Genomic DNA, 72,089 nt, shown 5'->3' with positions numbered 1-72,089 from the left:
GATCTTCAACGCATATACTACTGCCGCCAATTCCATATCGTACATAGGGTAATTCTTCACGTACTCCTTGAGTTGCTGAAAAGTATAAACAATTACCTTTCCCTGTTGCATCAGCACACATCCCAACCCCTTCAGCGATGCGTCGCTGTAAATCACAAAATCACCGTCCCCAGTTAGGATGGTTAAAATCGGAGCAATGACTAGTCGGTGTTTCAACTCCTGGAAACTCTGCTCGCACTCATCAGTCCAATCAAATCTCACACCTTTCCTTGTCAATTGTGTCAGAGGGTCAGATAACTTAGAGAATCCCTCCACAAACCGCCAGCAGTACCCAGCCAATCCTAGGAAACTTCGAACATCCTGCACACTCTTCGGTTTCACCCAATCAACCACTACCTCTATCTTACCAAGATCAACTGAGATACCTCCCTTCAACACAACATGGCTTAGAAACGGGACCCAATTCAGCCAAAACTCGCATTTCTTCAGCTTAGCATATAGCTTCTTCTTCCGTAGAACCTGAAGTACCAACCTCAGATGGTTCTCATGTTCTTCCAAACTCTTAGAATATACTAGAATATCGTCGATGAATACCACTACAAATTGATCTAGATATTCATGGAAAACCCTATTCATTAGGTCCATAAATACTGCCAGAGCATTAGTTAACCCAAAAGGAATGACCAGGAACTCACAGTGACCATATCTGGTTCAGAAAGCAGTCTTTGTAATATCCTTCATCCTGACTTTCACCTAATGATACCCTGACCGTAGATCGATCTTCAAAAACACTGCATTCCTTGCAGCTGGACAAATAGATCATCTATACGAGGCAAGGAGTATCGATTCTTCACTATTACCTTGTTGATCTCGTGGTAATCAATGCACATTCGCATCGACCCATCCTTCTTCTTCACAAACAATACTGGAGCTCCCTAGGGCGAAACACTAAGTCGGATAAAGCCCTTGTCTAGTAATTCCTGCAACTACTCCTTCAACTCTCTAAGTTCAGCTGGAGCCATCCGGTATGGAGCTTTAAAAAGCGGTGCCTTTCCTGGCAGCAACTTAATAGCGAACTTCACCTCACGATCGGGAGGTAAATCGAGTAAGTCTTCCGTGAATACATTTGAAAATTTGTTAACCACGCAAATATCTTCAAGTTTCACATCATCCCGAGGTGGTTCCTTCACACAAGCAGGTACCCTTGACAACCCTCCAAGAGTAACCTTCTCACATGTATAGCTAATAGAATCTGTGGCGTCCAATGCACACACAATCCCACAAATTCATACTCCTGCTCCCCAAGAGGTCTGAACACTACTATTTTCCTACGACAATCAATCACTGTATAACTAGAGAATAGCCCATCTATCCCCAGTATGATGTCAAATCCACACATGTCATACACTACTAGGTTCCCTGGTAGCAGTCTTCCCTGAATAACTACTGGGCAGTTTCCCAACACTTTACTACAGATCGTTACACTCCCAGTCGGTGTAGCCACAGACAACCATTCATTCATCACTTGGGTTTCAACCCCACACTGTTTCACAAAACTAGCAGATATAAACGAATGGGTTGCTCCCAAATCAAATAAAAAAATAGATCTATTCGAAAGCAATAACATGGTACCTATAACCACGTTCCCAACGTGTTCTGCATTTGCTAGAGTAAGGGAGTACACCATCGCCGAAGCCATGTTTGCCTAATAGTTTACCTTATCTAATTACTCTCACGATTCTAGCTTTGTGCAGGCATATCACTCCTCTATGCTTGACTGTTTTGAGATATGTGGCCTGGCTTGCCATAGTTGTGGCAATTACCATAGAACAACTGGCATTTACCATCGTGCCATTTACTGCATCCGATGCATGGTGCGGAGGACAAATCCCCCTAAGAACCCTATCGTTCGGTATTCTAGCGATACCCCGAACTATAGTTCTTCTTCTTCTTCCACTATACCTGTCGAGGACCAGTTTGAGAATCAGAAGATACTGGCCTTTTCCTATACCACCTCATCCCCCTGGAGGTTAGTCTCAACTATGGTGGCTTTATAAACCAGAACAGAAAACTATCGAATCTGCAGCATCCCCACAAGCTTGCGAATGTCCTTCCTCAAACCCTTCTCGAACCTCCGAGCCTTATCATACTCGTTTGAGACCAAGTATGGCACGAAATGAGATAACTCAATATATCTAGCGGCATATCTCTGCACCGTCAGGGTTCCCTGCATCAAGCTCGAGAACTCATCAGTCTTCGCGTCACAAGTAGAAGCTGGGAAGTATCTCTCGAAAAATGCCCCCTTGAAACGGCTCCAAATCATACCAGATGGACTAGCTCTCTGCTTCTCAAGTAAACTCATAGCCGTCCACCATTTTCCGCTTGTCCTTCCCGCTGAAAGGTAAAATAAAGAACCTTTTGCTGGTCAGTGCAGTGCTGAACATCCAATATCTTCTCCGTCTTCTGTACCCAGTTCTTTGCTACTATCGGATCGGGTCCTACCATAAACATCGGAGGGTGCATGTGGGTGAACCTCTCTATAGTACAACTCGTAGCAGTAGGGGAATGTTCACATCTTCTAACACTCTGCCCAATCTCCCGCATAACTTGCCTCATCAAACCCCGAGGTACAGAAGGAGACTCATCACTCGCAGTCCCCTTGGAACCACTATCCAAATTGCCGTCCTTGGGCTCCATTTTGAAAGTAAGATAGGAATTGGTTAGAATTCCTATATCATACACAATTAACACAATCATTGAAAACTAATCATGAAAACTACAACTCTCACGGGTTCAGGTATGTCCTACCACACCGACACGAAACCATCAATGGTTTGCCATGGTTTTACTGAAATCGTCATTCCAAGAAAAACACATAACATCGCCAATGAGTCCTCGTCTAGAAACAAAACAACCCTCAACCTACTCTATCCATTTCCTACATCCTATACTCTGGTATGTTCACATAACTACGCCTAATCAAGTCTACAAGACCTAACAACCTGGTTTTGCTCTGATACCAAGTTATCACGCCCTGAACCTGCGGATAGGTCCTAGGTGTAATTATAGTAACCTAACCTATCTCTGTATCAATTAAAACATACATGATACTAAACATAATGAGGGTTTGACCCCGTGGGGTACACGTACACCCTATACACATTCACATACATATCCATACTCATCAAATATGTAGCGAAAATGTTCTTTCTATACATACACTATACCGTACCAGAGTCTATACATCGCTAGAATATTCGTTCCCAAAATACAATACATACTCTGGGTGTCTACAAAATCCAACAATGACAACTCGGTTACAAAAATCGTACTTACATAGGTACTAAACGTAGCTAACCGACACCCACACTTCCAAATGCTAGGATGCTAGTTTCAGCTACCTGAAGGATCTGAAAAATATTTGTGTATTTGGGGTGAGATACCTCTCAGTAAGGAAGAAAGCTGGTTATATCAGTGTGTGGCATACAAGTCTTATTTCACATAAAACATAACACAATACAGTTCTAGTATTTTCACAAATCAGTTCCAGTACATACGATACCAAATATATGGTCAGTGTCGTCACACTCAAGCACACGATACCCTGCAATAACAAAAGCCTCACAACAATACTGTTGCTAGTACGGTGTCCACTCACACCCATCGGTGACTAGCCAAAACAAACAGGTGATATTTCACACCCTCGAATATAGAGTTGGAAACTCTCGCCCATGGTAATTAGCCGAGACATGGCGTCAGTGTACGGTAATTAGCCGCCCATAGCTAATTTACAAAACCTGGAACAATTTTAGAACTCATGTCTTTATACTCATTAGCGTACGGTAATTAGCTGCCCCTAGTTGTTTTACAAAACTCTAGAATATTTTACATACAACATTTCATTCCACACTTATTTGAGTATACAAAAAATCATATCGTTTTCAGTTCGAGAAATATTGTTTAAATCAAATACAGGTACGGTCATCTCAATACTACAATTTTATACTACATACAGCTTTTCCAACAGAAATAGAGATGATACCTGAAACCCCCAATTTTTTCAAAAACCGTAACCCAAAAATCCCGCATTTTTACCCAATAGATTTTCCCAAAATAAGTAACCCAAACGTACATACGATCGTAAACTACAGGTTTACTGATCCCGATTTCAAAATAACGGATATAAACAGAATCCCCTTACCTTTTCTTGAAAACCAAAATATGAACTCCATGACTCCAAAACTACGAATCGAGACACCAAAACCTAAACAACCAAGAACAATACTTCTTTACAATTCTTACTACCACATATATACCGAAACGAAAATGAAATCGGACATTTACCTCGATTTTGGGTCAAAACCCGAAAATCCCTGAAACGACCTTCTGATCTGCTAAAAACATAGAGCTTCTCCTCCTAACCCACGTGGTAATGTCGGATCTTTGATTCCAGCAACTGGCGGCCTGAAATCCTAGAGAGAGAGAGAGAGAGAGATAAGTTTTGAGTTCTAGAGAGAGAGAGAGAGAAAGAGGATTTTGATTTCTTCCTCATTAAGCAAGCTAAAAGATATTTATAGCCCCTTTGACCCGGCCAGCCTCCTCAACGAGACGGCGTCCTTGTTGACAAGCTGCAAAAGGAAGTTCGTCGACGCCAAGGTGGCCTCGTCGACGAACCTAAGATTTCAGGATTTCCCAAAATCTCTCAACATCTCTTCGTCGACAAGCTACTGAATATCATCGCCGAGCTATACAAGAGGCTTCATTGATGAGCCCTACAGATTATACCTTTTTAAATTTTCCTTCTCTTTTCCTCATTTATTTAATACACTTACCTTGAGTCGGGTTCTTACATTACAACTGGAGGTTCGGTCGACCAGAGCATCGGGAATCGGCCTGATGCCAATTCGGTCTACCAGACAGTGCCAGTTTATTTTTAAAATGGTCGATCGAATAGGCAACCTGTCAACCTTGGGAGGTTTAGTTAACCGACTAGTCTATATAGGTTTGGGTTTGGTCAACCGAACACACTAAAAATGTGCATTTAAGTCCTCATTTTTAAAATTGATTTCCTCTGATAGCATATATGATAATGGGGACTTTCCTAAGTGCTTGTGAAACGACCTAGGATCTTTTCTAAGGTCTTTTTACTTAGTCCCAAAAATCCGGCGTCAATCGACTGAATCCCTAAGGTCAATCTATGGTCTTGAGCTTATCTGTCCTATCATGCACGCAATGCATTAATCATTACAAACCATAATTAATATTACAGACCCAAAATAAAGTGAAATAAAAATTACAACAATAAATACTTTGGGTCTTCATTTTCTTTCAAGTCCATGTGCATCATATGATACTTCCAATTGATCCTGCACACAAACTCATCAAGCATTAAATACCAAAGTATTTGTCATAATCAAAAAGGGATATGACCTATAAGGTCAACAAAAACATATATTAAGGAGGAGGAGCATACAAAATGTTTTGTCATCATCAAAAGGGGGAGAATGTTGAAGTTAAGTTTTGATGTATGATAAAAATTGGTTGATGAACTTGATTACATTTGATGAATATTCAGTGTGCTCTAACTCTATGGCATTTAAAAAAAACATTTGTCAATACACTCACAGATCGATGCATTCGCAAATGCATTAACAAACACATTTATAGTTGCATTTATAAACGAATTTGCGGATGCATTTACAAATGCACTATAAATCATCATCCAATTCAAGATGTCTCTCAGATAACTCTTCGAACTGCTGAAGTTTAAATTATTTACCATTTTATTTAAATCTATTGATATTTAAAAATGGTTGATTCTTATTAACAAAGCTTTCAAACGTTAGAAATTCAACTTGAAGAATCAAGTAGATTTTTCCAAATGGATAAAAATTCCTATTTTTAGAAGGACAATGGTCATTCCATGTGCACAAATTCTCATTGATAATCAAGCATTTACTACTTTGTCTATAAGTGTTGAGCTAAGTGAACTACTCTACCATATCTATAAATATCATCCCAATCAGTAAGATTGAACATACAAGGAATCGAACTACATGAATTAAAGATCACGCTGCCACTTTTTATATTTTATTATTTACCTATAATTTTGATTATATGGCTTTTAATGGAGTATTCTGCTTAAAAGGTTGAGCTTTGTTTTTTTACAAAGACTCTCTAGGCTCACAAATTTTGAAATTCAAACTATGTGTGGAGTTAGAAAAGACCTCAGAGGCTTGTCTTGTTCTTGTTCTTATGTTTGCGTGTAATTTTAGTAGGACTGGTGGGTCTCATAGTGCTACGACACGAAGTTGTTTGGGTTTTAGTGGGACTAGTGTGTCTTGGATTACTACAACACTAAGTTGTTTTGATTTAATCCCAGTGGGACTATTGTGCCCCAAGTGCTATGACATTGTGAGTTTCAATGTTATTCTAGTGGGGCTGGTATATGTCCCAAGTGCTACAACTCTAAAGTTTGGCTAAAGGGTCGTGCAATATTGGGGATGTGTTGGCCTCGTAGGACTGTGTTGTCCCTTATGCTATGACATGAGTTGTTGATGGTTGTTCGACAACAATAGAATGCAAGTTTTGTTGATTGTAATTTTTTTGAAAATTGATTGCACAGTGGAAACAAATGATCTTACAACATAGCAATCAACAATGAAATATACAGAACCACAATCACATAGAGTATAATGAAAGCAATTAAACAATGACATGACAAATTGCATGGTTTGGCAATGCCTACATCCGTGGGAGAAATCAGCAATGAATTTTTACTATCTTGTGTCCAAAAGACACTAAGTTACATCATACAACATGTATATATAACTTTCTCGGAGGCTTTCCCTCCAAAACCCAACCTATCTAACGTTCCAATTCAAAATTTGAAAACCAATATTGAGTAACTGAGTCAAACTGTTGACGATTTTCAGACATACCATCGATGGTTTAATACTGAGAGCAAACAGTCGATGTAATAGGACAAAATAGTCGACTGTTTTTCAACGACTAGACCAAACCATCGATGATTTCAAGTAACCATCGACAGTTACCTCTTGCAAGTTAGCATTTCTGTTTTCCTCCATATTTTCTCTTTGCACATGTCTTCCAATCAACCTATGAGTCATATATTATAGCAATCTCCACCTTGGCAAATATACACCTCTTAGGAGAAAACTGAAAAAATAACCCACTGCTCCACCTTGGGACAATAGGTAGGGACCACCTCCCATATTGCAATTGGAGATGTTCAGCAAGTCCAAGCAATGCTTGAATTTATCCATGGTAACTGACTTTGTCAAGATATCTGCTACGTTCTCAAAAGTGTGAACTTTCTCAAGCACAAGTTCTCTAGAAGAAACCAACTCCCAGATCTTGTGGAACCTCACATATATATGTTTTTTTCTTGTATGATACACTTGGTTCTTCACCAAATAGATGGCACCCTGATTGTCACAAAGCAGTTGAACTCCACCTTGTTGTATGCCTAGCTCCTTGACTAAACCAATAAGCCACAATGCTTCATTAGCAGCTTCAACAATTACTATATACTCTGACTCAATTTTTGATAATGCAACAAGATATTGTACCATGGACCTCGAGCAAATAGGTCCTCCCACAAGAGTGAACACATACCTTGTTGTAGACCTCCTGTCATCCAGATCCCCTACATAATCTATATCAACATATCCTATAACTGACGGATTACTCTATTGCTTGCCAAATATGATGCTATAGTAGTGAGAAGTACCCCATAAGTATCTGAAAATCCATTTAACGGTGAAAACTATGGTGTAGTCCCAAGAGGGGGGGGTGAATTGGATTTAAAAATTTTCTTTTAATTCTTTTTAAGAATCCTTAACCTCCTTTACTTCTTTTAATGAATTCTTGACTTCTTGTTGATTTTTTCAATACACAACAAATACTTAAGTCTTTATACAATTCACAACCATATAATTTATTTAATCAATCAAGTAACCAATCAATCAATTTTCCAATCAACCACAATATCCAAACTAAGATATAAGATTCAGCTTTTTATTTGTTTACAGCCCTGCATATAAGAAAGTTTGATTCAAGCCATGTGGTTGATGCAAGCCCTGTGATAATGAATTTGCTTTCTCAAAATAAAGTGCAATATAAAATCCAATACTCTTTTCAAAAGGTTAGACGTGAAATAAACTTTCAGTTAAAGAGTCTTTGGGTGTTTCACCAATCAACGTACTCCCTTACGATTTCTACAAAGTATGGATCAACCAATGTACTCCCTTTCGGTTTCCACAATCCCAAAAATAAATTAAGTTTAAGTTTATTTAATATCTAATCCACGAAGTGTATATGATTTAGAAATTTAAAAAATCCACGCAGTTTATATATGCTGAAAGTAAAGAGAGTAAGGGAAAGAGAGTGACACCAGATTTTTACAAGGTTTGGCTTATCCCCAGCCTACATCCTTGCCTTTGGCAAATCACCAAAGGATTCCACTATACCAGTTCCTTTTCGGGTGGAACAACACCGTTACACACTCCTTCAATCGGCTAGAGCTCACCTCTCCAAGTGATACCCCTCACTCGGTCACTCCTTCAATTAGGTTACAACTACACCTCTCTAAGCAATACCCCATGCTTAGCCAACGATCCAAACACCTTGGAATCGTCAAAAATACTGCAAGAATACAAAAGAGTAGCTGCGTACAAGAACACTCTTAAACAGAGTAGATTAGTACAAATTCAGCACTATGTACTTCAAGAATTTAAATACCAATATGAAATAGAATTGAAGCTCAAATATAGAAATCACCAAGGGTTCTTTTGTGATTGATAAAATTCAGTATGAGAACTGTAGGTTGATGTTTCAGCAGCAATTCAGATGATTTCCCCCAGCAAGAGTATGAGCAATAGAGAACTTTAAGAGAGATTGAGAGATTAAATGCAAAAATGCTATGTAATTGCTTGGTTATTAATTTCTTGGGATTAAGGTAGTATTTATAGACTTTTTAGGATTAGTTTCCTTGTTCCCCAAATTACTTGGAGTTTCCACCAAGTTTTTATAATGTTCACATTTGAAAAACAAATTTTTAAAATTTTTCCACTGGAGTTCAAAATTTAAAATCCCGTGGAGTCAGTCGACTGGACAGGCAACTGGATAGTTCATTTTTCATAGTCGATCAACTGGACAAGCGGCTGAGGCCTTTCTGTCTGCAGGAAATTAATTCCCATAAATTTTTCAGTCGGCTGGCTCGACCATGTTCAAAATGGTTAGTCTGTTGGGTTTGTTAGTCAGCTGACTGATCTTAGTTCAAACTGTTAGTCGGCTGAATAGATTTATTCATTATGGTGTTTTTTCAGTCGGCTGACAAATCTTAGTATGTTCTGGTCAGTCGGCTGATCAGTCCCATTTTTTGAAAAACTTTCATTTTTTATTTTTAAACTTTTTTGTTATTTGAAAGACTTAAATATAACTTGTCAAACACATTTTTCTGGGTTTTAAAAATCTGGTCTCTAAGTCCGTATTCAACCTTAAAAGAGCTTCAAAAATATTTCACAAGATATTTAAAATATAAAGTACTTAGATAAAGATTTCTAAGACTTTGCTTGAGTCTTCATGATTGTCTTTTCTTTGAGTTCTTTTGCTTTGCTTTCTTTTGCCTCACTTGCTTTTCTTCAAGCATTGATATTTTAAGCTTTCTTTTATATTCTTCAAGCTTTAAAATATCATCTTGAATATCCATGCTTTAAACTTCATATGATCATCCTTCTTTGAAGTATAAGTTTGCAATGGATCCTTGACCTTGCATTTACATGCTTGATCCTTGTAAGTCCTGAAATATCATTCCTCAACCAAATATGTTAAGTTTCACTTATTTGTTAGCATCAAAATAGGATGTTAAACCTTGTAAGGCCAACAAATGGCATCCCAATGCTATCTACCCAGATTTGAAAGAAACTTACTTACCATGCTGACAACTTGTGTCAGGTTTGGCCTTGTACATACCATAGCATACATTAAACACCCCACTACACTAGCATAGGGTACCTTTGAGATGTCGTGGATATCATCATCCGTCTTTAGGCATTGAGTGGTAGAATATTTAAAGTGATTCGCTTTACGGTGTACTTACCAGTTTTGTATCAGTCATGCTAAACCTCTCCAACACCTTCTCTACATAACTATCCTAGGATAACCATAATTTCCCAGTAGTTTTGTCCCTATGAATCTCCATCCCAATAATATTCTTGGCTACACTCAAATTTTTCATGTCAAACTCTTTATTCAATAGAGTTTTCAACTAATTTACCTCAGTCATATCCTTCGCAGCAATTAGCATGTCATCAACATAAAGTAATAGAAAAAATGAGAGAACCATCATCAAGACTCTTAACACACACACACAATAGTCATACTCACACCTCGTATAGCTTATCTGGATCATATAGGAGTCAAAACGTTTGTACCATTGCCTCGAAGATTGTTTCAGCCCACAAAAAAACTTCTTCAATTTATAAACCAAATGCTCCTATCCAGGTTGATTGAACCCTTTTGGCTGTACCATATAAATCTGCTCCTCCAAATCACTATGGAGAAATGTTATTTTTATGTCCATTTGCTCCAATTGCATGTCATAATGCGTCACTAATCCTAACACTACCCTGATGGAAGTGTGCTTGACCACAAGAGAGAAGATTTCATCATAATCAACCCCTTTCTTTTGTGAGTATTCCTTTGCTACTAGCCATGCTTTGAACTTCTCTCCTTTTTTTCTAATACCGCTTAATTCTTCCTATACACCCACTTGCAACTGGTAATGAGAGCATAAGACACCAGATCATCAAATACATACTTGGGTGGTGGCCTCATAGTGCATCTGAGTTTGTGTACAGCGATATTGTCATCCTGCTGATTTCCTGGGCATAACTTTGTACATTTTGAATACTATCATCACTGCCCTGAGTCTCTAACTCCACCTACACAACATGCTTATCTCTACTCCAGTTTTTGGTTTCTGATTCACTTCATCTTCTTCTTGAGTATGCTTTACTGTGGCTTTCTCATCGAAAATCACGTCTATATTGATCACCAACTTGTTTGCCATTGGATCACATAGCTTGAACTCTTTCACACATTTCTGATACCCTAGAAAAATGTAGTGTCTAGACTTTGCATCAAGCTTTGATCTCTCCTTACTAGAAATGTGCACATTGGCTGGACAACCGAATACCCTCAAATCCGAGTAGTCTACCGCATTATCTATCCAACCTCCTCTAAAACTTTCCCTTTTAATGTTGCCTTTGGTGATCGATTAACCAGGAAACATGTCATAATCACTGCCTCCGCCTAGAAATTCTTAGCAAGCCCTACTTTTAACTTGAGACACCGAGCTATTTCAACTAGAGTTCGGTTCATCCTTTCTACCACACCATTTTTCTGTGGTATCCGACGAACTATGAAATGTCTCCTTATTCCATGTTGCTCAAAAAACTCCCTAAACCTCGAATCAGCATACTCGATTCCATTATTTGACCTAAGGCAGTTAACTCTCCTCCCAGTTTGGTTTTCCACCTCAGCTTTCCATAATTTAAACCTGACAAACATCTCTAACTTGTGCCGCATGAAGTACACCTTGACCTTGCATGTGTAGTTATCGATGAAACTCATAAAGTACATATGTCCACCCTGTGATGCTACTCTCACCAGCCCCCAAATATCCGAATGATAGTCAAGAATACCTTCCGTCTTATGAGTGGCTATTTTGAACTAAACATGTTCTATTTTTTAAGAACACAATACTTGCAAAAGTTCAGCCTACACATTTTGATTCCCTTTAAAAGATTCCTCTTATGAAGTTCCTTCATCCCATGCTCACCCATATGCCTTAACCGCATATGTCACAAAACAGTATCATCTAACTCAGAATCTACAGTTCTATCTCCACCTACAACTGTAGTGCCTAATAGTGCATAGATATTTCCTGCTAACTTTTGCCCTTTCATCGTCGTTAGAATGCCTTTACACACCTTCATAACCCCACTTGCATACTTGTAATTAAATCCATTACAATCCAAAGTGCCCAATGAAATCAAATTCTTATGTAGATCTGGTATGTGCCTTACATCACATAATGTTCTTGTAGCACCGTCATACATTTTAATTCTGACGTTTCCTATTCCAACTATTTTGCATAAAGCATCATTTTCCATTAGAACAGATCCATAATTAACTGACTTGTAGGTACCAAACCATTTTTATTTGGTGTCATGTGATAAGAGCATGTCGAATCTAGGATCCAAAAATTCGTGAGGCGATCCAACCTCGGTGAAATAGAAAGCATATCATCATCACTGCTTTTTGAGTTTCCTTCTACTACATTTGCTAATTTTGAAGAACCCTCTTGATTTTTAGCATTTGCCTTCTTTCTTTACGAGCATTCCAGTTTTATGTGCCCCTTTTTCCTACACTTGAAACATCAAATATCCTTCTTCTTCTTGGACTGCGACTGAGACTTATTGCCACTCGATCTGTTCCAAAACTTGCTTCTCCCACGTTCTTGGTTAACCTTTACCACAAGCCCTTCACCATGTGAAATTTAATCCTTGGCCTTCTTTCTTTGATGAAAACCCAGTTGTGCATTTGTTACCTCTTCCAAATTCAAAATTTCTTTACCCCATGTTTGAGTAGTAACCAGATTTTCATACGTTTGAGACGAAGGTTGGGAATTCAATAGCATCAACGCCTTGTCTTCCTCCTCGAATTTCACATCAACCCGCATTAAAATCATTTACAATTTGATTGAATGCATTGATGTGTTGGTTCAAATTTGAACCCTCCACCATCTTAAGCCAATACAACTTTTGCTCAAGATACAATTTGTTCGTTAAAGACTTAGACATATAATGGCTTTCAAGTTTCTTCCAAACAGCCGCAGTAGATTCCTTGTCAATGACGTGATACAACATGTCATCGGTCAAACAAAGTCTGATAATTGCTACAACCTTCGCTTCCAATTCATTCCAACTTGTTTCATCCATGCTTTCCGGTTGAACTTCGTATAGAGCCTTTACCATACTTTGTTGCACTAACAAATCTTGAACCCTTCTTTGCCATAATCTGAAGTTTCCCGTTCCATCAAACATTGTAGAAGAAGTTCTAGAAGCCATTACAAAAATGCTCTAATACCAAATTTTATTTTTTTTTTGAAAATTGAATGCACAACGGAAACAAATGATCTTACAACGCAGCAATCAACATAGAAATATACAAAATGACAATCAAACAAAGTATAATGAAATCAATAAAACAATGATGCAAAGAATTACATGGTTCGGCAATGCCTACATCCACAAGAGCAATTGGCAATGAATTCTTACTATCTTATGACCAAAAGACACTAAGTTACATCATACAACATATATATATATATATATATATATATATAACTTTCCCGAAGGCTTTCCCTCCAAAACCCAACCTATCCAATGTCTCAATTCTAAATTTGAAAATCAATGATGAGTAACCAAGTCAAACTGTCGAAGGTTTTCAGACATACCGTTGACGATTTAATACCGAGAGCAAACAGTCAATTTAATAGGACAAAACAATCTACTGTTTCTATGTGACTGGACCAAACCGTCAACGGTTTCAAGGTAACCGTCGACGGTTACCTTCTGCAAGTCAACATTTCTATTTTCTTCCATGTTTTCTCTTTGTACATGCCTTCCACTCAACATATGAATCACATATTACAACAATAATACTTAATGTATTAGTGGAAAAGCTCAAGCTAGTTAGTTTGAGGAGTGAACGTAGGTAAGATAAGAACACCATTATAAAATACTTGTGTCACTGTTATCTCCTCTATTTTATGTTTTGGTTATGGCTTTCGTTCTCATCATGTTAAGCAACCAACTCAGTGATTGCTTAAGTTGAATATTTCATTAAATTCTCTATTGAAGACATTTTATCTAAAAGGCAAAGTTAAGTTTTTCATATCTCGTGTAATTTGTAATAAAACTAGAATTTTTAAAATAATACATTGCAATTCCTCCCCCACCCCCCCGGGGGCACGGCCCCTTTGGGCGATTGAATTCAAATCCATGATAATGTAATTGAATTCATCAACATGTCATAGGCATACTTCCTACCATGCATATCATATATAAATGATGCCTTAAATATAATTTATTGGTGAGAGAATTTGTCATGTACAATTCCAATTTTAGCTATAAACAAACAACAATCTCTTTTAAGAAGATTTCTATCATAATAGTATCTAAAAGATATAAATGGATTATGGCCAAAAAATTTTCATTCATCTCATCCTTCTTCATCATGTGTCGAATTGCTAGATATGAAACTCTTTTTTCAATAGTGCTTTTAGGAAAGATTAGAGTTTCTAGAACCATCAAATTCCTTAATATCATATGAGAATCAAAGCCCTAAGATATTTTAATAAAATGAAATGGCTCTTACACTAGTTTCAGTCCAAAAGTTTGATAATTGAAAAATAAATAAACAATGAAATTCAAAATCTGAAAAATACAAGATTTACATTGTTCGGCTAACCTACTTCAATATACAGAGATGGTGATTGAAAGGGAGCAAATACAAGAGTATAAAAAAACAAAAACAAAAACAAAAACGTTACATTAACTTTCTAAATACTTTTTTTTTTTTTATCCATTGTCTTGTAAGTATTGTACTATATATATGGTACAATTATTTGAAGTTATAGATAAGAAAAAGAGTGATGTTTATTTGGTAAGTATAGCATTACTTAAAAAAAAAAATGTCACACTCAAGAAAGAATCAAACCCATGAACACACTTTCTCAAATTAGCTCCTCCTTAAACTAAGAAGGCAAATTAACACCCCTTTTAAGTCAATATTCTCTTTATTTTTTTAATCTCCCGAAATGATGAAAAGAGGCTCTCCTTATTACAAATTAGCTCCTCTAGTTGAATGATGAAAAAAAAAAAAATCTTCTATTCATTATCAAGCAATTGCATTGACCAAGTATGGGAGAAAAAATGAGAACCTTCACGAGGTTGACTCGTCAAGTCGTCATAGCACACACCTTTGTAGTGTAAAATTATTCTACACATGCATTTGATAAAGAGTAAAAGTCTCATCTTCGTTGATATCCATAATAGAAAAAGAATGTTAAAAGGTAATGTCTTGAGTAGACCAAACAAAATATAAAAATTTATTAATCTAAATCTGACCCACTTAAAAATTCATTATCTAGAAAATTTTTTAAAAAATTTAAAATTTTGTTATTAGTTATTAAATTTTTAATAATTATGTTACAAAATAAATTGTTCATCAGATTGTTAAAAAAAATTATATTAGGCTTGAGAACAACAGTCCATCATCTGTCATGAATTATCCAATCTGAACCGCCATAAATCCGCAACTTAATTTTTTTTTTTTTTCAACAAAAACCTCAACTTTACTAATAGTCCTCACTTAGGGCGGAGGAAAATTGTGGTTACAAACATGCCACTAGGGAATTACAAAACAAAAAGCAAAACCATCCCAAGCAACAAAACCAAAACAAGTCTAACAAAACCCAGACCATTAACCAACTAAAACAAACTAAATAAGATCATATGAATCAATACAAAACAAACACAAACAAAAAAACCTGCAAACGAAAGACAAATACTTGCAAAACAAAACTTGAGGAAAACATAAGAGAATCAAATAATGACATTTAAAAGCGAAGGCTTAGAATACTCATCTTATTCATCCGAATTAGACCTCTCATCTTACTCAGCATCACTTCACTTACAAAATATCTCCTCGTGTTACCTCCTTCGCCTGATGAGCCAAGTAATCTGCCACCTAATTATCTTCTCTAAATTGGTGCTTTATAGAGAATTAAAGGCCTTGTAGCTCATCCTCTAACAATTCCCAAAAGTCCCATAAGTATCAGGAAGAGCAACTTCCAGATGTGATCCATCCCACCACCAATTCCGAGCCACTTTCAATACAAATATTATGATATCTCAACTCTTTAGAAAACCAAACACCACTAGTAAGAGCCTACAACTCCGCTCCAATATTAGTACCTGTCTCAAATTTTTCAGAGAAAGCGGACTTAATATTACATGATGAGTCGTAGATGATACCACCACCTCCACAAGAACCTGGATTTCCTTTACAAGAGTCATCAATATCTAGCTTCATCCAACCTACAGGAGGCTTTTCCCAGACAACTTTTCGAGGAGTTCTAACCTTCGGTGTTATCGATTTCACTTGGAACTCTTCTAATAAATTCTTATCAATAGAAGGCAGAGAACCCTTCACTCCTTCTGCAATTTTTGCGAGCCAAACGGAAAATCTGAGAGAGGTAGGTGTACATTACTCAGGCGAAGAAAACAAAACAACTGACTGTTCTATGGAGACCTTCCCAGTCAGTGCTTACACACAACCACTCGTAGCCTCCGTCACCAAACCGCTCCCAGTCATTGCTTGCTCATCGTCTCCCCCTGTCCACGAGCAAAGGTACGAATTTCTTCCCGATTTTTCTTCTTCTTTCCCTCTTGGATGCATTTAGGGATCTCATGTTTTCCTCAACGTTTTTCAAGCCCAAACCATTTTTCAACTCCAAAAAAAAAAAATAAAAAATTAAAACCATAAACCATATTCTATCCAAACTTCAAACCCAATTTTTTCAAATCACATTTTTTATAGTGTTCACTTGGTTTTTCTTCCTTGCCCTTCATGAGCAGCCCTCCGGTGACCCTTGTCACTAGCGAGATTGAGAGGGCTATCAAGTCTGGGCCTCAGGTGGAAGGGTTGAATTTTGTACGAGAAAAAATGATAAAGAAGGAAAACAACGCCTTTGGTGGGAGACGTACTTTTGCACAAGCACTTCAAAGACCTGTACCTCAATCTAAATTTCGATTACCATTAAGGAAACCTGAGATAATCAATGGAGAATTAGGCTTCGTTTTTTCGAATGTTGAGATGGACAAAGTGGCCAAGGATCTGAAGTTTGCACTTGTTCTTAAATTCTTATCGAAGATACCGTCAATAGATGCGTTGTGGCTTCAGATTATTAAGATGTGGGGTTTCAGTGAGGTTCCGATGATTAGTTTTATGGATGAATATCAAGTGTTGTTGCACCTGGCAAAGGAGAAAGATTATTTACACACATGGGCGAGGGAGGGACAGGTTGTGGTTGGTTGTCAACTCCATTTGTTCAACTGGACAGTTGATTTTGATGTCAAGAAAGAATCATCAATGGCTCCTCAATGGATTTTCCTACCGCGTTTTTCATTACTCATGTATCACTTGGATTGTCTTCAAATTATGGCAACAAGGTTTGGAAAGTTTCTTGGAACGAATAATTCCACTTTATATAGAACTCACGCAATGGGGGCAAGAATTTGTGTGGAAGTGGATTTGCAGGAGGAGCCAGTTAGTGGCTTCCCATTGGTAGTAGATCAAAAACATCAAGTTTGGCAGGAAGTGGTGTATGAGAAACAAGGTTATTATTGTAAAAAGTGTTTCCGTCAAGGCCATACAGAGGTTGCTTGTAGGTTGGGTGTTCGTATCAAGGCGAAACCAATTAATAAGAATGAGATGATGATTGAAGGGAAAAAAGAAAAGGTCAAAGCTTGGAAAGAGGTGCGAAAAAAGGACAAGAGTTTAAAAGAAGGTGCAAGTAAAAATGTGGAGGTGCATCTTATTATTGTGCCTGAAAATAAGGAGATTGGAAAAGAGGTTAAGTTAGTTGTGGATAAAGGAAAACAAGTTTTAGAGGAGGGTAATCCTCACCCGGTCCTCATTGATGAGGGACTACATGCGGGTGGGTCTAACAATAATTTTTAGACAATTGGGAAAAGCGAGATGGTACAGCTTGAAGGGCAAAGAGAGTGTAACACATTGGTGATGGATGAAGGTAGTAAGGGTGGAAAAGAAATTCCAAAGGTGGTTGAAGATTGTGTTGTGCATCAGTCAAGTGGAAAAACGCAGGGAGAAGAGATTCTTGGAAAGAATACGTGATAGACTCCACATATTTTGATACCTGAAAAGAGGAGGCCCATATCTTGTCGAGTGATTTGAGAAATGTATCAGCATAGGTTTGTGATTCAACGTCTTTCTCGCCAAGCATTAGGTTTGTGATTCAACGTCTTTCTCGCCAAGCATTCCAGCCTAGCAGCTTAAAAACGATTAATGAACAACACATTCACAAGAGCCCGGTCAAGCTTCGCTCATCTCCTAGTCGTACCAACATGTCCATTAAACTAAGACATATGTCCACCATGAAATTTTAAATCAATAGCACTACAATCGTTTAAACAATTATTAAACTCCTCCATAGCAGCCAAAGGTCTATGCTACCCCCCAATTTGTTCCTTGTCCTCTTGAATAATGTTAAAGTCCCCCACAATAAGCCAAGGATTCAACCCTACTTGTAGAGCTTTTAAATCTTTCCAAAGACCCCTATGCTCATATAAGGAGCATTTCACATAAACAAAGGTGACAAGCATTGTTTGTCTCATTTAAGACCACCCATCCCACGATCATTTGACTTGACATACTCACTATTTCAAAATCATCATGCTCATTCTAAAATTTGAATTTGATATGAATTATAATATCCTCACCCAATAATCCACATAAATCGCCATAAATTATCTGACCTGATCCACTTTGACAAGACTCCTAATTAAATGCATGATTGAAAAATATTCTAGTTAACGTGCAACATCAACTCTATAGAAGGCCAAGTCCTACGTTTGCTAAAACCCTAAGTTCCACCTCCACCATCCTAGGTAATTACATTTTTGAAAAAAAAAAAAAATACATATATAAATAAACCAATTGCTAGGCCAGTATTGTGGAATAGAAACCCTAACTATTATTTTTTTCAAATACTTATCATCCAGGAATTGGGCTATCTTTCAAGTTTTATTGACCATAGATTTTTTCTAAACCCAAATTTACTATGCTTTTTTCTGTTTTCTAATCTCAGTGATTAGAGAATCAAATTCTTAAACTGCCAAGACAGATAAAATGAAAAAGGGGAAGCAATAAACAAGAATATGATTTGGAGAGAATTAAATTTGTCAATTGATTCAAGTGTGGTGCCAATAATACAAAAAAAATTGTCGGCTCAAAACCAGGACGAACTCAGCTCTGTTTCAGCTTTTCTCTGGGAACCTTCAATATACCTAATTTAAATTAGCTGCTATAACTTGAAACTTGCTATTCCTTTTCAAAATGTAAACCTGTGTGGCCAAACATATTACCTCCTAATTCCCATTAATGATGCCCATTGTACAAAAAGCCAAAACAAAACCAAGAAACAAAAGCTAAAAAGGTTAATCCCTCTCCTATGCGGCAACTGGATGTGCGTGGGTTAGAAATTTGTTAGCGTTCTGCCATTAAGTTGTAGAAAAGCAGTCTTCAACGGTTTTGGAAAAGTGTTAGTGCCCTCCGAAGTACAACTTCTCTGCATCAAGAACACCCTGAACACACAGACAATCCGGTTAACTGCCCTGCCAGAGTATGAAAATGACAAGAAATAGCGTGAATTTCAGGTAAGAACCTTAATGATCATGATTGCTGCATCCTTGTGTAAGACCTCATTATACTCATGGCAAGCAAGACTCTGCAACGTGCAAAATCCTATGTTAATCATACAGTGAGGATGAGATAAGCGATTAGCTGAACAAAAGCAAAAGGGAAAAGGATGGAACAGAGTAATTGAAGCAGACTTGTACGCAGTTTGGGCAACCAGTGTCTCCCGTGCAGCAGCATGATGTAAGAAGCTCCAGAGCAGCACCTAATAGTTCCGTGAAACGTGGTTGCACCTATGAAGCATCCAAATATCTAAGATTAACTGACCAAACATTCTACTATTTCTCCACAATATAAAACTACAGATGCAGTAAACCTTCCTGTTTTTAACAAGTAAAAGGATCCTCATTTCATCTAGCAATGTCCTAAAAAAGGTGTCTCACTTAGTTGGAGTCCAAACCCTCCTTATAAGCCCAAGATCTCCCTAGTACACATCCGATGTGGGAACTTGACAAGCCCTAATGTAATTTTATTTCACAACCAAGAGCATTCTTCAATGGTTAAAACTTATTTTTCTTCAAAAGTTGGGTTCAGGAATATTTTTTAACTCGCTTTCAATACTTCAGTCTGATGCCACCCACCTGTGCTGAAATACCAGTACCTCCCGGATGCTGATCGTATAATAGAATTCTTTCTGGAATGTAGCGGGTATCATGAGGGTTTGCACACTCTGAAGCCAAGTCAGATGTGTTGCATATTATATACCTGCATGCCCAAGCACATTAAAGCTGTCTGGCTCAAAACTAAACAAAAATCAAGCACAATTGGTTTGGGGTTTCAAGGGAAACAAACAGTGACATGCTTTAAATCTAAAAAGTAAAAGCTCAGCACCTAATGATTTGTTGCTAGCAAAGTTCAAAAATATTTTAAACGGTTTTAAATAAACAATATGAACATTAAAAAATGCAGATGTATAGCCCCAATTTTAACGATGTTATACAAATTAAAAACTTACAAAGGCACTACATTTAAAAGAGCATGAGAAGCAGCATGCAGGCCTGAACGAAATGAAAAATTTTTAATCTCCACAGCTGTTTTTATTGACTGAGGAACTCGAATCCAGACTGCCTGTTCACGAGTACAGATAAAAATGCAAAGTTTTTAGCCTTTTAAAGGCCAAAGAACAAAACAATGCCAAATGTAACTGAACTAGCTAATCAACCAATGTCAAGCAGGAATTGAGTACCTGTGATTCATATGAATATGTAGGAAGTGAAAGTTCAACAGTATCAAAGACTTGGTTGCTTCCTCTCCATATCCGACGGAAACCAAACCAAGTTGTTGTTACTTTGCAAGGATGTGCTTGAGCAGTAGTCTGACAGAACCCAACCTTTGAAATCCTTGCTGGATAGGCCTGGAATCAGCAGTAGATGTCAAGGTTAAGCATCATCTTTTTATGATATGGATAGCAGTAATATGATCTTATAATAACAAATATGAGTAATATGTGAAAAAGCAGTACTGGGGGAATTGTACATATAGATGTCCACACAAAATGGAATAAAATCTGGTTATGGCAATTAAAAGTTGAAAATTCACAAATAATAAAACTATGATTTGACATTGCCACCTGAAAACAAGTCAGAATTTCATAATCCTTTGCCACAGGAAACAAAATGATAGGAAGGTAGTAGCATGGTGGTCCACTATGTATATAATTATACTGGCACTGCCCAACTGACATCCTTTGGTCCATCAAGGGTCGAGCCATCTTTAACCTTTTCAAAGAGTGCAGCCCAAGTTTTGGCATTGCTACATTCTATGCACAACAAAGTATATAATAATTGTTGAATAATTGGGCGAAATGGAAGACCTGCTCACAATGATAGGTCTCTCCCTTTATTTATAATATATGTCAAAGTACATACCAATGACCATAATGCCCTTACTGACTCTTGTTAACATACCACAAACACACAAATTAACAGTGTTAATGACTAAGATAACCTAAAAACACACCCCCTCAAGCTGGAGCATATATATCATATGCTCTTAGCTTGTTACAAATGAATTTAACACGAGCATCCCCGAGGCTTTAGTAAATAAATCAGCAAGCTGCAAATCAGACTCTACATGAGTGGTGGTAATGAGCTTCTGCACAAGTTTCTCCTGAACAAAGTCGCAATCAACTTTAATGTATTTTGTCTGCTCATGTAAGACCAAGTTGGAAGCAATATGAATGGCAGCTTGATTATCGCACATCAACCCCATGGACTAAGAATGTGGAAACCCCAGTTCTTCCAACATGTTCTTCAACCAAACAAGTTCACATGTAGTGTGAGTCATGGCCCTATACGCTGATTTAGCACTTGACCTAACCACCACAATTTGTTTCTTACTCGTCCAAGAAACCAAATTTCCACCAACAAGGATATAGTACCTGATTGTAGATCTTCTATCAGAAGGTGACCAGGTCCATCTACATCACTATATCTCTAAATATAAACGTTACCTCGACCCTAATATAAGAGACCTCTCTCAAGTGCACCTTTGAAATATCTCAAGATGTGAATCACTACATCCCAATGACTTGTTCTTGGAGAATCAAAAAACTGACTCACAACACTTGTTGTGAAAGATATACTCTGCCGAGTGACTGTGAGACAATTCAATTTTCCAACTAGTCTCCAATATCATCTTGGGTTGGGCAACAAATCACCCACATCTGATGCTTACTGTTGAGATCCTTAGGTGTATCAACGAGTTTGGATGCCAACAGTCCAATCTCATCTAAAAGATCAAGAACATACTTCCTCTATGACAAGACGATTCCAATATGAAATCTTGATACTTCTATACCCAAGAAGTACTTCAATGGCCCCAAATCCTTTGTCTAAAACTTGGTCCGTAGGAAATGCTATAGCCTCTCAATACCTTGATCATTATCACCAATAATTACAATATCATCCACTTACACAATAAGCAGAATCCTTCCGAATAGAGTATGACGATAAAATACAAAATGATCTACTGCATACCGTTGAAGGCCAAACTCAAGTGCTACAACAATGAAGCGACCAAACCATGCCCCTGACACCCCCTGAGCAATAAACTTAAGTGGTTGCTCCACCTCCTCCTAAAGATCACCATGTAAGAAAGCATTCTTCACGTCTAATTGGTGTAGAGACCAATGATACGTGGTGGCTAGGGAGATGAATAAATGTATTGAGGCAAGTTTGGCTAGAAAGGAGAACATGTTTGAATAGTTCAAGCCATACCTTAGCAACAAGGCGGGCCTTCAATCAAGCCAAGGAAACATATGGATTAACCTTTACAGTATACACCCAACGACAACCAACCACGAACTTATTGGGAAGAAGACGTACCAAGTCCCAAGTATTATTGTCCTGTAGAGCATGCATCTCTTCTATCATTGCATTCCTCTACCCAGAATGGGGCAAGGCTTTAGAAATAGACTTAGGAAAAGCAATAGAAGACAGGGTACTAACAAAACAATAGTATTAGGGTTAAAAGAAATCATAAGAAACAAAATTAGAGATTGGATGTTGGGTACAAGTACGTTTACCTTTTCAAATAGAAATAAGAAGATCAACCACTTGGCTAAGAGAATCATCTAACGAGGAAACTGGAGGCGTAGAACTGGAGGCTAGAGGATGCACTCCTCCCTTGAGTCTTCATGTGTACACATGCAGATTGGGACGATCCAAGCAATGAGAAGGACTCAAACTAGATGAAGATACAAGAGGACTAGACAAAGGAAGTAAGTTAGGATTGGGAAGGCTAGGCAAAGGAAAAGACTCATCAAGATCAACAAAACTCAAGGACTCAGAATAGTATGGTGGAGGCTCAAAAAAGGTGACATCAGCAAAGACAAAGAATTGATGTAAAGTGGCATTATAACATCAGTATCCTTTTTAAATATAGGAATAACTCATAAAAATACATTTGATAGCACGAGGATCCAATATATTCCTTCCTGGATTTAACTGATGAAAAAAGGAAACATAATCAAATATACGAGGAGGAGGGGAGAACAAAAGAGCCTTAGGGAAGATAATTAAATATGGGATTTTACCACCAAGGGTGGAAGATGACATTAATTGTTGAGAGAGCAAGCAGTGAGCATAACATCACTCCAAAAAACTTTGGGGGCATTCATTTGATCCATGTTCGAATACCACCTTACCTAAAAGCTCAAGCTATTATATTGTAAGCCAGCAATGTATATCAAGCTTTAACACTCCCCTGCACATGCAGTCTGACAACACGCGAAGAGATAAACACACGATAAATAACACCCATGATAAACGCGGACAACAAGACTAAAACCTAGGATCTCCTGGTAACCAGCTCAGATACCATGTTGAATAATTGGGTGAAATGGAAGACCTACTCACAACGATAGGTCTCTCCCTTTATTTATAACATATGCCAAAGTACATACCAATGACCATAATGTCCTTACTAACTCTTACTTGTTAACATAACACTCACACACTAACAATGCTAATGACTAGGATAACAATCAACAATAATGATAATAATTTTAAGCAAAAACAAAAGAGCAAGTTCAAGATGTCAACAGCAAATTGAATTGATATAATGACAACTTGAAGTCTATTTGAAACCAAAGAAGAAACCCAGTCTAACCAGATCTCCTTCATGGTTATATCTAAAGTCTTCCACTAAAAGACGATAAAAAACAATGAGGAACAATATGCACATGTCCAATCTCTCCATCCTTTACATGAATGCATATGCAAGAACCCTCAAATTTTTATGACCTCTCCATGTCAGTTGTTCCTCATCATCTATGAGAATACATGCAGAAATCAACAGTATGGGCATAACAATACCAAGAAGAATCCAGTAGAAAGAACTCAAAGTAAAGATAACTAGAGACCCCCCAACCAGCCTAGCATACCAGATTCAGATCCAAGCAGCATAGATACAAAACCAGACAGCAGAAAATGGCTGCATCTGAACCCATTCAGGAACTTGTTGAATTAAAAAAAAATTTTAAAAAAAAAGAAGAAAAAAACAGAATTTATTTATTGTACTCTTGGGTATATTTGGGTTGGAGAACATCTATTCCTAGAAATAGAATTAAAAGGAATGTAACAAAAATTGTATAGGGGCATAACAGTGTAGAAAAAATGTTGTTCATGCAAAATCTTGTATAATTCCATTCAACATGGAATTGGAAAAGAATTTGAACAGACATTCCTCAGTGAAATTTGGAAAGTCATTCCTTGCCTATTCTATGTTATAAATTCATAAAATTTTTTACATTCCTATTTGTTTAATGATGAAAACACGTCTTCATTTGTAAGCTGTCAAATCATTTCATTCTGACCATTCTACTCTTAGGTGTGGAATATAGTTGCTTTTTTAACAAGCCAATTTCAATTCCAATTTCCACGTCTACTTACATTTTTTCTACTAAGTCATACTGGCATGCACAAGGTACTCAGCCAGATAAAAAAAAAAAATCCGGCCTATGATTCATGCCTCTATCAAGTAACTTGCCTCACATTCATGCCTCATTCAGCTAGTTGATATATTGAGATTCCAACAAGCTGATGCCACTGTCCTTGATCACATGCATTAATTTGCCCCAAAAGCCTTGTGCTCTTGGGTGATAAGGTCTTTGCCACGTGAGAGGAGATAAAAGCTGATATAGGCTGTTAATGTCATTTTTTTGTGAAATTCAAATTACAATTCTATCTTACGAAATTAGAAATGTTCAGTCCAAGTTTCCAACTTAGCTACATTTTCCCTAAATTAATTCTATTAAATCTACAAGTTGTCAGATTCATACACACAGGACCATTTCAAATTACAACCAAAATGTAACACAAAAGATAAGCAGGGTGCAGAATATATAATAATAATAATAATAATAATAATAATAATAATAATAATAATAATAATCTGTGTAAAAACAAGAAAGAAAGAGGAAGGAGCACCACATACAATCTCACCACCAATGACGTGAATATCTGTGTAATCACGAGTTTTGGTATAATACTTTAAGTCAGCTGCTTGGCACAAAGCAATTTTACTTGATACATTCAAGTCCATTACCAGATAAGTTTTCCCTTGGTGCATATACACTGCACCTTCATATACCTGAATGATAAGATAAATTACCAAATATTACAAGTTCCATGTCAAAGTAATTAAAGAATGAAAACCAAAACCAATGTATAAAAGGCACTACAAGCTTTGAAGCAGAAAGGAGCAATTGCTATGCTGCCTTTATAATTAGAACCAAGCCATAATAGATGAATCAAGTAAGAAATCACAATTTTACTACCTGAAAGAAAGCCCTGCTTTCCTCAATTTCTTCAAGTAGTTCATTTCTTTGCTTGTCTATTACTTTGTACCGCTCAGCCTCTATCGCTCGAATACTAACAGCATGAGAAGGCATTTTCTATTTTTGGTATTTGGGTTGGGAAGGCAAGGGAATGTATCATTAAAGCAATGGCGAAGAAATGTAAAATTAGCAACACACTCTATCAACCATAAGAACAGAGAGATTCGATCTGACACAAGTATTCAGACAGTCTCACCTCATGCCCAATGTAGTTCCATATTCTAGCAGAAGAATCACACGATCTATCAGACATCAAGAAACTCCTATTTTTGAGTGACATTATGGCACTGTTCAATCCAGAACCAAAATATTTCTCATCATAAAGCAAACTCAGTGGATGTTCAAGAGCAGCACAGACCAAGTGCTGTTCAAGCACCTATAATGAAGAGCAATAAGCATAAGTTTCGAAAATTGTTGGAACCCACAAGGTACAATGACGTAATCATAAAAATCAATGCTAGAAAATTCCAGGCAATTAACAGGCTTGTAAATGAATGCTAAGAAGTCAAGAATACAGAAACCTGCTGATTTTGAGCATCTATATGACAACACTCTACTGGGCTTCTGAAGAGTTTTTGTGGAAATTTCATATAATACTGATCAAGAGGCCCATCAAAAGCAACATATACTGCAAGTGATGGTCTTTCCCGTCTCCCAGATCTTCCAGCTTGCTGCCACAGGCTATGTATCAAAATAGAAAGACTCTCAGTCAAGACAATACAAGAAAGTAATCATATTACTCAAACAGGAACAGAAATTATGTTGTGCTTTTTACCTAGCAATACTACCAGGAAATCCTAGATGCAAAGTTGCATCAATATGTCCAACATCGATGCCCAACTCTAGAGCATTTGTAGCAGCAATACCACAAAGTTTGCCACTAAAAAACTCATTTTCTATTCTTCTCCTATCCTGCTCCATCAGGCAATACCGAAATGTCACAAAGCCTATGTCAGTAGTGTTAGAAATCAGCAGCACATTAAGACAGCTAATTATCATATATAAGAAAATTTAATACAATATAATATGAACACATTATCTAACAGAACATAACTATTGTAGTACAAATATGCTAACTGTATAACAGGAAAAAGCTGGTATTGCCATGTGTTTTTAAGGCTTGATTATGGGAGTTCATCAAGTACAGCAGGAACAGAAAGGAAATTACATTACTCAGGTCCAATCATCCACATTGTTTGACTGGTTTCCAACCCTTGCCATCATTAGCTAGAGCTTGGGGAAATTAAGATGGATCCAACGTATTGACCATAACATCTGGAGGTAGATAGGAAAAAAGTCTGGAAAATTATCAAAGAAGAATAAATAGAATGGTTTGGAGGAAGTTTGAGGAAAGGAATTTCTGATTTTAACAATATGATCCGTCTATCATGTCGTGGGTCTGACTGTGTGTGGGTGTAACTGGAGCAGAATTATTGAATGAGTAATTTAAAGCCAATGCAATAGAGATGGTAATGGGATCAATTTAAAACAGTTGATGCTAACCGGAACTAACAATCCAAACCCACGCCTCACCATAATGGTTAGTTTTGGGTACAGTTTTGAAGAAAAATTTATTCAAAAGCCAAACTATGGCATTCTAAGTTTTCAAAACTGCAATTTTCAAGTATTTTATCATCCTGCTTCAAAGAACTAATCAAACTATTATAACCATGCAATCATCTCAAAAAACTGATTTTGCAAGTATACTATAATTTTCCCATATTTTTTCACCCCTTTATAGATAGCATATTCAAGGGACCTCTCAACCAATGTTCACTAGCTGTCATAAGAAACTTGGCTACAATAATGAAGGATAGCTAATTATTCAAACGTAAGATGCACATTGGTCATCCATTTTGAAGGTATCAGCTGCCCACTGGGAATCCTGCTACTCTAGTTCACATTTCAACAAGGAACGAAAATCTAACTAACCACAATTTCTGCCAACTCTTGATTTAGATAACATCAACTTTGTTTTCCAGTGCAAAGGCCCGCCATAGCAAGATAGAGATGATGATGACAATGACAACAATGACAACAATGATGATGATGATGATGATGAAGATTATTATTATTATGATTATGACGAACAACAAATATAGAAATAAGAGTCTAACCTGAGCAATGTAGCCAGCACGATAAGCACATACAGAGTCAACCAAAAAGGGAGCTGTCTCCTGAAGAATCTCACGCCTATCACAATAACAGAAACTGGCTTTTTTCCTCATTCAAATAACGGATGATCATCAAAATTAAAATTCACAGCAGAGTAAAGCTAAAAATAGCATATAAGATGGAGCCCATAAAGTCCATAAAACATGATCTAGAAGTGCCTTTCAGAAGAAAATTTAAAACTCAAGAAATTGATGTAACATACGTATAGCCTAAAACAAGTTCACAAAGTTTGCGTGTTTTACAAAAAGCAATGCAACGGAGTCCATGCTGGATCATTTCTGCAAAGAGACATGAAACTTCCACAATTGGGCTGCAAAAACAAAAAAGGGGCGGGGGGGTGCGCATCAGGCAATGAATTACCATTTCCAAATGGAAATAAACAAAGAACCACACTTTGACTTGAATGCTTAACTGTCACCAGAGAACAAATACACCCTAGTGAATTATGAATTGGTGCGAAAATATCAAACGTGGTAGATTTTCAATCTAGAATGTGAAATATAGAAATTGGAGGTTTTAATTCAATATTTTCCATGACACTTTCATTATTAAAAGCTGAGAATTATTATTTTTATAATTTTATATACAGTTATTATAAATCTTTTTCTTAAAAGAAAATTTCTGCTGGATATAGAAACACCTCAACATCCTCTACAAATAAACTAGTGTCACTATAGATGTTTCACTCATATATCTATCAATGTTTTAAAAGGCAAGGCGTTTTACCCTCCGAGAGGCGAGGCGTAAGCCTTAAGGCGTTGAGGCATAAGCATTTTAGGACTGTATTTTTTAAAATAATTAATAAATAAAACCAATTTATATATAGTAAAAAAATAAGAAAAATTTTACAATAATGGAGAAAAAAATAAAAACATAATTTTTAAATATCATATAGGCCAATTTTAGCTAACAAACTCAAACAATACATGTTAAAAAATAAGCATGAGCCATAACACTACAAAAAGAAGAGAAAAAGCAGCTGCAGCAGGAAATTAATACTGAAAATTGAAAACTGAAAAGTGAAAACTGAAACAAATCAAAAGCAGCTACAGCTACCTTGAGTTTTAGAGACAATTGCAGAGTCTCGTGAGAGTTTGCTATGAACGACACTGGAGAGAGCGAGAGTTGAATACTCGAATTAGTTCGAGCAAAGACCTCAGACTGAGAATAGAGACGAGAGGCTGTAGAGGGTCTCTGGAGAGAGATGAGAGGCCCGAATGGGTCGTCGGAGAGAGATGAGACATCGGAAGGGGTCGTCAGAGGCAGATCAGAGGTTGGAAGGGGTCGTCGACTCGTCGGAGTGAGACGAGAAGCTGTAGGAGTCTTCAAAACTAGACACAAGCTTGGAAAGAGATGAGAGCTCCGAAGAGGTCATCGGAGAGAGACGATACGTCGGAAGGAGTCGTCAATTTGTCGGAGAGAGACGAGAAGCTAGAGGAGTCGTCAGAGAGATACAGAAGCTTGCAAGAAAGATGCTTCGTTGAGAGAGGGGGTTTTTGACACTCGTCAAAGCCGCTGTTACTTGTTTCTTTTTTTAAAAATATTTTAAGTCAGGTGCTCCCAGAAGGTGTACGCCTTCCCATATGAGGCGTAAAAGGTGCAACTTTTTGCCTGAGGTGTATGCCTTCTCACTTGAGGCATACGCATTTGAGGATTTACACCTTTCAAGTTACGCCTTAGGGCGTTTTATGCTCAAAATGCCTCAAGGTGCGCCTCAAGAACTTCTTTTAAAACATTGATATCTATAGTGTACCCCTAAGGTACAGCATTTATAGAAAGTGCTGCACAGTGATCCTATTCACATTCCGTGTTCTCAGTAACAGTGTCTAAACATTATATTTCTAAGGGACGGTTAAATGATACTAGAATAATATGTGCAGACCAGTTGCATGTAGACAGAAGCTGTAGAACCATTCTTGGACATAAATGCATAGGTAATATTGTTTAGTCATGGTTTAAAGACTGAAATACATGTAGAATAATATGTGCAGACCAGCTGCAGGTAGACAGAAGCTGTAGAACTATCCTTGGACATAAATGCCATAGGAAATATTGTTTAGGCACGGTTTAAAGACTCAAAAGCATGTAGACACATGCTTCATGCTTGCTTGAAAGTATGCTACATAAAGAAAATATGCTACAGTTTTTTAATGCAAAAAAGGCCGTACCCAGTGCACAAGGCTTCCACTTTGAGTGGGGTCTGGGAGAGGTGGATGTCGGCAAGCCTTACCCCCATTTTTGGAGAGGCCGCTCCCAAGTCTCAAACCTGAGACCACCCATACCGAGGCGGAGGCACTTGCCATCACACCACAACTCTTCAAGAAGTCCTTGTGGACTGTTCCCAATCTCTACCCACTCTACACAGGGTCAAATGATCCAAAGTCTTGAGTTATGTGGATGTGTCTGTCAATAGGACAGATTGCAGTCTGGTGCCTAAGTGAAGAGGATTTTACTGAACTCAAACAGTAATGTCAACATTCAATAGCAAGGAATTTGAATAGAAAAGGACCTCTTACAATATTGCAAACTCAAGCCACAAAGAGACTGGACTCAAATTCAACCTTGGAAGCACAATTAATCAACTTGAACAAATGAATCCTACACCACATATTCCTAAAACCCTACTCTTAAACCTAGAAATGAAATTCTTAGACCGAGAATCTGGATTTGCTGAAACTCCCTTACCTATGGTCACTTTCTTCATTTTGTATTTCTCTTTTTGCTATGTTATTCAATGCCTTCCCCATTTTATTTGTGCTGGATTACTTCCATTTTACTTTGTGCTGACCTCCACACCTCTCCCCAAACTGAACAGCTGGGTAGTTGGTTAAGGTAATATTTGGATTACCAGCAGTTTTGATCTTCAGAAGATTGCCACATGCCAATTGGCCCACCATATGTTACACATCTGTTTCCCCTTGCCAAAATTTTTCTGAGAAGTGCCTACTAATGCCCCTGCATGCAGTTGTTGCTGGGATTTGGGAGCCATTTATAGAATCTCTACTTCAATTTTCGTATTCTCTCTCTATGAAACCCCATGCCATATTCCCTTCCAATAGAGCGTACAATTCATATTGATTCTGCCCTAAGTAGATCAGAATCACCGCCTGGGAGAATTGGAAATTGCCTGAATAGTAGGGGAATCAAAATATTCACTGCCTGGTGGCAGAATTGAACTGAATTGCATAATTCATGTGATTCTGTTCTATTGCAACACATCTGGATCCAGTCAGACTTGGTTTAATACCTAAAAAAGCATTTAAGATCCTTTCTCTCTCTTTTTTTTTTTTTTGGCATGATTACCAACTATTGCCTCTCTATGTAAATCTTGTCCTCCACAAAAGGGGAAAATATTTCATCCTGTTCTTCAGCCTCCTGCTATTCTACATTTCTGTCCTACATTTCTGCACAATCACCAAGTATTGCCTCTTATGTAAATTCTGTCCTGCTTAAGGGAGGAAAATATTTAATCCAGATCGTTGGCCTTCTCAATTCTACTTTCTACTTTGCAATGAAAAATTAAAAATTAAAAATTAAAAAAAAAATCTTGAGTTTTGGAAGAAGAAAACCCAATGTATAGTGTTCTCCACTTCTTCCATTGAGAAGAACAGACAGATAACTGATCAGCTAGCTTGTGTTTACCTTCTCAAGATTTAAATGTTAGTTTTTTATTAATTGTTTTAAATATTTATTTGTCTTGTTTATGTTTTTTATTTATTCTCTTTTTAGTTGTTAGAGAAACAATGTGCATAAACTATGATTTTTTTTATTAAAGACCATTAAATTCTGTTTTATTTTTTCCTGTTAATTCCTTCCCTCAACAACACAATATTCAATTTTTCTTATCTTTTCATTCCTTTATTTTATTGTTTAGAGAAAGCATATACATATATTTTTTATTGCTAAATACATGAAAGAGTTACATCATAAACACAAAGTTCATTTTGTTTTTAAATTTTTCTTTAATCCTCTCATTATTTTTTTTTTATTTGTACCTTAGACTCTTAGAGCTTTTTGGTGTTTACTCTCTAGAATTAAACTATTAAATTTAAATTTTTTAGTATTATACATTTATATTGTATCAATGTATACTTTTATATTATATTATTCATTTATATTTTTTTCTAGATAAAAAATTTTCATAAAAGACTAAACTACAAAAGTTGGGAGATAAGGCATCCCCCACAAAACAATTAATTACAATGCTGCCCTCTAATCCAATTGACGATCAGGCTGCTATAAACCCCCAAAAAATCCAAAAGAGTGCCCAGAAACAAGGACGAAAAATAACTCTATCCAAAAGCGAAAATGGAGAAGTCTTCTAATCCTTGAAAATCCTCACATTCCACTTGAGCCATAGACTCTAGAAAATGACATACCCTGCACAATTCATAAAGCACTCCCTCTTCTACTCTTCCCAAAACCCCAAAATCTAAACATAAAAAAAAAAAAAAAATCATACACGTTTTGAGGGGCCACCCGCACCTTCACAAAACAATAAAAAAGAGCCTTCCAAAGCTTTCTCGCCACCTAGTGGTGAAGAAAAAGGTGCACATTAGCTTTTTGAATCACAAGACAGCAGACACTTATATAGGATGAAGACCTTATAAGGAGATATTATCTGTAGCAAGTTATTCATATAAATCATGTTGAAGAGCTAGAGTCCAAATGAAAGCTCAAATATTAAAGGGAACCTTTGCCTTCCAAAAAACCTTTTTTTAAAGAAAAAAGGCTAGGATTTGTAGGATTTAAAAGATGAGTAAAGACAGAGTAAGAGGAGAAATACCCCAAAGAATGCCCCATCCAAACCCGACTATCACTCCTCATTTTAAGAACAAAAGAACCCGACACACCCAACACGGATGTAAGCTCATCAACCTCTCTTTCATTAAGATTATTGAAAAGAGACCCTCTCACAAGAAAAAAGTTGAAATGGTGCATTATGAACAATAGATAATCTAAAGGTGAGGCACCAACAACTCCAATGGAACCTCTCACACCCAAATATCCACCTAAAAACAAATTCTATTACCATTACACACTTCAAAAAAATGAGTAAAAGGAAAGCACAAACAAGTGACCTAGGAAACTATAACAACAAGAACAAGCTTAAGTCACACTTAGTGGGGTCAGCTATATGAATCCTAATCCACCAGCTCACACGATCGAGGGCATTTTCTTCAACTAATTTTTAGAGTTGTTAAATCCCTCCACACTACCTCATTCCAACTTTTTTTAAGCCTACCCCTACCTCTTCTAGTACAATAACAATAACTAGTTCACTCCTCCTTATAGATGCACTACTTGACCAGTGTTTCAAAAGTTCAAACCATCTAAGTTGCCCCTCCCTTACCATTCCTCCATTTTACCCACCCTACTAGATCGTCTTCAATCTCTCCCTCCACTAGCATACTAGATACAAGATATCAAAAACTACTAGTACCTAGGGAACTATTACTAGTTATTTATAATTACCATTGTGCGTAATTAGTATCGTAATATGGTCATTGAAATGTACTTGCCATATATTATAAATAGAGGAAGAGACTCCCATTGTGATGATATCTCCGATTTCACACAATTCTTCAAAATGGTATCAAAGCATGATTTTGAGACGTAATCCCTAATCGCCACAGCCACTGTCAAAGCCGAAGCCTAAAACAATGAATCTGCTGCATGCCTACCATGATAGGAGAATTGTTAGCACCACCATAGGCCTAAAAAACAGCCAGCAGCCACCAGAAGCCACAGAAGTTGCTAGAAATTTCCTAGATGCAGTGCCAGTTTAGAAACACAAAACTCCATTAGGCTATGCAAAACCAACACCATAACCACCCACTGGCATAGCCAATAGAGATCCCATAGCCGCAGGTCCTCCCATGCACCCTCAAGTGCCAGTCAAAGGCAGGTGGGGCCAACCCCACATGCTGGCACGTGAAGATTCTTTGAGGCATGTTTCTGGCCTGAATTGCTCTGCACTGTTTGAATCCCTCTATAAACATGTTATTGAAAGTATTTGGTGATGTTTTTTGTCCAAAGATCTCACCCTTTCTAGTTGCACATGTGCAACACCCAAGGAATGATTGTTTGGTACTACTTGAAGATGTTAATGTCTGTCAAGTTCATTGGGGCATGAAATAGCGGTATGTTTTGTGATTCGTTTTATCTTGTTCATTGTGTGCTTGTAGTTTGCTCCAGTTGTCGAAGGTTGTGTGCATTGGGATGAAGTCTGCGAATCCCAAAAGCATGTTTTTCACTGCATATTTCTAATTCAATCTGTTTCAAGGTAGCATGTTGGGATGGAGTTCCAACTTCCAAAAACACGCTTCCCTCATCAGTCACTTGTTCAATTGTTGGTGAAACAACACACAATAATTGTATTGAGGAGTAGTTAAGGTTCTTACTATATTAGGGATCCAAACAAGCATCTCATCACATTGCATCTTTTGCAGAAAAAGGTAATCCTACAAGCTGCATGTCATGTGGTATCTCTACCACTAGTCCTTGGATAATCATTTCTGCCGCCACTGACCATATGACAAGTGTAACGAACTTCTATTTTATCCTCCAGTATTATAAAAATCTACCTCAAGTTACCCCTGCTAATGGGTCCACAACCATAGTCAAGGGGTTAGGAACAGTAAATTTTGTTTCCTCCATTTCTCTTTCTTCTGTTTTGTACATTCCTAAATTCCCCTTCAATCATATGTCTAAGATTACAAAGTCACTAAATTGTTCTATAACCTTCTTTCCAAGACTTGTAGACAGAAGATGATTGGCACAAGATTGAGGCTGGTGGACTTTTAACACTTTGAATCGCTCTATCCTCCTATTGCCTGCAATGCTACCACTACACACCACCCAAAATTCCTTATGGCTTTGGTCATCGTTCATTTGACAAGTCAAAACAGCTAGTTCCTAGTCCCTATCTTGAATTTTGTGCCTAATCTCAAATGTGAGTCTTGCCAATTGGGAAAGCATCATTGTGTTCCCTTTGTTTCCCGAGTCAATAAATAGGTGGTCGACCTTTTCATGTTAGTCCATTCTTATGTTTGGCGTCCTAATTGTGTCTCGTAAAAGTTGGGGTTCCAATACTTCGATATTTTTAGATTACCACTTTCTACACCTAGGAGAGGTCTCGTATATAAAGATTGAGTTACAATTCTGTTCAAGGATATACAGATGCAAATTGGCCCACACCACCTTCTGACAGAAGATCTACAAGTGGATATTGAGTTTTTGTTGGTGATAACTTGGTATCCTTGAAAAGTAAGAAACTGACTTTGGTGGCCTAATCGAATGTTGAGCCAAAGTATTCGGCCATGGCCCACACTACATATAAGCTTATTTGGCTAAAGAATAGGTTAGAAGAACTTGGTTTTCCACGTTGTCAGCCTACTAAGTTGATGCGTGATAATCAAACCACTATTCATATTACCTTGAGCTTGAGGAGGAGTGTTACTATTGTATTATTGTCGTGTTCGTAAGCATGAGTCAGTCGTGAATTAGTAAGGGTAACATGGTTATTGTTATGTATTGGACATATATTATATATAAAAGGAGAGACCTATCACTATGATGATCTCTTTCATTTTACCCAATTCTTCAACAAAAACAAACTTCATTTTTTTCCCTAGGAAACAATGCCCCATCCTTTAAAATCCCGCCTATTCCAATGAATTCCACAATTTCTTCTAATAATGTGGGCGCACAAGGAATTAATCTCTAAAGGAAGCCTCCATAACCATTTTCCAATTAAATAAATGCTTTTAGATACCACGTTACCAAAGCCAAATCTCCCACCCCCCCCCCCCCTCCCCTTCCCCCAAAAAAAAGAGAGAAAAAAATTTTATTTGGCCTACCACATCCCAGCTAAGAAGGTGATCCATCCTATTCTCCCTCGAAACAAGACCAAAGAGATCTCTCATAATTTGCTTCAAAGTCCTAACCACACTTACAAGGATCCCAAAAAGGTAGTAAAAAAATAATAAATGGGAATGTTCAAAAGGGAAACACAAAAGATACAATAAATAAGCCCTCTTCCAAACTTCTAGCCTCCTCCCCATTTTCTCAACCATTAAGTCCGAAAAAGCTACAAACAAAGGATTACCCTCTAAAGAGCTAGATATGATAAAGGCCAAGTTGTAGAATTTCAACTGGCAAGAGTCCTAAAGCCCTCTTAAGTCACTAATAACCATATTAATGCCATTCACCCCAGTATTGGACAAATTTACTTTTAACCCCAAAATCTTCTCAAAATTCTTAACAAAATAAGAACACTGTCAAATTTCCCAACATTATTCTCCAAGAAGAAAATAATATTATCTGCAAACTAAAGATGAGACATCTCCAACTCCTCCCTACCAATCAATAAAGCCATAACCACCCTAAGACCCTAAGCATGTGAAATCAAACTATTCGATCCATCAACCACTAAAGTAAACAAAAGTAAAGACAAAGGACCCATGTACCTTAACCCCTCAGAATCTCTAAACCAATCCATAGGATAACCATTAACAATCACTAATATATGATACAACTAAGGCGCCCTCTCATCCAACTCCTCCACACTACACCAAAACCCTTCTTATGCTCTAGAAAGCCCCAATTAACCAGTCATAGCCCTTTCCAGAGTGTAGTTTAAAAACCACACCCTTCTTATCCAACCTTCTCACATCCCCAACCATCTCATTTACCACCATAATTGCATCTAATATTTGCAACATGGTGACAAATGTTGAGTTGTCTACAAAAGTAGAACTGTTGTTTGATAGTGTACAAAACATGGAGAATAACTTGGAGACTAGAACTAATGCTTTAGATAGGCTAACAACTAGAGTTGCAGCCTTAAGTAAGAGGCTCATGGATTTTCCTACCAAACATGAATGTGGTATAGCTACTATCTCTCATACCCTTGAGTTGCATGAAGGCCAAAATGATCATTTGTGGAAGGGAATTAAACTAGAAGTCTCAGATTTTAATGGTGATGGTTCTACCAATGAATTTGATGATTGGGTGTATTCTTTGGAGTGCTATTTCTGATGATATGACATGAATGAAACTAAAAAATTGTATTTGGCTGAATCAAAATTGAAGGAACTGCTTGAATGTCCTAGATTAAACAACAAGAGATCTTTAGATGTGGGATTAGACGAAGTAAGTCATGCAGGAGCAATTTGTACATCTCAATTACCAACACTGTGTTCATCTGCAACACTTTGATTTGAAGCAAGAAGAGAAGACAATGATAGAGAAAACTAGTAGGTTCTGTCATTTGGCTTTTCGTGCCAACATAGAATGGGAAGAGGATGTGATGATAGCTTTGTACAAGAAAGTGTAGAAGCCAGTTATTGCCTCCAAGCTTGCTGCATGTCATCTCATTTACATTAGGGGATGCAGACATGCCACTTACTCAAATCAAGGAGGATATGCAGCATAATCCTCCTAGAGCTACATCAACACTTCTATTAGAGAAGAGCACCACTAGAGTTGTACAAGAGAATACAATTGAGCAATTGGGTAAAGGAATTCAGACTAATACCCCTTGGAAGATTCCTAAGGAATTCCAGAACAACTTCTAAGGTCCAACCATTAATCATGTGCTTCAAATGTCACATTTTTGGTCATCGAGCTGCACAATGTCTTCACCAAGTCATGGCTGTTGCAAAAAAATTTAAAAAAAAAAAAAATGAAGAAGAAGAAGAAGAAGAAGAAAGGAGGACAATTATGATGATAATTGCATTTATGTAGTTGAAGCTAAAACAGAAAGCTCAAATGATAGATGGTGATGGCAATGTGAAAATCTGTTTAGTTGTTTAACTTATGCTCTCTTTCCTAAGATTTGTCATATCCTTTTGGGTCGTCCTTGGTTATTTTATAGGAGGCTTAAGCATGATGGATATGGAAATTCTTATTCCCTCTCCATCGTCAAGAAGCATAAGTTGATGCTATCTCAAGCTCTTTCACCCACCAAATTAAAGCACACCACTAGTTCCTTTCTTATGAAGCAAGACGATTCTATTCATGGCGATGGACTCCCTTGTACTTTCCCAACTCAATGGAGTTGAGTTCTTTTTGGAAGGAGGGAATTGATGTAGGGTGAGAAACAAATCTTTGGACGGATCATTTTGACCCAATTTGGAGGCCTACATCAAAGAAAAGGGTGAATGGATTATTGGATCCTAAATCCAAACGTTCTTAGTTAATTTTAGTTGTTTATTATGTTTGTTTAGTTTTCTAATAGTAGGATTATGCATTTTGGCAGGCTTGTTTGTAATATTTGTTTATTTTAGAGGTGTGTTTATAGTTTCATGTAATTTAGAGGTATATGTGTAATTTCATGTGGTATTGGCTTCCTCGTAACTATTGTGTGAAACCAACAATATAGACTTGGTTATTGATGATTTTGAAATGAGATGTAAACGAGATTTTTCCCCCAAGTTTATCTCCTCCTCCTCTTCCGTTTTCCTTCTCTCTTCAATTTCTTCTAATTTCTTCCTTGTCAACAGATCTTTCCTACACCACACCCGTCCCCACCCCCCCACGTCACAACAAAAAAAATAAAAGAAAAAGAAAAACTAACATACATTAACTTGAATGTTTTTCTACCCTGTGACTTTGCTAACCTGGAAAGGCCCTTTCCAATAATCCAACTTGGGCACTACTTTCCAAGGATCAACTCATGTAAAAAGGGAAGCGGATGGATCATTTTGACCCAATTTGGAAGTTAGTTTTAAAGTATAGATTAAGGGATTATTGAATTAAAAGGGTAATATGAAATGAAGGAAGTAGTGGAACGTGTGGTTGAATGGAACCTGCTCTGATACCAAATGATGCAGGACAGCATCATGGAATTGCAACAAAGATAGAATGTGGAAGAGAGAGAGAGAGAGAGAGAGAGAAGGGATACAATTGGGAATAAGATAACAAGTTCAATTCAAATTCAACAAAAAAAAAACTAACTTTAACATGGCTTTCACACCCTATTTATAAGAAAGCTTAAAATACAAGAAATTACACATATATCCCTAAAGATACATGAAATTACAAAAAGCACCTAAAATACACATATATTACAAACAAATCCCCCAAAACACATAATCATGTCATAAGCAAAGTAAAACACATATAATAAAGCACTAATTAGTAAGCACACGGGTTTCAGATCCAACAATCCCTTGACCCTATTCTTTAAAATTGACCTCCGAATTGGACCAAAATGATCCATCCACTTTCCATCCTACATCACATATCCTTTAGGCCCACAAAATGATTTTCCGCACCTAGACTTCGAGCTTAAATCCTTCAGGTTTAACTCTCTTGTTATGGAACCTTTCAGCACTGCTCTTCAGAATTAACCATACAGTCCATATGGTTCAATGCCTCAATTTGACTTTCCTTAAATCCAACTCTGTTAACATGGTAGCCTCATAATCTGCATGGCTCAACTCCTACATTCTAGCCACTCACAAGGTCATTACAGTAATTTCTAAGGGTGCCATTGCATCATGCCTGTACACTAGGGCGTAAGAAATTGATTTTGCAAGTTTTAAGTCATCAAAGATGTTTTGAAGCCCACAGTATATCTAATAGTAAGTTGTCCCATGTTGATAGGTTGCTATCGATTACCTTCCGTAAGTTCTTGATCAGAATTTTGTTCATGGCCTCTGCCTGCATGTTGGGTTGTGTGTAATAAGGCGCTAAATTAAGGATTTTTATCTCAAACTCTTGTGTAAATGCCTGCATTTTGCTTCCATTGAATACCAAATCTTAAATCTTAGCCTAAAATTATATGTTCAGGAAACTTGGAGACAGTGTCTTCCATGATAAACTTTATAACCTCTAGTTCACCAATATCATTATAGCTCTTATTCTCCACTCATTTGGTAAATAATCAGTTGTTACCAATATAAAGTGTTCCTCATCTCGGAAGAGGAATAACCTTTACCAATAAAGGGCCAAGGTTTGACAATGGAGTGGAGCTTATACAAGATGTACCATGCTTCTTGCAGACTTGACAGTCCCTAGAACACTCCAAGCAATCCTTTGGAATGATAAGTCAATAACAGCCATGCCTTCCTAGCAACCATTGCATCTTCAGTCCTAATTAGTGTGCCCACAAATCCCTTTATGCGTCTCAATCGCAGCAATTTTTTGCTTCTTCAGACCCTAAGCAACTCATTAGCCATAGCCATCAACCCCTCCTTTATAGGGTTTATTGAACATAGTGTATAGTTTTTTAGTCCCACATCGAAATGTTAGGATAACCTCACTCTCTTGTATAGCTATATATACATCTCAAAGTTGTAAGCTAAGTACACCAAGTGATATTCACTTCATCTTGTATAGTTCTCTCTTTAACTTTTTTCTTGGTATCAGAGCAAGGTTGGGTTCCTTGTTTAAGGTTCAGGTTCTCAATTAAGCTGTATGCTTTGCACACGCCACGTACGTGGAGCTTGTGCATCAGAAAGCTTCATTGGTAGTAGGTTGAGTCTTATGCTCTATACTTGTGACTTTTAGTGGATCTTGTACATCAGAAAACTCAATCTACTATTTTCCCAATACCTTCCGACGGCTTTTCCAGTGACCTTGTCAACTTTTCCGACGACTTTCCCGGCGACTCTGGTGGCTTTTCGATGACTCTGGAAACTTTTGCGATGCCTTTTGACAACTTTCCGACGAATTCATCGACTTTCTCGGCAACTTTTTCGACGCCTTTTCCAGACACTCCAACGACTTCCATCGTCCTTTTTCGACAACTTCTAGTGGCTTTTCTGGCTACTCCTGCGTGTTCCGGCATTCTTTTCCTAGTGGCTTTTCCAGCGACTTGCTTTGCTACGTTGATACTTTTGCAGCCTATTCCTCTTCTTTACAATGACTACCAAGAACAATGATATGCCTACCAAGGACAGTACATCCACCTCTTCTTCTCTGAACCTTCCATGCCCTAACTTATCTTTAGCTCAGACTACTCCTGTTCAAAAGGTCACTAGCATTCTTCTGAATGGCGGCAACTTTCATGCGTGGTCACAGTCTCTTCACTTATATCTTGAGGGTCGTGGCAAGGCTGAGTGGTTGTTAGGATTGGAGTTTCGCCCTGCTAATACTAATCCAGCTCACCGACAATGGTCCATTGACAACTATGTCATCCTGTGTTGGATATTTGCTTCTATGGAAGACCGCCTCTACGGGATGTTCATGTTTCATGATGTTGTTCATAGCCTTTGGTCTGCCTTGACCAAAATGTTCACCCACACAAGGTGTGAGGCTCAAATTTTTTAGCTTTACCAAGAGCTCCACCAAGCAACCCAGGCTTCTTTGGCTATCTCTAGTCTCGGTGAGAAGAGCTCGCCCAGTATCAATCTCTTTCTAAGTTTCCTACTAAGGCAGCAGCTATTGAGGCAAAGCTCCATGATCGTCGGCATACCTATCAGTTCTTGATGGGTTCAAAACCTAAGTTCGAATCACTTCAAACTCAGATTTTGAACACATACCCGGTGCCCTCTTTGTATGAGTCATTTGCAATGATTTGATGGTGATGATCGGCGATGACGTTTTCTCCTTGGATTTTCTTCTTCTAGTGTGCCTGAGCAAGTTGCCCTTGCAGCCCCTATTGGTGCTAGGTCTGTTGACTGCAAGACTTGATTCTGCCAGCACTGCTAACGGAATAATCACACCATTGAGCGCTGCTTCATTCTCCAAATTGCACTGTTGGAGCGTACTCCAAACAGGCCTCTCATGGTCATGGCCATGGCAAAGGTTGGGGACCTTCTAACATTGGAGTTGTTGCAGAATCTCTTCCTGCATCTCCGGCTTCTCTTACTCCTGCATCTGCTACTGCTCCAGATTTCTCTCTACACCGATTGCATCCTCCTCTACAGCCACCTTTGCTATAGGCAACCCTACTGCCCTTTTCAATAAGTCTGGCACGCCCGGTGGCACACCCGTTTGGATATAGGACTCGGGGGCGAACAACTATTTGACTGGTGAGGCATCTCTCATTACCCAACTCTTGTTACTTACAGGACCTGAGTTCGAGGAAGATTTTTGGCAGGGGCTTTGAAAGGGATAGGCTCTACTACTTTGGCGATCCTGAAGGTACCTGTGTGATCCTGTGGCTACACTCTCTCCTATTTGAGATTGGCTTTCCTGTGACAAACTATTCTTTGTTGTTTTGTGACAACAATTCTGCTATATCTCTCTCTTCTGATTCAGTTCTGCATGAGAGGACCAAGCATATTGAGGTGGATATTCACTTCATCAAGGAACAAGTTGGTTTTGGGATTATCTCTCCCCACTTTATCTCCTACAAATGCCAGGTTGCCGATGTCTTCACCAAGTATGTTGGCTCAGGTTTATTACAAACTGCTATCTCCAAGCTTCAACTCTCTTGAACATAGTGTATAGTTTTTTAGTCCCACATCGGAATATTAGGATAACCTCACTCTCTTGTATAGCTATATATAAATCTCAAAGTTGTAAGCTAAGCACACCAAGTGATATTCACTTCATCTTGTATATTTCCCTCTCTTTTACTTTCTTCTGGGTTTTCTTGCTCATCCCCAAAACATAATCTGTAAATTTAAGCTTCAAAGAATCAAGATGATTGAGGAAGTTTAAAATGGGTAGTCATCAATCATTCTCCCTCTACCTGATGTCTACATTGACAGCCTCTGGCCCTATGTCTCTTAATTTCCTTTTTCAGAGGGTACTTCCCTTTTCTGATAAGGTTACCATGTTGTTGAGAGAATTATTGGGTACTCCAAACCCTATGGCTGCCTGAGCTAATTGATTGGCTCTTACATTATTCTATATTGCAATGTTACCCCCGCTTCATTAATATTTCCATTCAGTGCTCTATATTCTACTGCATTATTAGAAAGATTGCCTAAAAGGGAAATTGGCTAACCCCTTCTGTAATTTGATGCTTACTCCAGCATATTCTTAATGCAATGCAAGAAGCATCAAATGTTAGCTTCCACATACCTAAATTATTATAACTCAATGATGATGTTAGTTACTCTGAGGGATAGGTGATTGCTAGGAAACCAGACGGGTTTGGCCCTTCACTGTTTCTTGTAACACATATACCAAATTAAAACCCACTAGGGCCAGATTTGATTTCCATCCTTCCTCTTAAAATTGGTTGTGACAACATGTATTTAATAGATTATCCTAGGGAACCATGGACACAGCAAGGAAAACCATGCATGAGTTTTTTAACCACTATAAAACATGGGTAAACCTATTTCCACCGTTGAATATCTACTACTTTCAGTATCATTCATATTTTTACACATATAGAACTACTTCCACACGTCCTTTGCTGTTGTCTTGTGCCAATAAATATCCAAACTAAATCCCCATGATGGAAGTTGACAACTGACGGTACCAGTATGGACAGTCATGCGAGATATTTCATTATCTTCTCCAACACCTCCTGATGCCCCTGCCTCCACTCAAGCTCCTGATTGCTTTTTAGTCTCAACAAAGGTGTGAAGGCCTTGACTTTCCCACCATACTTGAAGTAAAGCAAAGTACGAAATTGACTTGCCAAAGAAATTTTTGGAATTATTTCATTGGAGGTTTTGCCTTTATAATTGCTCTGGCTTTATTTTTATCCACCTTTATTCCCCTATTGTGGATTAGGAAGCCAGTAAGTCGATCCTTAAAGGACCTTTGAAGGGGTTCATCTTTAAGTTATGTTGCTTTTTGAAGTCGATTTTGGGTTCATAATGAAGCTTTCAAATGTATGGGACTTCACTACTATGTCATCTAGGTACATTTCCATAAATTTCCTTAGGATATATCAAAAAACTCATCACCTTGTGTTACATAGCCATGCCATTTTTCAATCTAAAAGGCCTCACTGCTTGAAAATCCCAATCGAACCCAAGTGTTGAAAGGCTGTTTTCTAGATATCTTCCTTCACTACAAAGATCTTATCATAGCCACAATATCCATTTATAAAGAAAAACATTTCATGCATTGAAGATCCATATAAATGCAAATGAACAATGGGCATTGAATATTCATCCTCCACTGTAGTTATATTCAAATGTCTAAAATCAATACACCTCCTCAGTTTCGCATTTTTTTTGACACATGAACCATGTTTAATAGACACTCCAGATAGCAGACTAAATGAATGAATCCAGACTTCAGGAGAAAATATATTTTTTCACTATATTGTTGACCTACACAAACATCATCCAACCAGATTGATGATGTGGCCCCATCCCCTTCTTGATAGATAGCCTATGCTCGACCGGTCACCCATCCAATCACAGCATCTCATCATATAACTAGGCAGGGCAATCTATGAATATTCTCAAGACATCTGTCACCTTATCTTCTTGTTCAAAATTAATTTCCTGGCTTATATAGGTGATTTTGGGATCATCTTCAGTTCCTAGATTTACTTCTATTGGTGAGTCTAAGATTTCCGCCCTCAAATTATCTAGCTTTGCTGGGTAAGCCTTTAAGTCTTTGAGGTCCAATTGGGCTGGTCTCAAACCATGGTCACCCTCCATTACACATTCCGATGACTCAATAGCCTAAACAGTTACTTCATTAAATATTCAATAGCCATTGCTTGTAGCTCCTCCTCTTTCTAGGCATTTCCTACTGGCCTCAAACCCATTCACTAGTTCATGGCTTTCTACATCTACATTACAGGCCCTCCAACAACCGGGGCCTAGACAATTCTTCACATTTAGACTCTTCTTCGGATGTAGGTTCTTTCATCAATGTGACCCTAGTGGGTCTTCTACATTTAGACTCTACTCATTCCTACAATGCCCATTCTCGTAGTATACTCGTTAGCATCTATAGCATTTGAGCGGTTAATCCTTGCATACCCAATCATTTCCTAATGAAATTTCCATATTTAGGCTCTGCTCTTGTCAGTCTGATAGAACCCACTTTTGTATCATATAGTATAGCTTTTGTAGCATTTGGTGTTATTATAAACAATTTATCATCCACAACAATAGTTTTACTTTCATTGTCATCATTCTAAAATATTAATGATTGATAATATAAGAGAAAATTTAGGTTCAAGTGGATCTAGTCTAACTAACAATGCATTCTGTGGATCCACTGTAAAGAAGAAGCATATGGAGGTTTTCTTGCCTACTTTTAAATCAATCAAAGATTAAACCCATGGTTTTGGAAGACCTAGAAACAGCACACTCATACATTTGAAGGGAATAAAACCAATTGTGGTGAATAGATTAATCACCGAGGGCAAATTATTAATTGCAGTCCTATCATCAACTAATACCCTATTAATAGGCTACTGGAGTTTTTACTACTTTGAGTCCCTCTCTCCTTCTATTTCCTTCACTGCTGTTGCTACACCACTTCATACCCACCATTGCATTGTCATTCTTACAAGACAAGTAAAAACAACTAATTCCTACTTTGAGTTCTATGTCTAATCTTGAGTGTGTTTTGTGGGGAAAGGCACCATTGTGTTCACTTTGCTTCCCATATATTTGGCTATGTCATTTGTCAATAATTAGGTCTAGGTGTGGATCCTCGTGCTATCAGATTAATTTTTGTGGTTTACCTTTGTACTCAAAAGGAATATCAATGTTATATCCCTACTTTACATGGGTTTTTCATCTCTAATGTTATCTTCTTTGAAACTACACCGTACTGTTTTGATTCCTCGAGTCTTCCTAAACTTGATGGGTAGACTTCTAGAACCTAACCTACCATCTCTACCCAATCCTCTTCAATCTTCATCCAAATTGAGTCCTTCTTGTCACTTGGATCATCCTAATTTGCAGTTGTGTAGGCAACAGTGACACAAGGGAGGAGAGCCACCTCCAACTTCTACTTCTACGCTTCTATTTCCTCACTGATCATATTCCTAAAGATGTTGGTCTTCCTATTGATGTGCAAAAAGGTAAATACACCTATACCCAGCATCCAATCTCTATTTCCTATGATTTCTTGTCACCCTCATATTATTTTTTTCTGAGTACATTTTCCTTTGTTACTCATTCTTAATTTTTTTCTCAACCTTACACCATCAAGCTAGAGGATTGCAATAGTCAAAGAGAAGCATGCATTATAGAATAATGACACTCAGGTAATGGTAACTCTTATCCTGCCAAGTCCATTGTCGATTACTAGGTGCATACTGTGAAAGTCAATCCTGATTGTTCTATGGAGCATTTAAAGGCTTCTTGGTTGCTAAAGGATATACTCAAGCGCATAGTTTAGATTATTCTAACACATACTCCTCGATTGCCAAACTTACCTTAGCCTGTTTGTTCATCTCTTTAGCCACCACCTATCACCAACCTTTGTGCCAGTTAAATGTGAAGAATGCCTCACCTTGAAGAGGAGGTTGATATGGATTGCCCAAGGGGAGTCAAAATTGGTGTGGCAGATCAAGAAATCCTTGTATGGCCTAAACCTGTCTCCCAATGGTTTCATCAATTTAGTGCCATAGTACTTGAGTCGATCTTTAGTGGTGTGATGTATATCTTAGTAGTCTATCGCCATATAGCTTCACATAAGATTGTACTTGCTATTATGGATGATATTGTGACTGCCAGTGATGATGATCAAGATATCTGTCAACACGTTCCAAAGGCTCACCTCCACTAGGGTGTATCTCCGAACCATCTCAACATGGATGGCAAACTCAAAATGAGAAATTTTGAATGAGGTTGAGATATAGGTAAAACATTATACGAATGAAGTCACTACTAACCTACTTTATCTTAGGTAAGGTGACAATACCTAATTAGTTACTATCAATAGATTAGTCAACCAGCTAACCTAAGGTCTAAGGAACCAATAGTCAAAGGTCTGCGCACCAAGTCAAGTTCAGGAGTGCATTTACATGAAGGTAAGGTGCTAGCACCCCTACATACCTATTCTACAAACGATACCTAATTAACCTATGAATCTATGATTACCTTCGAGTTCAACCCATCAAGACTTTAATCCTCCCATTTTTGAATTCACTAGCCTTTAAGATATCGGATAGCCCCACATAAGACGACAATTATCCTCATGTAAAGATCCTCAAAGGTATGCACAAGGCACCACCTTGAGGTCCATCTCCAGATAGATTTTTTCACATAAAGGTGCTTTAGTGTAAGTTTATCCTATGTTAAATTTAGGGTCAACCCTACACAAGATGGCGATTACCCTCACCTAGAAATCCTCAAAGTATGCAAAAGACACCACCTTGAGATCCCTCGTCAGATTTTGTTAAGATGTTTTAATGTTCAACAAGACACGATGTAGATAAATAAAATGCAATGAAGATACATCTTGCTCAATTATACAAAAGTGCAACATTCTAAATCAAACAACCAATACTTGAAACATCATTTCAAAATTACCAAAATAAAAGACATCAAAAAGAAAATCTAGTGAATTTAAAGAAAGAAAATCACATGCAATATGTGCATGGCCTATAGAAGGTAACCACATTCTAATCAAATCTACTTTCCTTTTTTTGAAAATGCAATTCTCTAAGTTAAGAAAAATTATTTCATGTACAATTTTTTTCCCTTTTGAAATATCCACTTACTAAATTGAGAAACAAAGTTAACATCCACTGTACAAAGGGGAAAAGCCAAAATTAGATTTTTGAGCTCTTCCTTATTTTCTTTGGCCTTTGAGCATATATATATATAAATTCAAATCCAAGGAAAAACAACCCTACAAATAATGCAAAGAGCTGGAAAACAACCAAAAAAATTTCATGAAATTTTATTCCTTCTTTTTGCAATTTTTTGGATTTTTTACTACAAAATAAAAAATAAAAATAAAAAAAACAACCCTGTAAATAAATCAAACTATAGAAAAAAAAAATCCTAAAATTAATACTGATGCTTAAACTAAGCAAAATAAATACAGAAGCCCTTTTTTTATTCAAAAGAAAACAAATTTATTTTAAAAAATGCATTTTTTTTGTTAAAAAACATCAAATAAAGAAGAAAATTTTAAAAATTGAAAACAAAGAAGAAAACTCATTGAAAAATATTTTAAAACAAAAAAAATATTTATCTAATTTTCCTCTACTTCTTGGAATTTTTTTGCATAAAAAATCAATTTTAAATGAATTTTTGAAGTTAAAGACAGAATTAAATAAATAAATAAATAAATGAGCAGACTGGTCGACCGGTTTAAGTGGACCAGTCCATGATTTCTTCAAAATGCACATGAGGGCACTTCTCCGGCCACCTTCTCCGGCGGCTGGTCAGGGTTCTGGCAGTGGCCTAACAGTTTGAAACAAGCTGCCCTGCCTATTTTGATGCTAGAACCACACAAAAATGCCACCGTTCACTGTCTAGGACTCCCACAACCTCAATGCAAGAAATAACTAGCCAGTAAACAAGTCAAAACACCCCATTTTACGGTGAGCTACTTTTTGCCAGCAATAATGGCTATTCTCTAATGACTTCGCACACGAGCACTTTTCCGCCTGTTTTGGACCGAGCTTTCAACCTCCCAACACTAGTTTTCTTCTCCAAGACCTACACACACAGTTAAACACAAGCAAAACACATCAAAACCTCTTTTTTCTCCCTATTTTCCTTTACAACTAGATACAACTTTCAGCATCGCATCAAACCCTAATATCATGTATATAATCCATACTTTAACCATGGATACACTACTAGATTTAAGAGAAGCTTGTTGTTATCCAAGAATACAACTTTAACATGCATAAAATACAAATTAATGATTTTTCACTTGAACATGGAATAACTCTAGGATTTTAATGCAAACACAAAAGATGGATTCAACTTAGCACATACTTGAAAGGATTAGGAATAGCACACCTAGGGGTGTAATCGGTTTATTACGGTTCAGTTTTGGGCAAAATCGAAAACCAAACCGAACATTGCGGTTTTTAGTCTTCCCAAACCGAAACCCAAACTGAACCAAATTTATTATCCCCTGGAGAACCGAACATTCGGCAGTTCGGATGCGATTTTTTGGTTTTTAACCGATTTTCTAAATATTCAACAATTGCTTTTCACAAGGGTTGTTGAGAATCTATTAGGCATTTTGATTTCTAAATATTAAATGGACCAATCATGTATTAAGTACATATACTAATTTATGCATATAATTTAAATTTAAATCAGTTTTTTCAGTTTTTCAGTTTTTCGGTTATATTTTGGAAACCAAAGCCGAATACTGAAAAACCAAACCACTTGTGATTTCGGTCCGGTTTTCGGTTTTTGGTAATTTTTGCACACCCCTAAGCACACCATCAACATGTCACAACACCCATGAAAAAACGACAAAAGTAACTAGGGTTAGAATAGAGTGATTGAAAAAGTACCTTATTCTTCCTCTGAAGATTTGAATACCAAGTCTTACCCAAACCTAGAGCTTCTTCCCTTGCAACTCTCTTTTTTCTCTCCCAAATTGAACATACAAACAATTGAACGTGTGTGTGGGTGTCTCAAGGGGGGGGGGGGGGGTGGTTAACTTCCTTTAATAAAGAAAAAGGAAGGTAAAAAGTAGCCCTAATGCCTAATTTACAAAAATGCCTTTAGAGACAAAGAAACCCCTTCCTTGTCCCACAAGTGTGTTCGGAAGCAAGCCCCATTCTATCCGAAAGGAAAATCCTTAATTCAATTAATAATGATTCTCTATTTGACAAAATTAAATCCATTAAACCCCCAATAAGTGAAATTGAGAGTCCCAATTTTAAGTTGCATTAGCAATGACTTGGAGAAAGGCAAGAAAACCCCAATTAATTGCTTCACGATCAATTAAACCTTTTATCTCCCATCCATTTTTACGAACAACCCTCACGCTAACATTAGCATCCCACCCAATCATTTGCAAGACAAATTTACTTTTAATCGCTTTATGCCAAAGTGAGTCCATTTTCAAAGAAAAGTCATAACCACTTATCCAAGAGCGCAATAGACACCAAGTTACCAAGGCCTAAGCCCCACTCACCTTTCAACCTCCTACCTCCCAACATGATTTCTCCCCTACCCCCCTACCCCCTGTAATGCTCTCCAATCTATCAGCCACCTTTAACAAGAATTTTAAATGAAAGGTAACAAAGTCACCTAAGTATCAACCACAATCAAGAAAAAAAAATACACGACAAACCTCGTGTCTAATGCTAGTTTGCAAGCATCTTGATGTAGGCGCAACATGAACATTCTGCAGTTACACAAATATTACAAACAACCCCCAAATACACATAATCCTAAACTAATACTAAACACATACAATAAACTACTAACTTTACCCATCAATTCCTCAACCCCACTTCTTAATTATTCTCCAACACGGATCTTCTCAAGGCCTTGCTTCTTGTCCTACATCAACTCTCCCCTAGTTAGAAAAAATTCAGCCTCAAATTTTAAAATGTTGGAGGACTAGAAGTAAGAAGCGAACTTGGACACTTCGAAAGCCAGCACTTGAATAAGGGAAGAAACCATGTTCCATTGGCAGCACCATAGACTTGACTTTAGAATTAGCAACAATGAAATCATCGGGGATGGCAAACTCTACAATAGGACTGTTTGAAAGACTTTGGATGTCTTCAAACACATTCATTGCCTTATTTGTAGTGTCTTTAAGTTGAGTAACTTTGACATGATCAATAATCTCAGATTCTTTGTCTTGGTTGGTTGGCACAGCAGGCTTCAAAATGATTTTCTTTCTATTATAATAGAAGACAAAAGTGTTCACATGTGTTAAGTCACACCCAAATTATTTATCCAAGTAGAACCAAGGAGTACATGGCCAATCTTCATAGGTATAATATCACACCAAAAATTATCAAATAGCCACCCATTTGGATAGGAACCAAACACCTCGCGCAAACATGTGTAAAAGAGTTCAACCCAAGATATCACATAAGGCTTTGGGTGAGGTTCCAGATGAAGCTGCATTTGAGTGACTCCATTAATGGAAACCACATTTGTTGTACATTTTTCATCAATGATGATTTTGCAAACCTTTTCTCCACACTTGAGAAAAGTGTTGAAAAGCTTGAAATTGTGCCAAAAGTTTGGCAAATGGCATTCCTTTTTCCTATAATTTGTCACCATGTCACTGAATTTATGCATATATATGCTGCAGCTATATATCACCAACAGCCTTAACACAATTTCCGACAAGCCTTACTCCCAATTTCTAAAACAACTATCATCAATTCACCTTTAATATTGATTGTCCTGCTGAAATGAAACTAATTACAAAGAAAACTCACAAACACAGCGATGCAAACTGATCTGTTATTGCTGGCAGTGACAACTCCAGGCTCCAAAGTGCTGATGGTACAATAATATATCAATTTCTAGAGTTTCGTGTCAAATTACCACACTTGCTTGCATTATGTTGTGTTCATGATCAAAATACCATGCTGCATATCAAAATATCGTGGAGAAAATACCAATTTCTCATTGTGAGAACCAATTTCTCACGATTCTGGCAGCAGGGTAGGAGTCCGGCAGAATCCTCACTTGCAGTCACCGGCGTGTAGGGTGCATGGGGAGCCGGAGATGGTGCTCCACTGATGATTTTCAGAGGGGGTGGTAGATTGAAGGGTGGTGAGTTGAATGCTAGTGGTGGTGTACCAAAACAACTCCAGCAAGGATGGATGTTGAAGGGGTCAGCGGCCAGAGAATTTCGGGTGACGCATGAAGCTTCACGGATATTCGGACAGTGATGAAATTTTTGGAGAGAGGGTTTCTATGGTTTCTGTTTTTGAAGGCGTGGGTAGTGTTATAGAATCTAGGGTGGAAATTAGGATTTCAAAAAAAGGGACACGACTGGAGTTTTCTGAAAAGTTCAGAACAGCAGAACTGCTTTTCGGTCTCCCTTTTCTTTAACTGAAATTTCAGAACAAGGATGATGAAATGAGAAACTAACAGAAAGGGAGATTGAATAATGGAGAGAATGGAAGATGAAAGAACTAAGAGAATTTCATAATTTCAGAATGCAGAGTGTCAGAGAAAGGAGAAGACAAGAAGAAGAAGAGGAAGAGGAAGAAGAAGAAGAAGAAGAAGAAGAAGAAGGAAAGACAGGAGGATAAAACTGCTGCAGGCAGAGCAGTGGGTTAAGGATAGAGCAGAAAAATAGAGGGAAGGGGCTGCTGGACAGCTGAGAGAATAGAGAAAGAGAAGGAATGGAGAAGGTAGAACAGACAAGAGAAGGAAAGGAGATGGCAGAACCCGAGACAAGGGAAGAAGGGAATTAGAGGGAAGAAGAAGACTGGAGGAGGAGGAAGAAGAAAAAAGAAGAAGAGTGAAGGAAGAATGGGGGATTGAAATGGAAGAATGAGATCATGGGTGAGCTCTAATACCAAATGATGCAGGTGCAACATCAAGATTCTGCAAACACGGAGAAATTAGAAGAGAAAGGAAGGGAAAGAAAGGAGGGAAGAAATACGGCGGGGAAGCTCACGTTCAATTCTAATTCAAAAAATTCATCAAAACAGCCTACAACATGGCTTTAACACACTATTTAAAGAAAGCCTCTTTATATGAAATTACATATAAACCCCAAAACTACATTACATTACAATATGCCCCCTACTTCACACAAATATTACAAACAACCCCCAAATACACATAATCCTATACTAACTAATACTAAATTCACATAATAAACTACTAACTCAATCCAACAATTCCTTAACCCTACTCTTCTTAATTATTCTCCAGCAAGGATCTTCCCAAGGTCTTGCTTCTTGTCCTACATCACATCTACAACATTAAATAAAGAAGATGGCCAATAATTCGCCATGGACCTCATGGCCATATAGGCACGGAATGCGTTACCTTGAGCGTCTGGCAACAATTTTACTAGCATCCAAGCCAGTCTGAGTTCTTCTCGAAACCTGTAATCCAGCAGCATTAGCAAGTAAAACATAAGCTGTTCACGTTGTTCTAGATAAAATAGTGTCAGAATTTGGAAAAATGCTCCCACTGTTTTCAGACATAAGGAAGGATTCCATAGAACAAAAAGCTTTGAAGCAGAAGGACTTCCATCATTCTTAATCAGCTCCAGTGTTGACAGATTTGCAAGTTCCTGAAGCAACGCAAAAATGTGTTCCTAACTGATAGATCTGATTTTGATGTCCAGTACAAAATATTTAATCAATACAAGATAAATCAGGGTTTTAAAAGGCAAAGGCATAACGTGAGTTGTTTCAACCCTAGTGAGGCATAAACCTCAGGGCAATAAAGTGTAAGCCTTTTGGGAATCTTATATTTATAACTAAATAATAAATGCATTACATATAAATTTTAAAAATAAGAAATAAAAAAATCACACGTAAAATTTGAAAATGATTTGTAAACTTCTTTTTGGTCAATATAACCATACAAACTTCAAATCATTTAAGTAAGCCATGCTAAAAGATAAACATGGCTGTAAAGTTCAAACTGTATTCATGATCCAAGATGCAACTTTCGACTGTTTGTTTACGTTCAATAGTTTTATAGATTCACTCAGATTAGAACATCCATTCCTCGGTCCTTCCCTACATGCATTTGATTAATTTTTTTAAGTTGACTTTGAAAGGATCAACTCAAAATGAGTAAGCCTCAACCCAAAAAGCAAGTGTAGGCCTTATTGGATTATGTGTTTGTTTTTGGAGAGTTTGGGTAGTTTAGACTATGCCTTGGAGCATTTTTGGCATGCATGCTTTTTACTCGAGGCAAGCCTCAATAGCACCTTTTAAAACCTTGAGATAAATCATGAAAATTCCTAACAAAGCATTACAACTCTCAACTTATTGCCATTCAGAGAATTTATGTACAAAATTCATGTCACTTGTTACCAATAAGTGTGCTGGTACTTTTTCATGCTTCCTTTAGTGTTTTAAAAATAGAAAACTGTTAACCTACTACAGTAGAGAACCAGATCTGGTAGAGAAGTGAGCCACATCACAATGAAGAAAAGTTTTAGAAAGGGAAAATAAAGCAACTCAACTGGTCCAATCATTAAGAAGTATTATATATCAAACCATAGGCAAGCTTGTTGCTGTGCTTGTGCAAGTGCAAGTGCCACCATGTTGACACGGAAAATTTCAAGGCTGTGTGGCCCACCTCTACTTTAGCTTGATGATTTGGGTCTTAACTTGATAGCTCCATCTATTGATTTGGTTAGGCTTAAGAAAAAGGACTTCATGGAGAGGAAAAAAACTAATAAATTGAGCAAGGCATTAGTTAGATTAGCTTCCTCAATAAACAATAAGAAAGTGGGTAAGCTTTTGGGGGGTTGGTAGTGGGTTACCAAATGAAACTTTTGTTTTGGAATAATAGAGGTCTAGGAGGGTTAGACAAGAGAAGGATGGTTAAGGATATGATGAATAAAATCAACCCTAATATTTTATTTCTTCAAGAGACAAAGTTAGGTAAGATTGATTCTCATGTCTTTAGAATCTTCAAAGGCTTGGGGAGGGCAATTAGTGGCATGAGATATGGGGCTAGCTATTTGCAAAGATTGTATTTCCAATTTTTTCTCCTTGTCTTTCTTACTTGAGCTTATAGGTGTCGGGGAATGGTGTTTACATCTGTTTATGGTCCTAAGGACCTCAAGAGAGAAGTTTAGGGGTTCTAGGGTGACCACTCGCATGAGACTTTTTGACTCTTTTACTAGGGATTGTGGTCTTAGGGATATTCCCCTGAATAATGGTTGTTTTACTTGGGTACCTTCTAGGGAGACAAGCCTCGACTCACATTGATAAATTTTTGTATACTAATTAGTGAGAGGATTTATTTCCGAATATAGTTCAAAAGGTTCTAGTTAGGCTCACTTTAGATCACTTTCTAATTCGTTTCGATTCTAACCCTATAGTGGGGTCCAACTCCTTTCAAATTTGAGAATATGTGGCATTTGCATCCTTTTTTTCATGATACTATAGGAGCATTGTGGAGTGAGTACCACGTTCAGGTATGGAAAAGCTTTAAGTTGATGAGAAAGATAAAATTTGTCAAAGAAAAACTGAAAGATTGGAATAAAGAACTGTTTGGGGATATTAGGGAGACGAAAAATGACATTTGGATGGAGATTAGTAGTTGGTATAGACAAGAGGAGTGTGGTTCATTAGAGGAGGAAGATAGAGTTAGAAGGGTTCAACTTAGCAATGATCTAGAGGTGTTTTCGATGAGGGAAGAGAGGAGTTGGCGTCATAATTCTAGAGTTAGTTGGGTAAAAGAGAGGATTGCAATTCTAGGTTTTTTCATAGGGTGGCTAATGGGAGGAGAAGGAAGAGTCTCATTAAGGAGCTGGAGGTAGATTCGAGGGCGGTAACGAGAGATCATAAACAAATGGGGAGGAGATCATTAATTTTTATAAAGGGTTGTATAGAGATGAGTGTAAGAATAGGTTAATGAAGGAGGAGCTAGATTGGAAACCAATTGGGGAAGAGGTGGCTAAGTGGTTGGAGAGGTTGTTTAACTTGGGGGAAATTAGGAGGGCGATCTTTGATATGGATAGAGATAAAGCACCAGGTCTAGGCAGATTCACATTGGCTTTCTTTTAGGATAATTGGGAAGTGTTAAAAGTGGATGTTATGAATTTTTTTTCTTTTTGAGGAATTTCATAGGAGCAAGAGCATGAATTATACTTTCATTGCTCTTATATCTAAAAAGGACAAGTCCAAAAGGGTGAAGGATTTTAGGCCTATTAGCTTGGTGACTAGTGTCTATAAGTTGTTGACAAGGGTTCTTTCAAAAAGGATTATAAAGGGGCAGGGGGATACAATATCTTTGGCCCAATCTTCTGTCATTAAAATAGGCAAATCTTATATGCTATTTTGGTAGCCAATGAGTAGGTCAAGGATGGAGGAGAGATAAAATGGAGTGGTCTTTAAGTTGGATTCTCAAAAATCATAAATATGATTAATTGGAATTTCCCAACGAATATGCTCAAAAGAAAAGGGTTTGGGAATCTTTGGTGTAAATGTATAGGAGGGTGCCTCAATTCTACCAGCTTGTTTGTGAATGTTAATGATCAGCCTAGGGATTGGTTTGACATTTCAACGGAGTTGAGACAAAGGGATCTGTTATCCCCTTTTCTTGTTTACTTTTATTAGAGAAATATACACTTTGCATTTAGAGCAATATATACTTTCCATTTTTTTCAATTCTCTCATGTATATATACCCTTGTAATCCTTGTGTTATGTAAAAATCAATAGAGAAAAACTTTTCTCACAATTCTTAACATGGTATCAAAGCCAAGTTCAAAACCTAATTTTTTTTCTTTCTTTTCCCTAACCTTCCTGGCCGCAGCCTCTCGCTCGTTTCTGAATGCAACCTCCCGCAGCCTCTCGGTTCTTCCATCTCTCTACAGCAGACAGCAGTGGACGACCCTGCTTCCCGACGGCCATCACCACCCGACGACGTCTTCTCTGGCAAAGAGCAGCAGCAGATCCCGACAATGTCTCAGTCTCTCGGTTCTTCGTCGTCGTCTCAGTTTTTCACTCCACCTCGTCTGTCTCTGCTCATCCTTGGCTGATTAATCTCTCTGCTTCTCTAGTCATCATCAACTCGTCCTCGTCACTGGCAGACTACCTCTCTTAGGCTCTCAGTCTCTCTCGGCTGCCTCTCTCTTTCCAGCTGCCTCAGTCTCGGCTCTCTCTCATTCCGGCATCTTCTCGGCTCTCTCTCTTTCCAGCATCTCTTTGCTGCAACTCTAGCCATCCGTCTATCTGCTTTCGGCAATAGCAGACTGCAGCGACGGCCATCACCCACCCAAACCCCATTTCTAGGAGTAGCTGCTCCGCTCATCATTTTTTTTTCCTGCCTATCTCTCAGCGTTCGCTCAGCTTCCTTCGCAGCTTCTCAGTTTCCGGCACTCCCTTATCTTCTCCAGCCATATCTCTTCTCTCAGCCCCCGTTTCCTCTCTCCAGTGTCATCTCCGGTGAATTTTTTCATTCAGTCCTCAGCAACTAGCTTCTCCGGTTGTCTTCTCCGACGATCCCATGTCACTTCAGTTCTCTGGCGTCATCATCTCCGGCATTATCTCAGTCTCCCAGAGTTGTTCGTCTCAGTGTACCGCTCATCTCCGGCGATGCAAGATCATGGATGACGCTTCACTGGTTGCAGTAGCCGAGGCCTCTCTTTCCTCATCAAGTTCAACGTATAGTTTATGCCGATGTTGTTGTTGAGCACGAAGTGCTTCTTTTAGAGCTGCAATCTCCGTTCTAGGAAGTATCTCTTATCTCTCAGGTCTCCGTTTCTCAGTTCAGCGGTCATCATCTTCGTCGCCGGCGCAAGCAGCAGCAGCAGTACCCTCGTTTCTCTTAGTTCTCTCATCATCTCCAGTGCTCACGTGTTCTCCACCGCAGTCCTCTTTACCGGCACTCGTCATCGTTCACTCTATCTCTTTGGACTCTGGCTTTCTCTCATCCCTTAGTTACAAGTTCTTACGGCGAGATTATTAAATCAAAGGTTTATTTTTTGGTAATCACAAAGATCGGCTTTGACCCGATTCGGCAATATTATTTATTTGAACTATCTGACGTTATGGAAGCATCTGGTTCTTCAATAGCTGAAAATAATGTCAACAGTTCTTCAACCTCTTCTGAGATTGCTATCCCTGGTCTCACCAGCAAACAATATCATCAACTCTTGGATCTTTTATTGCCCCTAAACACCAACTCTACCAATTTTGCTGGTAACCTCACCTCTTGTCATTTTGCTTCTCTTTCTAACACTGAATGGATTGTTGATTCAGGTGCCTCCGATCACATGACTTCCAATTTGTCTTCTCTTGATAATATTCAACTTCTCAATCAAGCATGCCCCATTAAGCTTCCAAATAGTGACATTGTTTCTGTAACTCATACTGGCACCATGCGATTTTCTCATACTCTCTTTCTAATGTTCTTTATGTGTCTTCATTTAAATTTAATTTATTATCCATCAACAAACTTACCAAGGATCTCAATTGTGTTACTATATTTTTTCTCACCTTTTGTGTCTTTCAGAACCTATCAACGAGGAGGCTAATTGGAACGTGTGAAGTACGGGATGGGCTTTACCACTATAAACCTCCCTCCGCCTCAGTTTTCCAATCTTAACGTGTTTCTGACACTACTCTTTGGCATCAACGTCTTGGTCACCCTTCTATCTCATGTATTCCAAAAACCTTAAATATTTCTTCTCATTTGCCTTGTGATATTTGTGCTAGAGTAAAGCACACTCGTTTACCTTTTTCTTTAAATACAAATAAGAGCATATTTTGTTTTAATCGGATTTATTGTGATATATGGGGTGGTTATCCTACGACTTCACTTTCTGGTGCACATTATTTTTTAACAATCGTGGATGACTACTCACGTGCTACATGGGTCTACCTTATGCGCATGAAATCTGATACTTTCTCTTGCCTTACAAATTTTTGCGCCAAGGTTAAAAATCAATTCAATTGCACTGTTAAGCACGTGCGCACTGATAATGGTAGAGAATTTCTATCCACTCCACTCCAAACCTTTTTTCCATGCTCAAGGCATTTTTCATGAGCACACATGTGTGGATACACCTCAACAAAATGGTGTCGCCGAGTGTAAACATCGTCTTCTTAATGTGGCTCAGTGCTTACATTTTCAAGCTAATCTTCCCATCTCTTTTTGGGGTGAATGCATTCTCACAGCCACTTATTTAATTAACCGCACCCCTTCACCCAACCTCAATCATAAGTTCCCTTATGAACTTCTTTTTCAAAAACCACCATTATATACACACTTGCGAGTGTTTGGGTGCTTGTGATATACCCAAACTGCTCACCAATACCATGATAAATTCTCTCCCCGTGCTCTTCGATGTGTTTTCTTAGGTTATCCTGCTCATCATAAAGCTTATCGTGTCTATGATCTTGAAAACAAAAAAAACAAAAATTATCTCCCTTAATGTCACTTTTGAAAAGAATGTTTTTCCCTATCATCTCATATCTCCAACTTTTACATCTACTCTAGTCCTTCCCCTTCCCATCCCTGTTATACATCCTTCCTACACTTTACCTACTCCACGAAACCCTAGCCCCCATCTCTCCCTCCTTCTCACTTGGTCTCCTCATCGCCTCCCTCACCCTCACCCCCTTCCCCACCACCCCCTCCACCCACCTCTTCACAGCCCAAACGAGCTGTCACACATCCCTCTTACTTGGCTGATTATATCTGTCCTACTTTACCACAGTCCTCCACGGCTTCACAGGTTTCAAGATGTTCTATAGGTACGGTTCATTGTCTCTCCTCTTTTTTATCTTATCATCATTTCTCTAATCAACATTTGGCTTTTCTTTCTGTTATGGCCCAACATCCCAAACCCACCTCATATTCTCAGGCTGTGCTACACTCCCATTGGCGTGATGCCATGGCTTCTGAAATACAAGCCTTAGAAACCAATAATACACGAGTTCTTCAACACCTTCCACCTAGAAAAAAACCAATTGGCTGTAAATGGATGTTTAAAACAAAACTTCGGGCCGATGGATCCATGGAACGACACAAAGCTCGCTTAGTGGCCAAGGGGTACACTCAGGTAGAAGGTTTGGATTATCATGATACTTTTGCTACTATTGCTAAACTCATTACTATCAGGTGTGTTCTTACAGTGGCTGCAGCTCGGAATTGGCATCTCCTTTAATTGGACGTCAACAATGATTTTCTTCATGGTGACCTCGATGAGGAGGTTTGTATGATCCCTCCACTGAGTTATTGCACACAGGGGGAGACTCGTGTTTGTCATCTTCAGAAATCCTTTTATGGCCTCAAGCAAGTTTCTCGTAATTGGTTCTCTAAATTATCTTCTGTTTTACTTGCTGCGGGCTTCACCCAATCTCAAGCCGATCACTCTCTTTTCACCCGCTCTCAGGGTCAGTCTTTTACTCTCATACTTGTTTATGTTGATGACATTCTCATAACAGGCAATGATCTCTCCGATATTAGCACTTTCAAAGTCATGCTCGCTCAGAAATTCAAACTCAAGGATCTTGGAAAATTGAAATATTTCCTTGGTCTCAAAGTAGCTCGCTCTCCAACTGGCATTTTTCTTAACCAACGCAAATATGCTCTTGACATCCTCACTAATAGCGGTCATCCGGGTGCTCGTCCTACCCACTTTCCCATGGAACAAAATCCGAAGCTCAATAATACTGTTGGTGATCTTCTCTCCGATCCAAGCTCATTTCAGCGACTCGTTAGACGTTTGATATATCTCACCATCACTCGTCCCAACATTGTATTTCCAGTCAATTTATGCACCAGCCCAAACAACCGCATTATGATACTACTGTGTGTGTTCTTCGATACATTAAGGCATCTCCAAGACAAGGCTTATTTTTTCCTACTGCCAACACTCTTCAAGTCTCAGCTTATTCTAATTCGAATTGGGCTAGTTGTCCACTCACTCGCTGCTCCACCACTGGATTTTTCATTCAGTTTGGCACTAGTCCAATTTCCTAACGCACTAAGAAAAAAACTACAGCCTCTCTTTCCTCTGCCAAAGCTGAGTACCAGGCACTTGCTTCCACTACCTGTGAACTTACATGGCTCAAAACTCTTTTAAATGATCTTGGCGTACCGCATTCCCAGCCTATGCTCTTAAATTGTGACAACCAAGCGGCTCTTCACATTGCCCAAAATCCTGTTTTCCACGAACATACTAAACATATAGAAATCGATTGTCATATTGTTCGTGAAAAGTTACAGTCTAGCCTCTTCTTCACTAAGCATATTCCTACCCACAGTCAACTGGCTGATATCTTCACCAAAACTTTGGGTCGTGAACACTTTCAAGAATTATCACGCAAGTTGGGCATTACAGATCTCCATGCTCCAACTTGAGGGGGAGTATTAGAGAAACATACACTTTGCATTTAGAGCAATATATACTTTCCATTTTTTTCAATTCTCTCATGTATATATACCCTTAGAGTCCTTGTGTTATGTAAAAATCAATAGAGAGAAACTTTTCTCCCAATTCTTAACAACTTTGGTAGTGGACGTCTTGTGTAGGTTGGCGTCTCATGCTCAGAATTTGGGGGTTGTTAGCAATTTGTCTGTAGGCAAAGAAGATGTGGAGGTGTCACACCTTCAGTTTGCGTATGATACCATTTTTTTCTTGAGAATGATGTTGTGAAATTTCAAAAGAATTTTATTGCTAAGAATATTTTAGAAAATTTCAGGCTTGAAAATCAACTTGTCTAAGAGTAGTTTAGAGGGCAACAATCTAAGCAAAAGCATTTTAGAGATTTAGATCTTTAGCAGGTTGTAGATCACTTTCTTCATTGTTACCATATCTTTATCTTCCTCTAGGGGTAATCCTCCCTCTGATGCTTTTTGGGATCCTTTGATTGACAAAGTGGGCAATAGATTGGAGGGTTGGAAAAACACTTGTCTTTCATTAGAGGTAGAATCACGCTCATTAGTGCTTCCCTTGTTAATATCCCCATCTATTTTCTATCCCTTTTCAAAATTACCTTCTAGGGTGGCAAGGAAGTTGAAAAAGATTAAGAGAGATTTTTTGTGGTCTAGTACCAAGGAGAATAGAGGGATCACCTGGTTAATTGGGATGTTGTAACGAGACCTAAATTTTATTTATTTATTTTTTGGTTTTTGGGGGGGGGGGGGGGGGGGGGGGGGGGGGGCGGCAAATAGAATAAGTGGGATCACCTGGTTAGTAGGGATGTTGCTAGGAGGCCTAAGTCGAGGGGGGAGGGGGGTGAGGGGCTTTGGGACTTGGTTATGTGGTTTCTAAAAACATCTACTTAACTAGGAAATGGTTATGGAGGTCTCCTTTAGAACCTAATTCTTTATGACATAAAGTGATAAAGATAAATATGAATTGCACAGGAATGGGTGGGATTACAAAGGAAGGGGCAATATTACTTATGCAAGGCCTCAGAAGTTTGTTTTAGAAGTGCTTTTGATTTCTTTCTGGTCACTCATTTCAAAGCAAGGTTTGGGGATAAAATTCATTTATAGGAGGATTTTTGGGTTGGTGCGTCTTCAATGGAGCTATTAGTGACACGTTTGTTTAGACTTTCCTCAATGTATAAGACACTAATTTCATCTTTTTATTCCAATAAAGGGGGCTCTTTTCTTGGAATTTCCACTTTTTCAGGAGTCCCAATGAAGAGAGGTTGATGAGTTAACTTTTTTATTGGGTGTCCTAGACTCTTTCTTCCCAAATTTGTGGTGGGACACGAGGCTTTGGATTGGGAACACTTCGGGGTCTTTCTCTTGAATGTCTTTTTCCTCCTAATCTTACAAAATCCAGATATCCTAGTCCTTTCCTTTTAAAGATAGTTGTTTGGAAAGCAAAGGATCCATTTAAAGTTTGGGCTTTCATATGGACTCTCATTCTCAATAAGATCAATATGAATGATGTGTTACAAATAAGGAGGCCTTGCAAAGCACTTAGTACAGAAATTTGCATGCTGTGTAGTGGATCAAATGAGACTTCTAGCCATTTATTCCTTCATTGTCGCAAGATACAGGTGGAACAATCTGTTTTCTTTTTTTTGGAGAGGACTGGTGGCTCTGGAATCTATTTTTTATTTTCTGACGGTAAAGTTTTGGGGTTTTGAGAAGAATAAAACAGGAAGGAGTTTTAGGATCTGTGAAGTTTTTAGAGAGCAGTGGGAGCTCTGGCTTGAAAGGAATTCTAGAATTTTCGGAGATAAGAAGACCTCTCCATCTTTGCTTTGGGAGAAATTTATTTTTTATGCTTCTTTTTGGGAACATTCTTTTGGGATTTTTGAGGGTGTAACGCTGTCTAAGGTCCAAAAGAGATCAAAAGGCAACTTTAATGTAATTGTGTTTTTGTCCATTAGTTCTCTGTTTTTACCAAGAAGATTTCTTATCCCCCATTAGTTGTAAACATTGTTTTTCATTAACAGTATCTTTTTATGTTTTAAAAAAGAAAAATTTAAGGGCCCATGTAGTTGCGGAGAACATTTTTCATCTTCATCTTTCTAACTTTCTAAAGAATTATAAAAATTTTAGCTTATTGATTAGTTTTCAAGATTCATGGTAGAAATAAAAAGCTTGTTTAAGTGTGCAAAACAATTTTTCATTTTTTATTTTTAGATTTCAAAATAATTACAAAAAAGACAACTTGTTTTTCAATTTTTCAAAAATTATATAAAGAAATAATTGAAATCAAAGATTTTGGGGCTTGAATTTGGATTTGTGTGGATTTAGAAGAAACTCTATACATAATCCATAAAAATTAAAGTACAAGGTCCAAATTACATGCTTCCATACACAAGGAGTTGGAAATCTAGAAAAAATTATAAAAAGATGTTTTCCAACTTTTACACAAAAAATAACTATTTTCACAAGCAAATGGCGTCAAAACTGTTTATTTTTGTTCATTTATTTCATAAAAAGAGTTCTATAGATGAAAAGTTGGCTCATTTTTTTGTAATTTTTTGAAAAATTAAAATGGAAAATAGAAACTGTTCTCCACAACTAAACTGGTCCTAAAATTCCTTCCTTTTTTTCAGTCTGAATGAGACAGACAAATAGAAAGATGGGAAGAAAATAAGGGCCCGTTCAGTTTTGGATTTTCAATTTTTAGTTTTCCAAAGAATAATAAAAATTTTAGTTTTTTTTCAAATTCATATTAAAAAGATAGAAAATAAAGAGTTTGTTTAAATGTGAAAAAAAAATTTAAACTTTTTATTTCTAGATTTCAAAAATAATCACAAAAAAGACAACTTGTTTTCCAATTTTCCAAAATTTATATAAGGTAATACATAAAACTATGGATTTTTGGGCTTGAACTTGGATTTGAGTGGATCTAGAAGAAATTCTATATTTATACAAACAAATTAAAGTCTTAACATCCGAGTTCCATGCCCCCATACAAAAAGTAAGAGTTAGAAATCTAGAAAAATAATGAAAAGATATTTTCCAACTTTTATATATATATTTCAAAAATTAGAAAACAAGGTGGCATTTCTGTAATTATTTAAATTAGAAATGAAAAATAGTACTATTTTTTCACAAGCAAACAGCATCAAAACTGAAAAAAAAAATGTTGTAAAAATGAAAAATTCTCTAATCTTTTTGTAGTTTTTTTGGAAAACTAAAATGAAAAATGAAAATTGTATTCCAAAAATTAAACAGGCCTAAATGTCCCAGACAAAATTTTAGCATAGGAATGCACCATGAAATTTTTCAAGGGAAATAACATCGCCAATAAGATTATGATGAGTTAATTGTTAAAAACAAAAGAAAATAATTATTTGATCAATATCTTAAAAGCTTACCATAACATGCTCCCGGGGGTTGGCAGAAGTTGCAGTACAAAAAATAAAAGAAGGATCACTACTATAAACTGCACATTGAAGCCAATTATAGAATTATTTCCCAGTGCCATGAAGCAAAACAATAACACAGGACTAGGAAAATCCCAGTTGTTTAACCATAGAAGGAAATTGTACCATGTGAACAAAGTCGACGAAGTCTCCTCAAAATGAGAGCAGTGTGACATCCAAATGCCCCCTTATACACATGGGCTTCATCAATGACCACAAATCTAGTCATTAAGAGTAGAAGAGATCTCAGCTTTAAAAATAAAAATAAAAACAAATGTACTTAATACTGTCAAACAATAGATCTTCATGAAATTTTGATTTTCAAGAAGAATGTGAACAGAAATACAGGAAATAAAATATTAATATGATAAAACACTTTGTGAGCAAAATATATATATTACCAACCATGTAATACCTAAGATTTGATAAAATTCTCCTAAATTGTTCATGGAGAGGCAAGATTGACATGTGTAGCATATCTGGATTTGTGATCAACTGCAAATAAGATGGATATTTCAAGATAAAGTTGGGGGAGCCATCCAGGAGGGAGGGAGTGATTTTTGCAAGAACCAAAATTACTAAAATACCAGTCTAGCATTATCACGCAGCCACACCCTATCCTCCGGTGAAGTATCACCATCATATACACCAATTTTCAAGCTAGAATCAAACCCTTCTGTCATAAATAACAAAGCCCTTTGTTGATCTTGTGCCAAGGCCTGCAAGCATAAATAACTATGAATATTTAAACATCATGTAACAATGTAGAACAAAGTTTCTTTCCATCAAGACCTACAAAATCAAGAAATTAAAAAAAAAAAATTAGTGAAAAAAAAAAAAAACCATTATATCAACATTAAAAAAAATTAAGAAATCCAAAATCAACTATAAAAGAACCTTTGTTGGGAATAGGTACAGTGCACATGATAACAAATCTTGTGACAACACTTCCAGAACTGGCAAGTTATAGCATAGAGATTTCCCACTGGATGTCATTGTTGCCACAGCAACATTCTTCCCAGAAAGGGAAGCCTGTATTGAATCTGCCTGAAAATTATGCAAGCTTAAAAGCAGAAACACATTTAGACAATAAATGATACAAAAGGATTGCAGCATGGACAACATTCATACCTGATGGCTGTACAACCTATTAATGCCAATGTGTTTGAGTGCTGATTTTGTAGTTTCAGAAAGTACATCTGGGATTTCCGTATAAATGGCCATTTTGGCCCTAATTTCTTCAATGTGCACCATCTGAAAATAGGCATCAAAGTGTCAAGTTCAGCACTAGAAACACATGCACAACAAAACCACTTAGACCCTGATGGCCTGATACTCGCACCAATTGGGGGGCAGGGGGAGATAGTTTATACATTCACACATCAGGCAGCAATATCAAATAACCCTGATTAATAGTATGCTTCACACTTTCCAAAATAATAATTGCAAAACGTGCGTAGGAGAAACCTGTCCTCCAGCTCCAATACCATTCCTGAGATGCTCTATCATTTCAAGTGGTAGCAATGGATTCTTCTCCTGCCGAGTAACAAATTATTAAAGTGGAACTCAAATCTTAAATAAAAAACAACTTATAATAAGCTCGCACAGAGGATGACAACTCCACATTTGGGGTCTTGGGAAGGCATAGGACATAGAATTCGAAGTCTAACTGGGCAGTTAAAAAAATCTAGATTAAAAGTTTGAAAAATACTCAAACATCAATGCAGATGGCACAGATTCAACATTTGTAATACTGAATCAATCAAGGCCTCATTTTCAATCCATGATCTATGTGAGGATGGCTATTAAAAAATAATCCAGGTGAATCTCCAGCAAACATGCAAACTAAAAACAGAAAAATTTTCTTACAGAACTAAAGCAAAAAAAATACTAGCTTTTCATCACCCAGTCCAAGCCTGAAGCGGTAGACCATTTCCCCTCCCCTCAATGGGCATGGACCAAAACTCCTAATGAACCATAAAAGTTTATTACCCAAGTCCCAACCATAAATTTTTTTTAAACTGAAATCCCCAACACATTACGAATGCTAACACAAGTCAATAAAATATCATCAAAATAACATTTAATATGTGCAGCAAATTGCATCAATGACTAATTCATTAATCATAAGTTCACGTAAAATAGCATGGCATTTAAGCATCCTACAAAGTAAACCTTAAACAAGCTTATATAGAAAAAATTTAAATAGATACAGAAGAGAAGATAGAGAAGATGACAGAGCAACAAAATTAGATAATCTTTATTTTTCACTTTTCCCCTTAACTTTTTTTACAAAGTTGAAATCACCTCTATATGAGATACAAGATACACCCAACAGCTAAAAATGTATATAGGATGATTATAACCTACACAGCATCGTTTTCGATCTGAATGAGAATTTGAGGCTGCAGAACAGCTTCTCCTTCCCGATTTGGCCTCATTTCTGCCTGTAATAGCGCCACGTCCTTTTGCATATGTGAGGAGATCTTCCAACGGAAAGAATGCAGCCATGTCATTTCCATTCTTGCACTGCCCAAAAAATATCTAGTGAGAAAAAGTCAACTTAACTTTGCATCCATGTTGACTGTGCCCAAATGCTCAGAATTCATTGTCGACGGTTTTGAACCATGCAACCAATTGCTTTTCATTTTAGCAGAATAAAATTCATAGGAAACAAATGGTTGAAGATGTCTTATCTATTCCAAAGATTAAATTTCTAGGAATAAAGGAATGAATACATGATACTTACTTAGCAAGCCAGATTAAACATACAAGATCATATTTTCACACATGCATATGAGTGTGTATAAACGCAAATTTAGCAGTAGCCAGTAGGTAGCATCAATAATAAATATATATATATATATATAAAGTACAAAGATCTGCATAATTTCAACACTATCTCACATCCTCCTAGACAAATGTGCAATCATATATTTTTTATTAAAAGGCCAACTTTGTAAAAGGACATATTTTTTTTTCTTTTTCTTTTTTAGATAGGTAAAAGGATGTGTTAAAAAAAAAAAAAGGCAAAGTTGCATGAGGTGCAAATTTCATATTTATTAAGGGCATGCAAACAAAATAGTTCTCCTTCCTTGTTTTGTAATAGAGTTAATTAATTCTTCAATGGAATTTTTTTTATTTAAAAAAAATAATTGAAATCCGTTTCATGCGTAAACAACTCAAGACAACATGCATATGCACACATACAAAGCTACTGATATCAATAATAAATATTAACATGATCAACGCGAAAGACACTCAATATTGAGAGAAAGAGAGAGAGAGAGAGAGAGAGAGAGGAAAGCAGTGGGCCATACCATTAAAAGTTTAATAGTTCCCCACAAATCTGATTTGAATGAACTTTCTCGTTTCTTCATTGCACTCATAATTTTTGAATTAGACACCTGCCTTTGAGCTTTCAAAGAGGAACATGAAACCAACGCAAACAATGGAACAAAGTTACCCAATTCAATAGCATTATATAACATCAATATGGGTAAGTCAAGGGGGGCCCCGGGGGGTAAGAAAAGAAAAGAAAGAATATCCTCAATCATACCAGCTCTTGAATTATTTTGAACTTGATCCTTCCCTTCTGTTGACCAATTTATAATAAGAAGGGCATTACCCAATTTTTTGGCTTCCATTTCATTATCAGTAAAGCGCACTATCTGAGAAGGAAGACCATCATTGTTGTCAAATCAAGAGCTTAGGCACAGAAGGCTAAATGCAGATTGATTCCATACAAATTTTTAAAATATGATTTCAGAATTCTATGAAATCGAAGACAGGAAAATTTCAACCCTTAGGTGCACATCAAAGCAAAATTCAGTCAAAACTCTTGCAATGCAGATATAGAAAGGCACTGAAAAAGCGGGTCAGAAAAATAGGGATCAAGTATTGGTATAGAAATTCAATAGTTTCATTGTGAGAAATTGATAAATAAAGATACTCCTTTCCACCCTAAATTACCCAATTGCAGAACAGCTTACAAAATATTGGACCCCAGTATATGCCAACATCAAACCTTTTTTTTTTTTAGCTCTCAAGAAGCAGCAAATTAAACATGGTAAAACAAGTGGAATAGAGTTAAGATGTTTTGATGTAGTTTTCCCATATCCAAATAATTACATCTCCCCAAGCTCCATAAATTTTAACACAAAAACCTCAAAGAAAACAGGTTTAAGCCAGTCTGAAGGAAGCTGGGTTTGGCAGACTTCATTTGTGGGAGAATATGGCATTTTATGGCCTGTACAATCAATAGTTAAACCCTTGAAATTTCAGCATCAAGTACATATGCTGAAATGGACAGTATTATGTACAATTTTCACATGGGGAATAGAAACAGAATGAGAACTAACCCACAATAATTAACTATGAAATTCTGGTCATAATTTGGAAAATATTTTCAAATATTAAACCAAGTACCTTGGGACAAATAACAGAAAGGTTCTCTAAATCTGTAATACCAACTTTGAGTCCGCATTTCCTCAATTCATTCAGTGCTTCCTTCAAACAAACCCAAGTGATTCCTTCCCCGTGCATTTGAGAAGATGCAGCAAACATGTTTAAGAAAGAAAATGCCTTCACTATTGTATTCAGCCATGATGGGCACATGCATGAGCTACTGTTATCTATATGCAGCACCTCGTCACTGACTGGTAAAATGGCTCTCCTTACCATGCAGCTTCTAGAATATGGATCTGATAAACAATTGACCGAGTCCAAAACCTTAACAAATTTTTCGCAATTTTGTGCATCAAGAAAGTTATCACTGACAGAATGTAATATACTCAATATGTCATCTGGGTATCCTTCAGGTTTATCACCGTCAAAGCCCCTTTTGCGTTTAGGTTTTAATGTACAAATCAAGTCATCATTCCTAACTCCAATATTTGTGGTATCTGACACAAGCTCACGTTGATTTTCATTATTAGATATGCTTTGCAAAGATGATAGGTCTAGCATCATATCGGACCATGCTGAATCAGGAAAGTTTGAGGCTTGGCTCTGATCAGGAAGTTTCAAGTCAGATCCAAATTGACCGGAGTCATGGGTCTGGTGGTGATCCTTCTTCGTAAATGGAATGAGAACCATGAATTCTCCCGGCTCGATGGAATGACCACTTATCTTACTATGCAAACCCAATTTTGCGCCCTGATACAAGAAACGCATACAATGAGACTGGGAAAGGGAGAGAACAGAACCAAAACAAATGGCAGGCTGCTTTAACCAACGAAACCCTTGAAACAAAAGTAAATTTAATTTTTTTTTAAGAAAAAGGCTAATGCACGAATATGCAAATCAATACACACGCATACAGAAACTCTAAACTAAACTAAACTGATTGATAAACAAACATTCAAATCATCACACTATGCACGAGAGAGAGAGAGAGAGAGAGAGAGAGAGAGAGAGAGAGAGAGAGAGAATCAGCCTAAAATCTTCAATTTCAAATTAACTGTTAGAGAAAATGAAAAATAACCTAACTCTGTCCATGTCGACTTCTCTCTGTGTGTGTGAGAGAGAGAGAGAGAGAGAAAGAGAGAGAGAGAGATGAAAGAAGACTTGCCTTGAGGAAGAGATGAAAATTAGAAGATTTGAAGGCAGGAGGGAAAGATTCCTTCAAGAGTAGCTTGAGTTCGCGAATGCTTTTCTCGGGAGCAATCGAGATGGTGGTGGATGCACCGCACAAGCTTCGAACTTCGATTGCTCTCTTAGATTCCCCCATTGCCGTATATTCTCCACAAATATCCGAGATTTCGAGCAGGAATGCTGCCGGAGCAATTCAAATCTGGGCGGACGGATCCCAGACAACGTTCCCGCTAATCGTTGCGCGCGAGTAACGACCTCTGCCCGCCACTGTAGCGTTCTTGCCGAACGACGTCTCTCGTTCCTTTTTTTGTTGAACTCATTATTAACACATCAAGTTAATCCTAATATCAATGAAAGTAGAGAATGGATTTCCGAACTTAGATTTCTAATCCAAACAAGATTCTAACCAATCCAAAATCTTAATATAAAACAAGACTCTAGGCTCTTAAATTTTTAAAAAATAATTTAAAGAAAAGGTAGATAAAATATTTTAAGATAGTTATAGTCAGTTATAAGGATATTTTGAAATAATTATGTGTAATTATAATAATAATTTTGACGTAATTATATGGCTATATTGGAATAGTTATGGGTAGTTAGAAAAAAGTATTTTGAAATAATTATTGGCAGTTATAATGAAAAATTTAAACCTTAAATTTGAATTTGAATAAATTTTTAAAAAAATTAGTAGATTTTTATATTATATCTTATCAAAATTTAATATAACTTCAAATTTAATGACTTTCCAAACATAAGATAAATATTCATCAATGAATTAGTTTAATTTAAGCCCATAGGTCAAGAAATACAAAAAATAAATAAATAAATTGTCACACCAACACTGACTCAAAATTAATTTCTTAGATATGTTGTCATTATTAATTATAAAAAATAAAATTGTTACTTTATCGCCCCATTTGAACAAGTTAGAAAATAAATATTTATTAAGAAAAATATATAAATTAAGTATTTATATTAATAAATAGTGTTTGATGTATACTTAAAAAGATGTTTATTTCAAAAAATACTTTTTAACTTTTTTTAAAAATCGAGTATTTGTTGAAAAGGTAATTTTTTGAAAAAAGTACTTATTGCAAAAGTATTTATGACAAGTAATCTTGAACACAAAATCATTTTGAACCACTTATATAAAAATGTTTTTCAGAAAAAAAAAATATTGAATTTAATAAATGTTGATAATAAGTGTTATACTGGAAAGTGTTATAAGTGATGTTTGATTGTATTTAAAATAAGTATTATTTGGATGCTTAATTTTATTATAAGGTGTTATATGATTATTTGAAAATAGATTTTCAATTACTAATATTAATATTTTCAATTAACAATTTTCAGCAATTATTTTAAATTAAAATTTAAATATTTTCTATCAACGAAAATAATGTAAGATAATTATTTTTAATTAATAATAATCTTGTTGTCAATGTATATTTATAACATATCAAATATCATATTAATTTATGATAAAAACAATATTATCAATTAATTTTAAATTTTTTAACTTATTTAATAATAACATGAATTAATAAATAGCTCTTGATCATTCTAGGATTCAATTGTAATAACTAATATGTCATAATACATAATAAAATAATATATAATTTTTTAACTACTTTAATTAAAATAATATGATATTGTTACTTATAATTAACACATATAATTGTCACACTAATTTATGTTTAAAATATTAAATTAAATTTTTTAATTTATTTGATATTTATTTAAATGTAGAGATGGTTCTTTAAATGAAACAAATACTTAACATAGTCAATTGATTATTAGTCTACACATATAGTATGACTAATAATCAATTGAATTTCAATAATTGATTTGTCTCACATGTACGATAAGACATGAATGTATGGTAACTATTCTTGAACGGATCTAAGCTCTGCACGAGGACACATGAAATGCAATTCTCAATTTGTTTAATTGATCGGCATGCAACATCATCATCAACTAAGCAGCATGCATTTCACCATTTCTGCATCAAGTATGCAAATGCTCTCAACTCAACCAATAAGATCCTAGTCATCTATCCACTATGCAATTCTCAATTTTTGCATCA

At 37.1% G+C, this 72,089-nt stretch overlaps 1 protein-coding gene across 5 annotated transcripts; it reads right to left on the bottom strand.

Annotated features, from left to right (window-relative positions):
• Nucleotides 1-19,059: 19,059 nt before the first annotated feature.
• LOC131146670 (uncharacterized) lies at nucleotides 19,060-70,339 on the bottom strand. 5 transcript variants are annotated; one of them, XM_058096407.1, is made up of 27 exons: nucleotides 69,981-70,339; nucleotides 68,837-69,565; nucleotides 67,968-68,079; nucleotides 67,729-67,826; nucleotides 66,779-66,937; nucleotides 65,876-65,944; nucleotides 65,540-65,662; nucleotides 65,306-65,455; nucleotides 64,996-65,127; nucleotides 64,824-64,903; nucleotides 64,535-64,629; nucleotides 64,361-64,428; nucleotides 53,057-53,158; nucleotides 52,909-52,967; nucleotides 28,311-28,418; nucleotides 28,051-28,126; nucleotides 26,709-26,845; nucleotides 26,455-26,614; nucleotides 26,130-26,309; nucleotides 25,874-25,990; nucleotides 25,531-25,686; nucleotides 20,780-20,947; nucleotides 20,549-20,661; nucleotides 20,175-20,298; nucleotides 19,731-19,826; nucleotides 19,562-19,624; nucleotides 19,060-19,481 (listed from the first exon to the last, which is right to left on the bottom strand). In XM_058096407.1, the coding sequence occupies exons 1-27, from the start codon at nucleotides 70,137-70,139 to the stop codon at nucleotides 19,440-19,442; spliced, it is 3,675 nt and encodes a 1,224-aa protein (XP_057952390.1). In that variant the 5' UTR covers nucleotides 70,140-70,339; the 3' UTR covers nucleotides 19,060-19,439. The 5 variants fall into 5 exon arrangements, 3 of the variants coding, with proteins under 3 accessions (XP_057952390.1, XP_057952391.1, XP_057952393.1); XM_058096408.1 differs by having other exon boundaries at nucleotides 65,876-65,910; nucleotides 66,775-66,937; nucleotides 69,981-70,333; XM_058096410.1 differs by lacking the exon at nucleotides 28,311-28,418 and having other exon boundaries at nucleotides 69,981-70,333.
• Nucleotides 70,340-72,089: the final 1,750 nt, after the last annotated feature.

Source organism: Malania oleifera, chromosome 13, assembly GCF_029873635.1.
Source record: "Malania oleifera isolate guangnan ecotype guangnan chromosome 13, ASM2987363v1, whole genome shotgun sequence".
Lineage (NCBI taxonomy): Eukaryota > Viridiplantae > Streptophyta > Magnoliopsida > Santalales > Ximeniaceae > Malania > Malania oleifera.
This window is presented reverse-complemented; position numbering and strand designations above follow the sequence as displayed.

Excerpts from the sequence above, each read along its gene's own strand:
- LOC131146670 (XM_058096407.1), bottom strand. The coding sequence starts at position 70,139 with ATGGGGGAATCTAAGAGAGCAATCGAAGTTCGAAGCTTGTGCGGTGCA. Across the intron at positions 26,846-28,050 it reads GTGCTGGCTACATTGCTCAG|GATAGGAGAAGAATAGAAAA; the intron begins GTTAGACTCTTA and ends CTGATGGAGCAG. Across the intron at positions 26,310-26,454 it reads TAGATGCTCAAAATCAGCAG|GTGCTTGAACAGCACTTGGT; the intron begins GTTTCTGTATTC and ends TCTTCATTATAG.